Source organism: Castanea sativa, chromosome 1 (assembly GCF_040712315.1).
Source record: "Castanea sativa cultivar Marrone di Chiusa Pesio chromosome 1, ASM4071231v1".
Taxonomy (NCBI): Eukaryota; Viridiplantae; Streptophyta; class Magnoliopsida; order Fagales; family Fagaceae; genus Castanea; species Castanea sativa.
Genome location: NC_134013.1, coordinates 83,365,484 through 83,419,528, shown reverse-complemented (window position 1 = coordinate 83,419,528; position 54,045 = coordinate 83,365,484). Strand labels below are relative to the sequence as shown.

The window sequence follows — 54,045 nt, the reverse complement described above, 5'->3', positions numbered from 1 at the left end:
GTATAAAAAAGAAGTTCCACTTAATCTAATTTAAGTGTATATGTATGTGAAATTCCCTCTCGAAAATTTAAACTCCAACCCTTGCCCCCATATTTTACAAGCACTTATACTTGTTAAGTGACTATCACGTCAAGAGTGCGTAGTGGTATTAAAATTATCTAATACCTTAAGTTTTGTTGTTTTGGATAAACAATGTTTTCTTAAAAAAGATTTATTTTTTAGAAAACATTTTTTTATTTTTTTGTTTTCTTGTATTTAGTTGTGACCTTTAAAATGAGTTAAAAAAAAATATTTATGGAGTGAAGTTTATTTGTGGTGGTTTGTTGAGTATGTGACATTTTGGGCTTCTATTTTGATTTGTGTTTTCAACCGTACCCAATACAGGAAAAAAAATTGTATTTTCAGAAACATTTTTAGAGAGAGAGAGAGAGAGCCCTAGCCTTATAACCTAACAAGCCCTTAGGCCCAAATCAGCATCCGGATGAGTTAGGCCCATTTAATTTTAATCCACCCCCCTTTGATGTTTATGAACCCACTAGCCAGGTTTTACAATGAAGCCCAAACTTAGTTTACAGGAAGCCCAAACTTATGCACCACTGAACCATTGATGAAGAAGAGCCCAAGCTTATATTAACAATGTCAAATAGCATGGATAAACAAAGTTTGAAGACTAATCCCATTCCCATGTTGCTTGAGAAAGAAAGAGACTGTAGAGAATCTATGGATAGCACAAGGCCTCTTGCCTCTCCAACTTCTTTAAAGTCGTCCTTAAAGGCCTTTATAATTTATATAGACGAAACAAGTAGGACTAAAAACAATCCAACTTCAATTAAAACAGTACCTCGGCAAAAATTGATTTGCGAATTTTGATTGCTTTTTGATTGATCAAAGGTCAATTGAACGTCAATCGAAAGGTCGATCTATTGAACGACTGTCAAGATTATACATATTCTTCTTTCTTTTAAGTTGTTCTTTTGTACAAATGTTCTTGAATTTGAGAATGAATTACAAACTCTAAATCAAATACTATGAGTCTGTTTGGATAGAACTTATTACTGAAAACTGAAAATATTGTAGCAAAATAATTTTTAAATGTGTAAAAAATACTGTTCATGTTAAAAATTACTGTTTATTGGCCTAAAATCATTGTTCATGGCCAATAAACAGTGACAGGCACGCTGAAAAAAAAAAAAAATCCAAAACGTGGACACTGGACACTGGACACTGGACGTTGAATCCAAACGCCCTCTATGTTTTAAACTTCCACGAAATGTTTTTAAAACAATTTCACAACAAATTCTAATTAAATATAATATTTTTCAAAATAAATTATACCAAACTGACACTTTCTTGTGCCCATAAGGGACAGAGTGACAGACTTCATACGTACAAGTTGGCCATTATTTTACATTATAACAGAAATTGAGTGTGAACATTAATTATTTTTTCAGAGACATCAAATCTCACCTTGAAATAATTTTTTCTGATGTTTGTAACTATGTATGGTCATTACACACGAGGCGTGGACGGTGCCAGAAAATTGCCATAATTTTTAAATACAACCATATGCATGCATGTATGGAAAAGAATTCACAGTTTTTAGTCAGCTGAGTCAGCCAGCATTCAGCAAAAAGAGTCAGCTACAGCCCATATGGTTTGGTTGGCATTTGTACCATTATATGATTCTTCTTCATTGGATCCAATTGTAAAAAAAATTGAAAAAACCCTAACTTCTAAAGATTATTATATCTAACTCTTACATGTAAGAAATAAAAATAAAAAATGCGAATGGAACATGGAGAGGACAGACATACTTTAAGATTTATCCATCATTATGAGTAAAGTTCCAAAACCAATTAATCATTATGCCAGCTAATTAGAACAGCAAGGCTGACATCACATTTCAATGATTTCATCTTCATCTCCTTGATAAAAAAAAATGCATACTTTAAGACAGCAAAGCTCCAATTTTGATTAAACGTAATTTTTTTTCTTTGTCTATTTTCCTAAGATAAAATAAATAATTTCCCCCCAACGGTTAGCGCCAAGAATAATATTTAAAAATAGTTAATCCATTCGATTGTCATGCAAGTTCCATTTTTATTTTTTGAAGACATGGATGTCCAGGACTCAGGCTCTATTTTTTACTTAATAATAATTTTTGAATGAAAAAACTCAAGTAACCTAACTCCCAATATATATATATATATATATAGTCAAAACAGCAGCGAGTTAGTAGGATATTCAAGACTAGATTGAGTTGTACTCATCCGTTAAATGCTATCATTGATATACTAAGTTAAATATGTTAAAATAGATTCAGAAATGGAAGTATAATATAAAGAGCACAAGAACACGAAAGTTATCCTAACAGCTTATGTCCACAAAAGAAACACTTACTAGTTACAACTTTATTGTATAAAAATGTAATATAAATTCTGTATTATAATAAATATAACATGAGTGTATATAGAAGGTTAAACCTTAAACTTCTAATACAGGTAAGAGACCTGTCTGCACATAAAGTAGGATTGGTTTCAGCCTATACTAATGAGTTAATATATGACAACTTTTTTCATAACTGTTGAGTTGGCAAATTTTCATTAGTTAAACTTATTAACAAAAAAAAAAAAAAAATTCATATATTACTTAGTAATAGCCGTTAGACTTTTTGTCAGAACTTGTGTGTATACAAACCTTTTCTTATCATTTATACCTGTCATAATTCACACAAACATGCACTGGCCAATATTTGTCATTCCTAGGAAAGTGTGTCACAACTCACATACTTTCTATACCAACTATAAATAAACCATTCCTTCTCTATGCGTGTGTTATATATTGGTGTGTCGCAGAGTCACACCAGCATATCCAAGGAAAATTCTTTTGCATCGTTGTGTAGCTATGGGTGGTTTCGACGAGTACAAGCATGCAGTGGCTATGGTGGGGTTGCAATTTTCTTATGCATGTAGTTCTCTCTTCACTAGAATAGCTCTGGTACAAGGAATGAGTCCCAGGGTATTTGTAGCTTACAGGCAAGCCATAGCAGCTTTGGTTATGACACCAATAGTTTGTTTCTCAAGGTGATATTCTCTCTCTCTCTCTCTCTCTCTCTCTCTCTCACACACACACACACACACATATTGTATAATTGTTGTATACAATGTAGTGTTACTGATACCGTACCGTATCAGCCTGTACCAGTATAAGTACACTCTTATTTCGTACTGGAAAAAATACCAGTCATACTGGCAAATTTCGGTCGTACCGGTTGCGTACCAGCCATACCGGACCGAAACACAAAATGCTGTTTTTTTTTTTTTTTTTGTTTGTAATTGTGGCAGTTTTTGTTTCTAAAATAATCAATAATAAAAGTATTTTGTAGATAATTTCATTATTTCACCTAATTTTTGATCTCTCCAATTCTCTTACTTAATTTGAATTTGGTGTTTGAATTAAGAGTTTCATTTTCTTCTTTTTTTAACTATTTTACCTGCATTGATTCTAATCTCCGGTTGATCTTTAGGTTACTACATCAATCAACATACAATAGTTGAAATGGAAGGTCTTTATGAGACTAAAAGTTGAAGAGTCTGTGTGTGTGTGTAAATAAAGATTTTGTGTGTGTGTGTGTATATATTAAATATATAAAATAGCGGTAAACCCGAAACGGTATACCGGTATTGACCGGTATCCGAAATATATCGTAGCGGTGGCCAAACCGGTACAGCCTCCGATACGGTATTGCTTTCCTTGGTACAATGCCCCTCTCATATTGGTATAGGCCTTATAGACATGAGATCTATTCATGACACAAATTAATGCATGGAAATTTATGATTAACATAGCTTTTTGTTGGCAGGAGAAACTCCAATATTAAGTGTTCTTTGAACTTGAGAAGCTTCTCTTTGATATTTTTGACCGCTCTTTTTGGGTAGATTTCTATCTGAATTTGTTTCCTTCCTTAATTAAGTTTTTATCTATATTTTTTCTAAATTACTTAAATTATTTATTGGGACCTACTAAAATTCTTTACCTTCTCCCCCCACTGCAGTGTAACATTGAATCAGAACCTCTTTTTTGAGGGCCTATACTTAGCATCAACCTCAATTTCAACTGCGATGAGCAATCTTGTCCCCGCAGTTACCTTTGTACTCGCATCTATTCTTGGGTAAATTTATTCACTTTATTGAGTTCTTTAATTAGTTCAATGCTCCGTTTTTTTTTTTTTTTTAGAAAGCTCCGTTTTTGGATAAATTGTAGTTATATTATAGTATTATATATAGGGTCATTTACAATTAATGTTCATTATAAAATATGAAAAATTGCAATTAATGCACTTATTTAATTATGTTTTTCATAGACCCCTACTTAATTGACTAATATGCAATAAACATTTCAATGATTAAATTAATATCAAAATTAAAAAGTATTAGGGCCCGTTTCGTTGGATGGGTGAAAAAGTGGGAAGATAGAAAATTGGGAAGAGATAGAAAAGTAGGAGAATGGAAGAGATTTATAGTTTTCTCTCAGATGTATTTGGTTGGGAGGATGGGAAAATTGAGAGAAGAAAAACACAATTATTTGTTTGAGAAGAAAAATGAGAGGATGAAAAATGTAATACAGATAAATTTACTCTTATGTTCCTATAAGATAAAACTATTAAAACATTATAATTTTTTTATTAGATTTCCCACAAATATATTAAATGCATTTATAAGAATAAAACTCTACTTTTTTTTTTTTTAAAATTACGCATTATTTCTCAATGAAAAAACCAAAACACAAATTAAAAAAGAAAATACGATGATTAGGTTTCATAAAAAACTAACTCATCCTGTACCCATTGATCCAAGACTAGCACGAATAATATAGGATGTCCTCTGCCCAAAAGCTAATCAAGTAATCATGACTCACTTGTCTTGGATGGCAACTTTGAGGGAGTAAGTGAGTAATTTAGGGGGTGTTTGGTAGATTAGTTCTAACACATTTTCACACATTTTAAATAACATTATACATATTTTCACACACATTTTCACCCATACGTATATCAAAAACACCTAAACAATATAACTCAAACTTCTCTCCCAAACAATCCCTTAATATTTGGAGCATATTTTCTCCTTTTACCTCCTTAGTTTTCCTCCCAAATGGAGAGGATAAAAATTTGTGGGCCCAATGTGATTTTCTTCCACTTTGTTTTCTTTCCTTGTTTTCTTTCCTTCTTGAATCAAACAAGTCTCCTCCCCCGTTTTCCTCTCCCGTTTTCATCCCTCCTATTTTCATCCCAACCAAATAGAGCCTTAGTGTGATATTGTAGGTTTCAAATTAAGTTATAATTATACAGTAATTTTGATAGATTAGTGCAATCCACTATTTGTCCTTTATTTTTTATTTAATTTGAAAATTATTTAGACAACAAAAAGTGGGTTCCAATTAGTTTAACCGACAAAATATTTTGTCATCGAATAAAATATTTGAGATTCAAGCCACTCATAATAAAAAAATTAAAAAAAGACGATGCCATGACCTAAGAATAAAAAGAAATTATCTTGAAGAAAACGCTATAAAATAAAATACTATTGTATGTTAAGAAATTAAGAAAAAACCGGTATAAGAGTTTCAATTGCAACAATTTGTAATTTATTTAGGAGGAACATTGCAAATGAAGTTATAGTTTAGGGTGGACAGTTAAAATTAACCCTATTTATTTCCAAAGTTTTTACAAGTTTATTTTCTGTATTCGATAATTAGATTGGAGAAGTTGAATTTTGGAAGCATGAGAACTATTGCCAAGATATTAGGGACAATCCTGTGTGTCAGTGGAGCAGTGATCATGGCATTGCTTAAGGGGCCAAAGCTGCTTAATGCTGAATTACATCCAGAAAATTGGTTGCTGGGTTGTATATTTGTCTTTGCAAGTTGTTGTTGCTGGGCATTATGGCTGATTTTACAGGTATCGATAGCTCTATAGTTCTCTTTTAGTGATCTGATAACTATGCCAGATCTAGATCACTAAAAAGCTATATTTTTTTTCCAGGTTCTAGTTTCAGAAAGCTATTCTGACCACCTATCTTTATCAGCTTGGATGTGTTTCTTAGCCACAATACAATCAGCGATACTTACATTAATTATAGAGCGAGACCCAAATGTATGGAATATACATTCACCTCTTGAAGTTGGATGTATTTTATTTACAGTAAGTAGTTTTTTATTTAATTAAATGCTAAGAACATTTTTCAGTACGTAGTTGGTTTTCAATAAAATGTTCATTTTAATTGCTCATTTAAGATGATAACTGAATTAGAAATTGACATGATATTAATAGTTGAAACTGGAAAATATTATATGAGTAGGGATGTATAGGATCTGGGCTTACATTCTTCGTTCAAGCATGGGTCATATCAAGAAGGGGTCCACTCTTTTCTGCAATGTTTAATCCTCTGTGCACGGTTATTGCGACCATATTGGCTGCTGCGTTGTTTCACGAGGAGATCTATACCGGAAGGTAACATTTGTCTCGACTTTGCAAAACTTGAATTATCTATTTAATTAAAACTAATTTTATTAACCAGAAAATCCCTATATTCCATTCTGCTTTGATTGAGATGAGACTTTAACAAAATTATTTTATCTTGGAGCATTAGCATGTTCTAAAAATATGCCATTTTGACACATTAAAAAGCGATTTTATCTATTTTAACATACTAATTTACAATAAATTTTATATTACATATTTTTTTTTAATCATTTTAGATAAATATTTTTTCTTTATTCTTTTGATTTTTTTTATATTCTTTTTTTTTTTCTCTCAAAAGCATTGAAGACATATGGGAGAGAGAAAGTTTAAATAACTATTAATTAATTCCAACAATCATGAGGAGAGAAAGTTTGGATAAAAATTTAACAAAATATTTATGCCATTCTATTTGTGCGGTAGTGTGGCAAATTTTTTTTGGCATTTGATGCATCTCATGTAGGTAGATTTTTAGTGTTTGGTATACTAAATGCTAAAAATATAGCATTTAATGCACTTGATGCTAGTGCACTTTAAAACAATTATTTTTTTGATGAACACTTTAAAACAATTATTATGACAACTTGGATTTTTCATTCATATTTTTTGGGCAATTGAATGTGTTTTCTAGGCAATTTATCAATGCTTTGATAAGTTAACTATAGATATCTAAAATAGACAAATGTGGATTTTTTCAGCTTAATTGGTGGAGTTGGTGTGATTATTGGTTTATATGCCGTGCTATGGGGTAAAGCTGAAGACCTTGTCGAAATCAAAGAAAACGCAAATTTCCAGACTGATGAGGCGAGTACCGTGAAGACCTCGAAAATTGATAGTTCAGAGAAAACAAGTTGGAAAATTGATTTGGAGAAACCCCTTTTGACTGATAAAGCATGCAATGTTGACGAGAGTGGGATATGTAAATAAATTTAAAAAAAAAAAAAAAAAAAAACCTTCACATGCAATGGTGTATCGATTAGCATCGAAGAACATGTTTGTGCAACTATTGATAGATAAACCTTGAAGGAAATAATTTTGTAACATCTACTTGTGAAATAAAAGAAATATTTCATGCCACCATCCATGTAATCAATGGCAGAGCTAAGAAATTTTCTTAGAGGGCTGGTGAATACATTTTTATATAATTTTTAGATTTTTACCAAATGTAAAAAAAAGTTAAGGGAAAATTTCAAAAGCTAGGGAGGCTATGGCCTCTTTTAGAGCATCCACACCAGTCTATTAAAAGATTCTGTTTATTTTACACAAAAAACTTACTTTTTTTATTTTACACCATCACTTTTATAAAACACCCATTAATTTATCTATTATACACACTTTTTTTTATTAAAATAACAATTCTCCTCCATTTTTTATTATTTTTCACCTACCCCAACCTAACACCCCCCCCCCCTTCTTTTTTCCCTGAGTCAACACTCCCTTCTTCGGTCCTTATCTCTATCTCCGCCTCTCTTTCTTCTCCTTCTTCTATTTTTTTTTTTTTGAGAATCTTTTCTTTCCTCTGCTTCTTTTACAATTTGAGTTTTATGCTTTTATTATAGATGATGATTTTGGATTGGGTTTGATTGAGGGCAGTGATTTTGGGCGGAGAAAGCAAAATTTTGGTATGGGTTTTTCTTCCTCTTCTTCATCACCTTCTTCTTTCTTTCTTCTTCTTCTCCTTTTTTCTTTTTTCAATTTCAGTTTGATTATTTATATGAATTTGTATATGGGTTTGATGAATTTGGATCTAGATTTAGAACGATTTTGATGATTTTGTGGTGTGTCCGTGATGATTTTGGGTTGGGTTTCCCGGTGAGTTTTGATTGATTTTGAGTTGGGTTTTCCAATGGTTTGTCTTGGTTTTGAGTTAGGTTTTCTAATTACTTTTCCGTTGATTTTGGGTTAATTCTCTGTGCTAGGTTGCAGTGTTTGGTGGTGGCGCTGGGTTTAGTGGTTATTTTGGCGCATTGGGTTGTTGTAATTGTTGGGGAAGAGAAGTAGTTTGATAGAGGAGAGAAAAAAAATTAAAAAAAATGTTTACAAATGAACAGTAATTGTGTATATTTACATGGTTACTGTTCATTTACACAGCCGGGTGTATACTTTGCACATTTTTACACCCATTGATATGGGTGTTTTTGTGCTCAAAATGTGTAAAATTTGTACTTTTTTTATTTTAGAAGTCTATAAATAGACTGGTGTGGATGCTCTTAGCATTTAGCACCCCTAACTCCACCTAGGCACGTAATAATATTATAAATTATTGAATACATTTAATCATCACATTTCATTTTACAAATGGTCTCTCTCTCTCTCTCTCTCTCAAAAGATGACATGTTGTCACAATGTTCTTTGATTCATCAATCCCCACTAACAATAACCTATAAACACCCCTCTCACGAGTTGAGATTTATGTTTTTGTTATGAAATTTTGTTGAAATCCTGTTCTTTAGAATGTCGAAAATTGAAAATTGTTGATTCTTACGGATCGTATGTGGAAAAGTGATGGCATTGATTAAATTTGGTGACAATAAGTTTGGTAAAGAATTAGAAGAAGGATAAGAATTCTTTATAGCTCTTGAGATTGTTACCTGGAAATGATTTGAATCTTCAATTGGTTCGTCCACATTTTACTTTTTTGCCTGCTGGTCCACGTACACAAAGTTAACTTTTATGTTTCGGTTTCTTGGACCTGCGGCTATTCTTTTTCTAATACCCAGGAACTGTTTCTTCTTCTTCTTTCTGTCTGTCTGTCTCTCTCTCTCTCTCTCTCTCTCTCTCTCTCTCTCTCTCTTTTATTTATTTATTTTTTTTATGTCCTGTTTTTTCTTTCTGTCTATGGTGATAATGACGTTTGATTTTTGTTTTATTAGGAAAAGTGTGAGAGAAAAAAAGTCTCTTTGTTGTAAATGTTGTGTTTAGTAAACATTTGGGATTGCTAGATTTTGCATTTTACATGTTTTTTGAAATTCTTCAAATGAATTTAGAAAAAAAGGATATTCATGTTAATTTTTTACCTAGTTATTAAGCATGGAAGTGAAACATAGAAGCATTTCAATCAAATGTGAACTAAACTGAAGGGCTCTTGTGATAAAATGTGTCATGTTCCATAAAATGTATTATGGTGGAATTTGTTGAAATCACACACAAGCTTGAGGTCCTACAATGGTGGAATGGAAATCACACACACACACACACACAGAGAGTAGGAACTATAATCTATGAATAGAATCGTATATATTAAATATCAATGCTTTACCTCTTATATAGTGAGAACAAAGTAGCGGGAAACATAACAGATCTAACAAACTATTGATCTAACCAATACAAGAGTGACAGGTGGCAAAGCAATAAAAACAAACAAACTAACTAACTACCTGAACAGTATTAAACGAAAAACTGTTTAACACTATGCTACACTACACTATTGCAGCTTAGTACTCTATGTACAAAATATAAAATACAAGTACAAACTATTATATACAAGATAGCTACTGCTTAACACTCCCCCTCAAGATGAACTGTATATGTTTATTAAGTACATCTTGGACAAAAGATAATAGAATTGTTTATGCCCAAGTGCCTTTATGAAGAAATCAACTATTTGATGTCTAGTGGAATCACGAAATGTCTTAATCACACCATCTTGAATTTTCTCTCGAATGAAGTGGCAATCAACTTCTATGTGCTTTGTTCTTTCATGAAACACTAGATTTGCAGCAATGTTTAAAGCTACCTTGTTATCATAGTAAAGAGAAGCTGCTTGATTTTGTTCTGAACCAAAGCTTTTAAGCAAAGCTATAAGCCAAACAATCTCACTTGTCACTGTGACCATTGCACGATATTCAGACTTTGTTGAGGACCTTGATACCACCTGATACTTTGTACTCTTCTAGGAAATTAGAGAATCACCAAGGAAGACACAAAATCCTGATATAGACCTTCTGGTATCTGGACATGCTGCCCAATCTGCATCACAGTAAGCCTTGAGCCTCAATTCTGAATTTGCAGAAAGAAACAATCCTTGCCCTAGTGTTTTCTTTAGATACTTATGTACTCTATAAGCTGCTTGTAAGTGAGGTACCTTATGTGAACTCATAAACTGACTTACCTTATGAACTGCATAGTATATGTCTGGTCTAGTGAGTGTCAAATAGAGCAGCTTGCCTATTAATCTTCCATACATAGATGGATTTGAAACTTTCTCTCCCATTGAGCTACTAAACCTTGCTGATTGCTCCATAGGCACATTAGCAAGTTTGCTAGCTAACAAACATCTATCAGAAAGTAGCTCCAAGGTGAACTTCCTTTGACATAAGCTAATCCCTTTTTCAGTCCTAGCAACCTCAAGACCTAAGAAGTAATTGGCTAATCATTTGACAAAACGCACTTTACTTGTATTTGGGTAGATCTAGAATGTGTTTAATACTTCAAAGAACAAGAGTTCAAGCCTAGTATTGAAGCCATGCAAATCTGTCCAAGAAACAAGTGAAGAAATGTTGATTCATTAAAGCTCAACAGCTGCTCGACAAATAGCTATCTATCGAGGTCTCGACAGCCGTATCTATCAAGCTTTACAAAATTCAGATTTCCAGATCTAATTTTCGACCCATGCTGACATGTATGTGTAAGGTTTCTTTTCTCACAACCATAGACATATATAAGGCTTACTTTAAAGGCCGTCACATATGAGAATACAAGGAGAACACATGCAAAAGATGACCGAAACCTTATTCTCTCTAAAAGAAGCTACTGCGTCTTTGCGTCTTAGGGTTTTTTAACCAAGTGCTTCTTGATCTTCGTTGCCAACATTCTTCTTCCTCAAGTTGGTGAGTGAGTCACGTACTGGGATTTGTGCAAAGGAGTTAGTCACGTACTAGGATTCGTGCATCAAAAGGGTGGCGTTCATATATTGAAGAGTTCAGAGGTTCTGAAGTTGTAAGTTCATCTACAGGGATTGTAAAGTCTATGGACAAATGTTTTGTACTAGATCTCAAACTTCTCTTTACTATAGTGGATTTCTTTTCGGGAAGGTTTCCTCCTAGGTTTTTTACTGTGAAACTAGTTTATTTCATTGGTTTTCCTCGGTCATCATATCTTGTCTTATTTACTTTTTCGCTGCATATGATTTTGACGTGATATTGATGTTTGCTAGTTTTTAACAAGTTTTATTCATAATAAATCTAATTAACAACTTGGGTTTAAAACTTGTTAATTTTATCAATCGGGGTCTAAATTTTCCAACAAGTGGTATCAGAACTGGCACACTCTGATTAGGTTTTAATCATTGCTGTGTGATCCATTGACCCCTATTGTCATGAAAACTCCCAATTGTTTTGATTTGCATGATCTTGTGTTGAATGATGATGATGATATTCAAGATGCCTATTGCAAGCTTTATAATATTTGTATGAAATCTCTTGAATTTTCTACAAAATTAAAAGCTAAATATAAATAGGTCAAACTTGAAAAAGATGATTTGATTGCAAAATTATATGAAGTCAATAATTTGAATGAGAATTTTAAAAATCAAATTTCATCTCTGGTGGACAAAATTAAGAGTTTGAAAGAGTAACTAGTAGAATTTAAAACTGAAGTTGAAAAATTAACTAGTGTCAAACTTGTTGTTGAGCCTAACTCAAAAGAAAAAGATTTTTATATTCCTCTATTTAAAAGGAATAATCAAGAGTCGAAAGCTAATATTGCTAGGATAGACAAAGGTAAACAATATGATGTTAATGCTGAAGTTTCTAGACCTATATCTAAAACTCCTCCTAGGTTGAATGAAAAATCTGAATTTGTCCCCATTTGTCATTATTGTCATATTGTTGGTCATATTAGGCCAAAGTGTCCCAAGTTGAGGTCTCTGTCAACCTCTAAGGTTAGACCTCCTTCTAGGTAGCATAGTAGTTCGAAAACTACTCATGTTTGTCACCATTGTGGTGTTTCCGGTCACACTCATCCAAATTGTTTCAAGTTGTTTCCCCATAAGCGTGTGTCCAATTGGTCTCATCCTTTGTCTAAAGGCTGTGTACCTATTCTTAGTGAGTTATTAAAAGTTTTTAGCTTTTTAACTCAATTTTAGTGGAATTCTAATTCCTCTATGTCCTTTAGTAGACATACTAGGACACGTGTCTTTTCATCTTCACAGCCAAAGACTCGTGCTGTGTGGGTGAGAAATGAGCCTAAAACTTAATTGTCTTTTCTGTTTGTCCTCTACTTTAATTCTTTCTATCTATAGTAGGACTCTCTTTACTTGATTTCCTATCTACTTTTGGAATCATGCATTTGCACATTTCTATCGTGCTTTCATGCATATGCATATTTCTTTCATGCCTTCATGTTGTTTGTCTGTATTTGTTTGGTTTTTTACTCATTATTTTGTTTGTTTTTCAAAATAAAAATTGAAAAATCAGAAAAATACAAAAATAGTGTGTGTTTATGTACATTGGTACTTGTGTACCTTGAATGGCCAATGAACTAAATTTTTTAAACTTTGTATCTCTTTTAGCTTAGATGAGCATCTCTATACATAACTAAGCAAGTGAGCTTTGTGGTTCTTTGTTTGTGATGAATAAGATTAAGTAATCTCTTGTAGTTAACACTCGTATCATTCTTTTTGACAGAAAGGACTAGAAAATCCTAAGAGAAAGGCATAAATAAGCAATTCATCATTGTTGCCTGCCAATCATGAAATGACATATGTATGCTTCGGCATAGAAAAAGTGCAATGTCAAAAAGCTTAAGATAATTGGGTATTTCTTTTCTATCTCTTATATTTTCATGCATGATATGCTTAATAAAAGAAAAATATGCAAATAAAAATAAAAGCAAAAATATCAAAATGCTTCAAAACATGAATGCAAGTGTGTATTATAGGATATGTGAGAGTTATACAATGTACCTCGAAGGTAATAGTCTCCATCAAACATTTATGATCGTGTGTGAGTTAAATTAATTTATTCATATCTCAAATCGTCATAACATAGAGACACTTATGCAATCTTGCGATATTTTCCACACACAACACACAATATTCTTTGCTACTTTTGATACATGTGCAAGTACAATATGATTTGGCCATCATAAGATTTACATGCACTAATGTATGCTCACTAAACTGTCTTAACTTGTTTTTGAAATATAAAATTGGTTAAACTTGTTTAGTGTGTGTGTGTGTGTGTGTGCGCATTTTGGATCTAAATGCATGACATTTTTCTTCATTAAGAGATGTTTTTGAGAGGTTAAAATTGTTGTTTGGATCTTTGGTTGAGTTGCATGTTTGATTGCATTCATGTCTGTGTTTTTCTCTTCTTGAAAAACTGTTTTTAAGCAATCTCGACAGCTTCTCGACACCTCTACAGCTAGACTATCTATCGAGCTCTTTAGCTTCTTCTTATCGCAATCTCGATAGCTTCTCGATCCATCGAGAAAGCTTCTGTCTGCTCGATAAATCCTCGACACCTTCTTGATCCATTAAGGTTGGCTTGATAGCAGCTCAACAGCTCTCGATCCATCGAGATCCTTTTGCATGCATTGTTTTTCATATGTTTTGCATCTTTCTTTTATCTTGTCATTCATAACATCTTGTTTCATTACATTCATGCATTTATATGGATTTCTTTTGCTCCCTTGATCATCCTTGATCATCTTTATGTTTCTCGGTGGAAGCTTTCTAGCTTTTTGTAGCCTTTGTCAATCATGACAAAAAGGGGGAGAAAATGTGGAAAATTTGTGGTTTCTTTTTAAGATTCTATATGTTAGGGGAAGAAATACATGACCTTGTAAGGGGGAGATGTGTTTCATCTTGTTAGGGAGAGTGTTTACCTCCTTGTTGTTATAGGAGCTTCTTTTAGCTTCTTCTAGCTTCTTCTTCTTGTACATCGGTCTTGTGACCATGTTTACATACATTGTGCTTATCTTTGCTATATATATATATATATATATATGATGATGATGATGATGATGATGATGAAGATGTATGTTTTCTTCACCTATCTCTACATGTGTTGTTTCCTTTCTATCTTTATACACATGTTTGCTCTTTATTTGTATACAATATTTTATTTCTGTTTCACACAAAGACACCTTGATAAGTTTTGTTTAAGTGTTTCAGAAATATAGGTTGTCAAAATCTTGCTTGTCATGAACTCTCTTTTTGCGAAACATTTCAAGAGTTTGTGTTAGGATAGATTTTATTGTACTTAAAAAGTGAGTATGAGTTGAGTGATTTATAATTTCTCTCATATGTTCATTTGTTTGTTATGGTTTTGTCACGGATTGCCAAATGGGGAGATTGTTAAGGACATATTTTATGTAATTGGCTAATCCTTTAACAAAACGCACTTTACTTGTATTTAGGTAGATCTAGAATGTGTTTAATACTTCAAAGAACAAGAGTTCAAGTCTAGTATTGAAGCCATGCAAATCTGTCCAAGAAACAAGTGAAGAAGTGCTAATTCATTAAAACTTGACAGCTACTCGACAGATAGCTATCTATCAAAGTCTCAACAGCTAGCTCGATAGTTGTATTTATCAAGCTTTACAAAATTCAGATTTCCAAATTTGATTTTCAGCTCATGCTGACATGTATGTGTAGGGTTTCTTTTCTCACAACCCTAAACATATATAAGGCTTATTTTAAAGGCCGTCACATATGAGAATATAAGGAGAACACATGCAAAAGGTGACTGAAACCTTATTATCTCTAAAAGAAGATACTACGTCTTTGCGCCTTAGAGTTTTATAACCAAGTGCTTCTTGATCTTTATTATTGATGAAGCGAAGAAATTTGTAGCCAAAATTCTTCTTACTCAAATTAGTGAGTCACGTACTAGGATCCGTGCATCAAAATGGCATTCATATATTGAAGAGTTCAGAGGTTCTGAAGCGGTAGAAGGTTTCTACTGCAAGTTCATCTACGGGAATTGTAGAGTCTAGAGATAAAGATTTTGTACTAGATGTGAAACCTCTCTTTGCTATAATGGACTGCTTTTCAGGAAGGTTTCCCTCAAGGTTTTTTACTGTGAAATTAGTTTGCTTTTCATTGGTTTTCCCAAGTTATCATATTTTGTCTTATTTGCTTTTCCGCTGCATATGATTTTGACATGATATTGATGTTTGTTTGTTGTAATAAGTTTTATTCATAATAAATCTAATTAACAACTTGGGTTTAAAACTTGTTAATTCTATCAACCGGGGTCTAAATTTTTCAACAATGTCATCCACATACACTAGCAGAATGATAATTGACCCTTTGCTGACCTTAGTAAAAACAGAATAATCTGATTTAGACTGAATGAAGCCATGATCAAGGATTGTGGAAGATAACTTGGCAAACCACTGCCTGCTGTCTTGCTTGAGGCCATAGAGAGACTCTGTGAGCTTACACACCTCCCCCCTTGCTACCAAATCTAGGAAGAGGAACCATATACACCTCTTCATCCAAATCCCCATGAAGAAATGCGTTGTTGACATCTAATTTAGAAAGATGCCAACCATACATAGCAGCAAGAGCCAACACAGTTCTAACAGTCACAAATTTAACCACAAGAGAGAAGGTTTCATAAAAGTCAATACCCTCAATCTGAGTGAATCCCTTAGCAACAAGTCTGGCCTTGTATCTTTCAACAGACCCATTTGCCTTAAGTTTAACCTTATACACCCATTTACATCCAATTGGCACCTTACCAAGAGGAAGTTTGGTCATTACACAAGTGTTGTTTGCTTGAAGAGCATCAATTTCAGCTTTCATGACAGCTTGCCATAAGGGATCAGTCAGGGCATGAGCATAAGAGGTAGGTACTTTGGCAATAGTTAAGGCAATAGCAAAAGCTCTATGGGAAGTGGACAACTTATCATATGAAAGAGTAGAAGAAAAAGGATAAAGAATACTTGGATTGTCATAGAGAATGGAATCATTTGATTGTGTGAGTGAAGCTAAGGCCAAGACATGAGCAGATGCAAGATTGCAATGATAATCATGAAGATATGTTGGTGTTTTATGTGTCCAAGAAGACCTTCTAACACTAGAAGCCTCAAGCAAAAGAGCAACAACAGGATCAGGATCAGAATGGGAATCAATGCTAGAGGTGGAAGATTCTAAATCAGGATGTATAAGATTTGGAAACTCATCAAGTGGCACAACAGTGTCAACTGAGCTGAAAGGGGGGGAAAATTCTGCAAAAACAGATGGGACAAAATCTGGAATTGAAGGTTGACAAGGAAATATAAACTAAGAGGTGGAAGAAGAAGAAGACATAGGTTTAGACAACCACTGCTTGAATGGAAAAACAAATTTCTTAAAGATAACATCTCTAGAAAGGAAAACGGTCTTAGTGTGCAAATCATACAACTTATACCCTTTGGTGCCAAAATAATAACCAAGAAGAATGCAAGTTTTAGCCCTAGGATCAAACTTGGTTTTGTTCTTAGCTAAAGTAGGAGGATAGCATAGGCAACTAAAGGATTTAAGATGGTGATAAAAGGGAGGCTGGCCTAAGAGCTTTTCATCGGGAGTAAGGTTATGTAAAAGAGGACTAGGAAATCTATTAATGAGGTATGTGGTTGTAAGGAAACAATTCCCCTAGAATTTCAAAGGTAAATTGGCTTAGAATCTTAAGGCTCGAGCAACAACAACATTTTATTGTAAGGTTTCAACATAGGACAGTTGGTGAAGAATCCCTTTTGAAGCATAAAAGGAGGAAAGAGTAAATTTAGGTCCATTGTTAGTCCTGAGCTCCTTGATAGGAACCTTGAACTGAGTTAGGATCATGTTAAAAAAGGATTGAACTAAGAAAGAAGCATCAGACTTTTGCTTCATCAAGTAAACCCAGGTACACTTGCTATGATCATCAACTAAGGTAAGAAAATATCTTGAACCATTCAAAGAAGGCGTAACGTATGGTCCCCAAATATCAGCATGTACCAAATCAAACAACATAGAGAAATATTGGCAGAAATTGGAAAAGGCAACCTTTGTTGCTTAGCTAGAGGACAAACATGACAATCAAAAGACTTATTATTGGAAGATTGTAGTTCAAGTACATTGTTATTCAACAAAGTCAACCTTTGTGAAGAGGGATGACCTAATCTATAATGCCATAGTCTAAAAATATTATTTGAAGAGTCAACATTACAAGAATTAACACATTTGTCATGAAAATAGGATGACAACTTGGATAAGACCTCAGAAAAAAACTTTGGTAGAGTGACTGATGTAGTGCATTGCAATGTGTTCAGGCCACCTTGCCTGTTACCCAACCCAATCATCTTCCAATGTTGTAAGTCCTGGAGAAAACAATAATGGGAAGGGAAAATACAACAACAAGAAAGATTTTTGGTCAGTTTACGTAGGGAAATAAGGTTGAAAGAAAAACTAAGAATGCAAAGAACATTCTCTAAGGTTAAGGTTGCAGAAACTTAGACAATTCCAATATGAGTCACCTTGACCATATCCCCATTAGGAAGCCTAACAGAAATCTAAACAGAAGAGATAATAGAGGTAAAGAAATGAATGGAGTGAACCATATAGTCAATAGCTCCATTGTCAAGAATCCAATCAGTGGAGCTAATGTGTGTGGTGTTGACACTTGAAGAGAAAACAGAATAGTCAAGAAAGGGATAAGACCAAATACCTGATAGCTCTTGACCTTGAGATCGAAGTAAAGGATGAGCAATGATGTTAGCAACTTGATGAGTAGTGTTCAAACTTGCCTCTAGTGGAGCTTGAGTAAAAAAGTGGCATTGGGAATTTAGTAAGCCAACTAATTGTCGGTATTTAGCCTTGGTGAGTTTGACAGGTTCACTTGAACTGTCTTCAGCAGCAACCACATTATTTGCAAAGGATTGACCCTTGTTTTTGAACTTGTACCCAGAAGGATAACCATGTAGCTTGTAACACTTGTCAACTACATGTCCCATAACACCACAATGAGTGCACTAAGGTCTGCCAGATCTAGAGTTATTGTGGTTCTTGGCACTACCATTCTTAACACCCAAAGCTGCCAAAGCTGCTGCTGTATCAGTCAAGATTTTCTTCCTAGCACCAACCTTTCTCTGCTTCTCATCTTGAAGTAAAAGAGAAAAAACTTTACTTAAAGAGGGTATGGGATCCATAAGAAGAATTTGCCCTCTAATAGATGCATAAATGTCATTCAGTCCCATCAAGAAAGACATTATACAATCCTCAACTTGATGATCATAGGCATATGTTCTATAATTGGAAAATTCATCCCAAAGCCCCTTAAACTTGGTGTAGTATGCATTGATACTCAAATCCTCTTAAGTCAAATAACTAATTTCCTTCCTCAACTCAAACACTTTAGGTCCATTGCCTTGCCCATATCTATATTGCAAGTCCAGCTAGACCTCCCTTGCTGTCTTGAAGTACACTATGCTTGGTTGCAAATCCTTAGAGACTGAATTGAACAACCAAGCCAAGACTATGCTATTACATTTACACCAAGCTGTGTAACAAGGATGATCAACAGACTGAGGTTTAGGGATTGATCCATCAATAAACCCTAATTTGGTTTTGGCATCCAAAGAGATTAGGGACTGCCCTACTCCAAGTGCCGTAATTCTCCTCATTAAGAGGTTGAACAAGAAGTGAAACTCCAGGATTATCACGATTGGACAAGAAATAGGAACTAGATGCATTTTCCCAAGGTTGGACAGTAGGAACAGAGGCACTAGAAGTACTTTTAGTCATACTTGGTGCAATTATCCAACAAAGAAAGTTGATGAAAATTCAGAATCCCAAACAAAAATTTATAGAATAGAGATCAAGAATTGGTTTGCCTAGAAACCAATATTATTCAAAGAATAGGTAATCAACCCTGTGACTTCTTGAATAACCAAACCAAGACTCAATTTAAGGTCTTGATAAAAGGGGCTACAGAAACCACAAATTGGGAATTAAAAAACTCTAAGAACATGTAATTCAATCTCCAAATGCAGAAAGCGAAATCAAGATTTCAATATGCTATAATGCATAGAAAGAAATCAAGATTGAGGAAGAGAGAACTCAGTGCAAGAATCAACAAAAATACATTCAAAGAAAAATTTCTAGTTGATTCGAAGAAGAAACACCAAGAAAAACGAGATGAAATTGAATTAGTAGGTTCAGAGATTACCAAACTTGAAAAATTCTCTGAATTAGTTCTGCTTTGATACCATGTTGAAATCACACACAAGCTTGAGGTCCTACAATGGTGGAATGGAAATCACAGAGAGAGAGAGAGAGAGAGAGAGAGAGAGAGAGAGAGAGAGAGAGAGAGAAAGTAGGAACTGTAAGCTGTGAATGGAATTGTATATATTAAATATCAATGCTCTACCTCTTATATAGTGAGAAAATAGTAGCGGGAAACATAACAGGCCTAACAAACTATTGATCTAACCAATACAAGAGTGACAAGTGGCAAAGCAATAAAAACAAACAAGCTAACTACCTGAACAGTATTAAACGACAAACCGTTTAACACTATGCTACACTACACTACTATTACTTAATACTCTATGTACAAAATACAAAATACAAAATACAAGTACAAACTATTATATACAAGATAGCTACTACTTAATAGAATTTAGCAATCAATCTCAGATATGATTTTATACAAGGTTAGCCCCTCCATAAATGGATGGAAAGCATGATTCTGAATCCCATGAGTGAATCTTTAAATAGAACAGCTTCTCACAGCTCATACTCATTACTCTATAGGTGAAATGGTTTAATAGAAACAAGAGACTTCATAAACAAAATCAGGCAAGTGCCACAGTAGCTTTACTAATGATGCATTCAATGATGGCCAGGTGCAATGTAGTAGGAAAGAATTTAATATAACCCTCAAAGTCTTTTGTTAATTCTCTTTGAGAAAGAACTTCATGACATTTACTTATTATTTCTGCAATGGTATCAAGGAATAAAAAGTAGGGAGTTACTGTAGTTGATCCTAGGCCTACTAATAACACAAACGAACAAAAAAAATGTTGCACCTCTACCAAATACATAAGTCCAAGTACCCATCTTACTAACATGATCTAACAAAAGGTGTACTACAGGAAAAGCACATTGTTGCAAAATGAAGTCAACATCGATCTCTCAAATTTTCTAACAATTCAATGCATGGTCTCTATGGATTTAGAGCTTGGCCAATAAAGTCCTACAAACAAGCACACTTCTATCTTTATTATTTAATATCTTCATCGTTCCTTTGATTTCTCATTTCTAGTAATTGTGCCTACATGTTAACAAATCATAAATCAATAAAATTAAAGCAATAATATTAGGCTCTAATACTTTAGGATCTAAATGTATTAGACCTTCAATGTGTAATGTTGGCAAATCATGATCAAAACTTAGAGTCTAGATATAGACTACTCAAAGTGTGTTTATGTGTAAAGTTGGAATCGAGTAATTGTAGGAAATTACTATTCAATTTCTGTAAGGCTCGATTGATCAAAAATTAGGCTCAATCAATCAAACCTCATGCAAATTGTTTTTCTACAAAATTTTCTAACTCAACCCAAGCTCATTTGACGTGTAGGGTTTTATGCTTTATGTCTCATATAAAATAAAATAAAAAACTCTAGCCACGTTTTAGAGGTTGTTGATATGCTGTATGTGTGAATCTCTTGTGAGATCTAGAGGTGTTTACCTTCATACATACTTAAGGTTATCAAGATTAAGATTGATGTCGAGAACTTGGTGATCTCTTCAGTTACTGTTTCAAGAGCTTAAAGAAAAACACAAGTGGGTGTACTTATGGTTGCTATAGATCAAGGAAAGAAGTAGTTCGCGGACTCGGAGCTGTCATGTGGTTGTGGTAGTAAGTTTTTTGCTCGAGGTAGCATAAGGATAGTGGTCTAAGTCCTTTTGTAAAATTTCAATTCTTTCATAGTGGATCTATTTTACCTTGATGATAGCTAGGTTAAATCCTCTCCAAGTTTTTTACCAGTTTGGTTTTCCTGAGTTATCATATCGTGTGTTATTTAATTTTTCGTACTGCTTTACATGATATGATTTGAATGTGTAACCTAGATCTGAATAATTTATCTAAGTAATCGTTTGGCTAAATAACTAGGTTAAACAACTTGTGTTTTAAGGGGTCTAAAAGCGTACAAGTGGTATTAGAGCGAGTTAGCTCTGGGGTTCAGATCCTTTGATCTAAGAGTTAATCCTTGACCCCTGTTGTCAAGGAACACGGTCACTATCTTGTCATCCCACCACACTTTGATATGAACAATTATGCCTACTGGAAAGTAAGGATGAAAGCATTCCTGAAATCTATTAATGAGAGAGTTTGGAATTCTGTTGAATATGGATGGGAGAAGTCGACTACTCCTATAAGCGACTGGCAAACTTCTCAGAAAGAAGCAACCACTTTTAATAACAAAGTCATGAATGTTATTTTTAATGCTGTTTCTATGGAGGAATTCAAGAGGATCTCAAATGTTGAGGTTGCTCATACTGTATGGAATATTCTCCAACTGTGCATGAAGGCACAAAGGAAGTTAAAATCAATAAGTTGTAGCATTAGGATGTTTGATGATGAAAGTTTTGATAAATTCTATGCTAAGCTTAATGATATTGTTAATTCTGCTTATAATTTTGGTGAAATTTATGATCAACCTAAAATTGTTAGGAAGATCCTTAGATCCTTGACTAAGGATTTTAGACCCAAAGTAACTACCAATACTAAGAGCAAGGATGTGGACTTCATTCCTGTTGATGAGCTTGTAGGATCTCTCCAATCTTATGAGCTAGACCTACCCAAAATAAATAAATCCAAATCAATGGCTTTTAAGTCAGTTAATGATGTTGATGGGAATGGATTTGATGATAAACTCTCTTCTACAGAGATTGCATATCTTGCCAAGAACTTTAGAAACTTTCTTAGGAACAATAACAGAAGGCAAGAGGCAAAACAATGCTGAACCTAATCTAAAGAGAAAGTAGGTCAAACCTCTAATAATTCTTTGGGTCAACAATGTTTTTGTTGTCAAGGGTATGGTCATGTGAAATCAGAATGTCCTACATTCTTGAAATCAAAGGGTAAGGCTATGGTTGTAACCCTTAGTGATGATGAAGTTTCTGATCATGAATTTGGTAGTGATGAGGATGGAAATTTTATTTCTTTCACAGCTATTGCTATAGTTGATGAAAGTACTATTATCGAAAAGAGCCCTTCTAATGGGGAACTCTCTAAATATGCTGATTTGTAAGAAGCTTACAATAAGCTATGCAAAATTGCTGCAAAAGATGTAATGAATGTTGAAAAAAGTTTAAAGAAAATTACTTCTCTTGAACTTGATAAGAAAGATTTGTTGTTGAAATTGCTTGATGCTAGCACTTTAATTGATAAAGTGAAGACTAAGAACATGATGTTGACTTACAAGATTAAGAAATTGGAACTAGAACTATCTGTTGCTAGAGAACAAACTAATAGGTCTGCTAGTTCTAAACTTGATCACATGTTGAGTGTTCAGAAGTCTCCTTTAGAAAAAACTAGTTTAGGTTTTGTAGAAAGCATCTCATTTTCTGAAACTCATTCCACAGATTTTATTCCTTCTTCTGAGCCTCCCAAGAGTGAGATTGTCAAACTAGTAGAAGTTACACCACCTCCTAGGAAGATTAGAATTAATCTTAAAGAATTTATTTCTAAGAAGCCTAATCCTCCTAAGGATAAGGAGCATGAGAGACCTTTATAGGTTTGTCATTTTTGTAGAAAGACTGGACATATTCATCCAAACTGTTCCAAGTTTCAAGTTGCAAGCTGCAAAGCGAGCAAATAAGCCAAAAGTACCTATGCTTCAAGCACAAGATCCTATGATACTTATTGGTGAGTTGATAAAGGCATTAAACCTTTATTCCAATTCTAGATATTAGGGACATATTTTTTATGTAATTGGCACAGCCTTTGACAAAACACACTTTACTTGTATTTTAGTATATCTAAGTAGGTTTAACATGATCATTACAAGTGGTTAAATTGAAAACATAAAGATTACTCAAGAACTACTCAAGAAAAGTGCAATATGCCAGTCTCGATACCTCCTCGATAAAAGCTCAATTTGTCGAGATTCATTAAAGCAAGACAGATGTCTCAATCTATCGAGTTTACGGGATTCGGGCTATAGCCAGCAATGTTTTTATTCTAAAAGACTATTTTTTTATGGGTTTGTATAATCCTTATTGGATTAGAAAAGCTCAAGGTTTGTGTAAACCTATTTGGAATAGGAGAGCCCATTAAGCTCTTATTTAAAAGGAGGTGCAAAAAGAAAAACCTAACCCTAGAGAGCTTCATAAGGTTTTTTTTTTTAAACTCTAGACTCCTCGTACAGAAGAAAGAGTTCTTGCTACGTTTCTTGTACACCTTTGGGTTCTATAACCAAGCAAAGTCTCTTGTACCAACATTGAAGATCTTATTGGTGTTTCTATGTGAAGCTGCTGCAAATCAATTACAACAATTAAAGGGTTGTTGAGGAGATAGTCACGTACTAAGATTTGTGCAAAGGAGTAAGCCGCGTACTAGGATCCGCGCATCAATTGGTTAGTCACGTACTGAGAGCCGTGCATTAAAAGAAGAAAGTGTCACTACAGAACAAGTCCAATTGGGTATTGGGGTAAGGGTTCAACTGTAAATTGGTATAAGGTACTAGGATTTTTTTATTTGTAACTGCTTGTTTTGATAATAGTAAATTCTCAGGAGTAGTAACCTTAAAATCACCCGGTGGGATTTTTGTCGTGTTGGTTTTCCCCATTCGTTAACAAATCACCGTGTCAATTTATTTTCCACTGTACTTTAATTTATTGGTGATTTGTTTATGCTACCACACATTTGCATGTTAATTTGATTAATTAATAAGCTTGACTAATTAATCAATTGACTCATCACAAGGGGTCAATACGTTTTTGGCCTATCACTAGAGTTGCTCATCATTCTAATCAGAATAATAACTCCAATGCTAGAGTTGCATCTAAAAGGTTTTGGATGCAAAATGCTTAATCTAATTGAGACTTTCTGACATGGTCCTTGTGCTTCATCTCTCTATTCTTTGTGACCATTCTTCTTTTGTTGTTTTGGTTTCTTTTTGTTTTTAAGGAATTGCATTGCAGATAATCATGCATTTCATGTTAGGTTGTTTTTGTTTTTTTGTTTTTTTTTTTTTTTCCAGAAAAAAAAGAGGATAAAGAAAAGAGAAAATTGTGTTTTGCATCATTGTTCTTGGACTTGAAATCAAGGCTGGCCATATTATCTTTACATAACATGTTTATATACTTTGTTTAACTTGGACGAGCTTTTTTTATTGTACTTTGTTAGTTTTAGCTATGTAGTACATCTTGTGTGGGAGTTGTTTATAGTTTTTGATCACATGACCTTGATCTTGAAGTCACATGTTTTTTATTGTTGGACTTGAACTTAATGAGAAAGACATAAATAATCATCTCACCACTATTTACTAGCCAATCATGACCACCTTAGTGTATATCATAAGATTTTGTGCTCAAGAAAGTGTAGCACATGCATATAGAGAATATAAGGTGTAGCCTCAAATTAATGCTAAAATTAGTGTGTACATTATTAAGTTATAATTAATTCACAATGAAATAAAATTGGTGTGTACATTATCTTGGCTATTCTAATAATTTCTAAATCAAATAAAATCGGTGTGTACAATATGAGGCAAAACAAGAAACTTACATGATTGCAAGCTTATTATCTAGGAGATGTGAGAGTTATATGATGTAACGCTTTAAGAGATAGTCTCTTTCAAACTTATGTGATGAATTTTGTAGAAATTGTGATTGATTACTATCTACATATCACCTTATATGTATCTCACGCTATTGCTAGTTGCACACACTATAGAAGTTATTATTTACTAAACATAGTACGTATTATTATGTGTGATCTTGTTGTGGCCATCCAAGATTAAATGTGCCGGATTCTAATGCAAAATATGTTTAATGGTTAAGTTTTGAGAACAAATTAGTTGAAAAACTTGTTTTGGGGAGATTTGGGTTGAATTCAAGTGTTTTTGAAACACTTTTCATCTCATACTTATGCATTTCATTCATTAAACAATATGCTTTGAGGAATTTCTGCATTAAAATGCTCTGTTTTTCAAAAATCTAATTTTTCAAGATTTTGGATCAATCAAACCTGTTGCTCGACCGATCGAAAATGCGATAAAAATTTTGGAAACAATCTGCCTGGCTCGATTGGTGCTGGATTGATCAAAGTTTCTCTTTGAACGATCAAACCTAATTTTCGACCAATCGAAAATCAATCTGTGAGTTTTTAAAATGATTTTTCTCTCGTGTTCTTCACACTTTTCAAATCTTTTCAAAGGCTCTTTCCCTCTCTTAGCTTGACCAATCCAATCTAAGTCTTTTTTGTCACTTTCTGCCTCAAATCTTTAAAGGGTTTTTGTCTTCTAGCTTGAGTAAGTCTCTTTTATCCCTTTCTTTTTCATTAAAATCATTTTTTTTCATGCATTTATATGCATTTTTCTCTAAAATTTTGAACATGGGATTTTTGGGTTGTTTTCTTTCCAATTTGATTCATGGGCTTTTATCTCTAGTTGATATTAACTTGATTCTCATGCTTTAATTTGATTAAATTTGTGTTTTGGGAAAAATTTCAAATTCTAGGGCTTGAAACTACATGATATTAGGGATTTTGTTCAATTGGGCTTAATTTGGTAAAATTGACTTATGTAATTGATTGATTATGTCATTATATGACGACTCCTATCTAGTGTAATTATTAATTACTCAATGTGGTTAAATTTTTGAAATTGGGTTTTTCAAAATTTGGAGTTTTTGTTCTAAAACTATATGTTCAAGTCAATTGTTGATTTATAATGTTTAAATTGAACAAATTTCAGTGCATTAGAGCATGCATCTTATCTGCATTTCATTACATGCATCATATAAATTGTTATTTATTGAATTTTTTGTGTTCTAACCTTGTCTAATGCAGTCTACCCTTGTGTTTCTTTTTGTTTTTGTTTTCCTTTTGTGTCTACTCTTTTAGCACTATGGTTAGGAAAACCAGAGCCAATAAGAAAGCTTCCACCCCTTCTACTCCTGTTTTTGATAATGAGAGATTCCGAACTAAGAAAAACCAAGCATCCTATGAGAAGCTGAATATATTTAGGTCTGTTTGGGCTAAGGGAAAAGTGATCTTAGACGAGCTTGATGGAGAGATTAGGAGGAACTTTGAGCGCAGGGGTTGGTTATATTTGTTGGATATTTCTCATCCTCCTCCGGCTACCTTGATTAGGGAGTTTTATTCGAACCTCTCTGTCCATTCTGATGCCTCCAACACTCAGTTTGTGAGAAGTTGGATAAGGGGTGAAGAGTATACCATTATTCCTTTAGTAGTGGCCTCTGCTCTTGGGGTACCTTTGGTACGACAGCCAGTCTACCCTTATTTTGAGACTCCTTCTCTTGATGACATTATGTCATATCTCACTAGTACTTCCATTCAGTGGAGTACTGATCCTCGTATCACCTCCCATGAGCTTATTGAGATCCATTATTTGTTTTTCCGGATTTCTTGTCATTCTATCCGGCATATTTCTCATTTGCACACCATTCCTCTTAAGAGATATGTATTTTTGTATACTCTTGTGACTGATGCTCCTATGTGTTTTCCATCTCTTTTCATTCATTCCTTGGTTGAGGTTCATAGGAGTAGCTCTACAGCACATGGTCTTTTCTTCCCTATTTTTATTCATAGGATTTTGTTACATTTAGGTTTAGAGGATTTTCCCGCATCTGAGCCCGTACATATTATAGCTCCCATAAGTGCCACATTCCTTAGGCAGAGAGCAGCTCAGATGAAAGCTAGCTCTAAACGCCTTAGAGTAGAGTCTTCCATAGGTGCTACAACTCAGCCTCCTTCTTTTGGTGACCCTTTTGCTGAGGCTTATGTTGATCTCACCGCCACTGTTGATCCTTTGCATTCTGCTTCAGATGAATCATCCATTCAGAGTATGTTACATACTGTCATAACCGTTCAGGCAGCGCATGGACAGCTTCTGGTGGATGTGCTCATGGAGCTTCAGGCTTTGCGTGTGGATTTGGTGTGTGTTCGGCGATCTACTCCACCACCTCCTTTTGATGATAAGCGTTGATTGCCTTTTGGCAGTTCGTCACAAAAAGAGGAAGTACATATTTATGGAGATAAGGGGAGATTTTGATGTTTTTGAGCTTTGGAGCTTCTTGAGATTGTATCTAGGTGCTTCTTGATGTATTTATTTTTTGGCTCATGATGTATTTATTTTTTATGGGATGTATATGTTAGGGGGAGGTACTTTGTTTTATGTGTTTATTTCTATTGTTATTTCTTGTTTCACATATGCTATATTGGCTGTTGATTTATATCATGAGGTTATTCATGATATATGTCTTTTATTTTTCTGTTTTGTGAAATTAGGAATTTATTTTGGTTTTATTTGTATTTTCCACACATGCGTTTCATGTTTGTTGCGTGTTTCAGGAGTATATAGGTTTATTCAGTCGTGCTGCTATCTACAGTGGCAACTGATGGATAATAGTTAGGTCAAATTGTTTATTGGGCATGTTTATTGTTTATTGGGCTGTTTTGTAACTTTGAGCATTTCAATTTTGGTACGTGTTTTGTCACGGATTGCCAAAGGGGGAGTTTGTTAGGTTCTAAGACTTTAGGATCTAAATGTATTAAAACTTCAATGTGTAATGTTGGCAAACCATGATCAAAACTTAGAGTCTAGATATAGGCTGCTCAAAGTGTGTTTATGTGTAAAGTTGGAATCGAGTAATTGTAGGAAATTACTATTCAATTTCTGCAAAGCTTGATCAAATAAAAATTAGACTCGATTGATCGAAACTCGTGCAGATTGTTTTTCTGCAGAATTTTTCAATTCGACCCAAGCTCGTTTGGCGTGTAGGGTTTTATGTTTTATGTCTCATATAAAAAGAAAAACTCTACCCACGTTTTAAGGTTGTTGATATGCTGTATGTGTGAATCTCTTGTGAGATCTAGAGGTGTTTACCTTCATACATACTTAGAGTTATCAAGATTGAGATTGATGTCGAGAACTTGGTGATCTCTTCAGTTGCTATTTAAAGAGCTTAAAGAAAAACACAAGTGGGTGTACTTGTGGTTGTTGTGGATCAAGGAAAAAAGTAGTCCGTAGACTCAGAGCTATCACGTGGTCGTGGTAGTAAGTTTTCTACTCGAAGTACCATTAAGATGTTAGTGGTTTAAGTCATTTTGTAAAACTTTAATTCTTTCATAGTGGATCTATTTTATCTTGAGGATAGTTGGGTTAAATCCTTCCCAGGTTTTTTACAAGTTTAGTTTTCCTAGGCTATCATATCGTGTGTTATTTACTTTTTCGCACTGTTTTACATGGTATGATTTGAATGTGTTAACCTAGATCTGAATAATTTATGGAAGTAATCACTTGGCTAAATAACTAGGTTAAATAAATTGTGTTTTAAGGGGTCTAAAAATGTACAAAGAAATATATCTACTTTCATCTAATTACCTATCAAGTTCAACAATTCAATAAAACCATCTTTTAAGTTTGCGATACTATCTTCTTGAGACATCTCACAATGAAAGATATAACAAATAATACAACGAACCAATTATGAGGTGATACAACAAAATGTAAGAGTAATATTACAATAAAAAAAATTCATAATTGAAATTTAAAAGTTTAACATTGTAATTTGCGGCAATAATTGATTCCTTGAGCTACTATCATGAGGTGGCTGCCATATTGTCGAAGAAAAATTATCATATATGTAATTTAAAGAATTAGTACTGTTTTTTTTTTGTTTTTTTTTTTTACGTTCCAAAATTTAAACACAAAAAATCCATATTTTGTTACCTTGGTTAAATAAATCAAAAGAAGACATTTAACTTGCTTGATTCCTTGAGCTAAAACATGTGAATGATTTGACACAAATTTTATAACACAATATTTTTCATAGATCTATAACTAATTTTCATCTAAGCCAAACAACCACATCTTGTTTAAAGATGATGGCATTTCATGTTGTTATCTCCTTTATCATTCCCTCGTATACCTTGACAATAACAACAAAAAACTCTACCTAACCATTTACCTAACCCATCTTTATGCCCCTTACTTCACCTTATACTAAATCCAACCAAACATGCATAATTGTTTTAGAAGTCATACGCTTCTTGCTTAGTCTCAAATTACATTCCTAATTTCATATTCACTTCTCCTTCTACATTAGCGTAAAATTCATCATTGCTATCTATTGATGATATAGGTTCTAGCAGTTCAACTATCACAAGCGAATCCTCATCTTAAAAATTCAATTATCAAACTGATTGATAATTAGTCTTAGTGTCCATTTGGGAACAGTTTAATTAGTTGAAACTGAAAACTTTTTGTTAAAAGGATTATAAATAAAAGTAAAGTTAGTTAAATAGTACAGTGAAACCTATGAATAATATAAAAAATTGCAATAAGACTCATAAACAGTAGCAAAATATATTGGAATTGCAAATAAGCTAAAATTTCAGTTTTTCCAAACGGACTCTTAGGGTCCGTTTGGATAGAACTTATTGCTGAAAACTGAAAACTGAAAACACTGTAGCAAAATAATTTTTAAATGGAGTAAAAAACACTGTTCATTCCAGAAGTCACTGTTTACTGGCCTAAAATCACTGTTCATGGCCAATGAACAGTAACAAACACGCGTTGAAAAAAAAAAAAAACAAAATGTGGACGCAGCTAAAAGAAGCTGGATCCAAACGTATTCTTAGTATAATAATTGCTACCACTAACCTTAAAAACAAACAAAAACATCATAATTATTTTTTTAATAAACAATATATATATATAGACGCACAGTTTAGACACATCAAATGTATATAAGAAAATTATTAATAATCCTAATTCTTATAAGATAAAAAATTAAAAGAAAAGAAAATTATTTATACCAAGTCTAAACGAGAGAGAGGACTTACTATGAGAGCAATGCATAAGGCGCTATAATCTCTCTCTCTCCCCAAAAAAAAAAAAAAAATTGGAGCTATAAGCAAGGAAATAAGTGGCTGCGCCGCTGCGGGATAATATATATATATATATATATATATATATATATATATATATATATATATATATATATAAGCTATTAACTATCAATGCATAAGTAAGGAATATGAACAAACATGAGAGCACAGAGAAAAGAGACAAAAACACAAAAAGCTGCTAAAGAGAGACAAAAGGTCAATCACCTGAGGGAGAATTAAGTAAACCAGATCAGGCTTACCTAAATTTTACTTAAATTTTAAGGACGTTAACGTTAAAACTCAAGTGTTAAGCATGTCATCGTACTTAAAAAAATAGCTTTCTACCAATGCGTGAGAGAGAAGATTTTTCTTTTATTTTTTTTGGGTAAAAACTTTTCATTTTTTCTAAGTCTACCAATGTAGTTTTTTTTTTTTTTTGAATTGAGGTGCGCCGAAAAACTCCACTTATTAGTCTCATGGCCTAATAAGTAATAAGTAGGCTACTTTTCTTTTTCAGGCTAATCAGAGGTGATCCCTAACCCGTCCAACCTCTACATTATAATCCTTATTGCGGCTTCTGATTTCGTTGCCTCACCCACCTACACAGTGAAAGCTTATTGATAAATATACAATGGCACATGTGGTTTGGATCCTATCTACATCAATATACATTCAAAACAAATTTGACATATCCCTCACCAATCCCCAACAAAAATAGTCTGCATGGATACATTGTGCATGGAGACCCATGTTTTTCCACAATATAAAATGTTTAGCCATATGCTACAAGCAGCCAATCCAAAGTATTTGTTATAAATTTTGGGATGTGATATCGATGTTAAGACTTAAAAATAAATAATTTGTATTATTTGATAATTAATTATTACTTTTTTTTAATTGATAATTTTTTGTTATATATATAATAAGAATCTCAAAATATCCTGAAACAGTATTAAAATAGACTGAAATACGTCGATATCAAAATATCTCATCCTATTGGATAAATAGAAACACGTTTTGAAATGGTATTAATAACATTTTAAAAAAAAGGGAGGAACATTGATAAAGGTAAATATAGAGGCGTAATGTATATAAACAAGCTCGATATATCAAATCATTTGGAGCACCCGCAAACAAACTTTGAGACAGGTCAGTGCCAATCCTTGTGATATCAAAAGCATCTTCGAAACCCTATCCTTATGGACCTAATCTCACCACGTCAGACTGCGCAATTTTAATTATATTTTATACCTTAAAAGAGGAAGTAGCTCTCTGGATTATAGTGTATAATTGCATTACTATTTTGTTGGTCCGTTTTGTCTCTTTCTTTAATTTGCAAGATAATAGTAAAATAGTATTATCAAATCATGTCACTCCTGTGTGTCGCGTGTGTGCTTTCATGATTGTTGCAATACAAAGGGTTTTAAAGAAGTGCTTTGAATGTTATATAGTTGAACTGCCATAGTATCTTGACAAGCAAAGTATGGGTGAGTTCGACTATTACAAGCCTACACTGGCTATGATTGGGCTACAATTCATTTATGCAGGGTTTGCTCTCTTTACTAGAGTTGCTTTAGTACAAGGTATGAGCCCCAGGGTGTTTGTGGTCTACAGGCAAGTCATAGCCACATTGATCATGGCTCCTATATCTTGTTTTAGAAGAAGGTGATCACAAAACTCTCTCTCTCTCTCTCTCTCTCTCTCTCTCTCTCATACTTGATTCTGTTGGCACTTGGCAGGAGGACTTCTGGTCGAATCTCATTGGGAATAAGGAGCTTTTCTTTAATATTTGTGACATCTCTTATTGGGTAGAGTTCTCTAGAAATTTATATTCTTGATTTAATCACATTTGGTTGTGAGGTTACTGAGATTTTGTGTAATTAATGCTTTTATTCATAGGGTGACAGCAAATCAGAACGCCTATTTTGAAGGCCTATACTTGGCCTCTTCAACAGCAGCAAGTGCCATGGTCAATCTGATCCCTGCAATCACCTTTGTAATGGCAGCCATTTTAGGGTAAATGCACGAACCCAACTGAACTCTTAATAAGCAACATGTCTATGCACATGCATAAAATATCACTATTACTATCTATCATTAGTCCTTTTTTTTTCTTGGAATGAAAATAAGAGGGGTAGAAAATGGGAGAGAGAAAATAGTGAGTGTGTATTTAGTTGGAGAGATGAGAAAATGGAAAAGAAAATTATTTTCTCACCCTGGTGAACTATGTTTTAAAATGAGTGACCCTAAACATTGTAATGGGTGTTTCCCCTTTTATTATTTTTAACTATAGAGGCTTTTACATTTTTTATTTATTTAAAAGTCTCTAAATTGGCTAGAATGGAGAAAGTTAATATACGAAGCTTCAGAAGTAGTGCCAAGATAATAGGGACAATCGTCTGTGTTGGTGGAGCCATCTCAATGGCATTGCTCAAAGGGCCAAAGCTATTAAACATGGAATTGCTACCATCAAAATCTTTCTTTGGAGCAGGAGGTGATAATTGGCTGTTGGGTTGTCTCTCTCTCTTCGGAAGCAGTTGTTTCTGGTCAATTTGGGTGATTATGCAGGTATTTTCCTAATCAAATTCTCCTAGCTTGTATATAATATATATATATATATATATATATATTTTTTTTTTTTTTTTTTTTTTTTGATACTAAATATTGGTTAAAATTTATAACTACTTAACTAGGTCCCAGTTACAGCATGCGTTCCTGATCATATATATTCATCTACTTGGATGCTTTTCTTCGCAATGATACAATCAGCAATGTTTGCATTGCTCATAGAGAATGGCCCAGAAGCATGGTATTTGCATTCAGTTGAGGAATTTGGATGTTGTTTATATGCCGTAAGTTGTCAATTTTTCATGAACTTTCTCTTTTCCATCTTACTAGAACGGTTTCTTATTATTATATACCAGCATGTTGTATACATTTTGATTACATATACTACAACAAATATGAATTCTCCATCAAAATAACGGGTTTTTCTTATGGATAGGGAATTGGATCTGCAGTTACCTTTTTTGTTCAGACCTGGTGCATATCACAAAGAGGTCCGCTCTTTTCAGCAATGTTCAATCCTCTATGCACAGTCATTACAACCATTATAGCTTCTGTGTTTCTACATGAAGAGTTATATACTGGAAGGTAGCATATTACCAATCCTTTCGATTTTGAATTATCTTTCAAAGTTTAAGTTCCTATATTCTATTTGTTTGTCAAGGAGGAGAAGTAAATTCTAACCCAAGTTTTCATTGATTTTCTTCTCCTCACTTTTTGTCTTATTTGTTAAAATTCAAAATTTTCCTTTTACCAAAAACTTAAAATTGCTTTGGGTTCAGCTTGCTAGGTGCTTTTGCAGTGATCATTGGTTTATATGTTGTGCTTTGGGGTAAAGCTGAAGACCTTAAAGAGATCAAACAAGAGGCAGTTCCAAAGCTACAACATGATCAGGAAAAAATGGGGCAATTGTTGATAAATGAATCTTCAGAAGGGAAGAACAGTAAAGTTGATTTGGAAGAGCCATTACTCTCTTAAAATTAATTAATTAATGTTTTAAGTAATTGAGATAAATCAGCAATGACAAAAACATTTGAATTTTTGTTGCTTGTAAGAGTTTCCTTTTTTTCTTTTTTCCTTTTTTTTTTTAATTTGTCCTGTCTTCTCAGCAAGATTAGAATTTGGCATGGAGCTTTCAAATTTTCAGCGAGAAATCAACCCACCAAAAGTGACCCTTTTGCTGCTGCATTTGTATGTAGGATATTCTAGACTCTAGTTATTTAAATTTTTAGAAGTGAGATGATATTCTAAGTATTTGCTTAGCATAAAATGAAGTGGATCCTGGGTATGTAGAAATAAATTTTGGTGTCAAACCAGATGTAATTTATGAGCACATGCTCTAGTACTGGGCCTAATCAGTAAAAGACTGAATTTTAAGAGCCTATTACTTCAAGTTTACTTGTTATCATTTAGCTGCAACATATAAAAATGGTCATGGATATGAGGGTAAAAGGATGGCCAATGAGTTTAATATAAAGATATTAGTGAAGGCAGTGCAAACAAATATTGAAGGTCTCACCAATCCATCAACAAATTATCTCTGTAAGATTAGACATATGTGTAGGGATTTTTGTCCATAGAACTTGTATACATAAAGGCACCTATGTAAAACAACAGAGCAATGCAAGATAGCAAAATAACATGGATTCTGGACATGGGATCTGATGGCCAAACCACGTTAAAAATCATTCTCTCTTTGCTAGTTTATCATCATATTTCACATGGTATCAAAGTAACTATTGATCCATCATCGACCTTCAACCCTCATATTGATTTTTCGTCTTCTTCAAATAGAGCATTCTTGACTCTATTTCACTTCATCCAAGTGGGTCATCACAGTTTCGACGCTCTTTTGGAGTTCCCTCAGCTCGACCAACACCATAACTGAAGGGTTTTCAGTGGACCAACAAAGAAGAAGGTACCAATTTGGTTATGCGTGTGAAGCTAACCTTATCCGGAATAAGGATATCCTTGTTCTGGTTCTAAGCTTCTTCTTTCGTTATGAGCTATGTATGTTACCACATATGCCAATTGAATGGCTCATGTGGCTGCCGTCCAGTGTGGATCCGTCAAAATATGAGAATACGCCATTAACTTAGGGTTAAGGCGAGAAAAGGAGTTACCACTTGCTTTAGGTCTAATAACTCCTCTTTTGAGGTCTAATAACAACTCGATCAATTAGCCTCTACTTCCTGCCTTATATCCACTTGTTTCCAAAACTGTTACTTGACATGATTTTGGAATCCGCATTATTAATTTATTAATATAATTAAAATTTTGGAATTCACATTATTAATTCATATTAGTGTATATTTAAGATTATGAATTTTCCTAACCCATTGCATGACAACAATTGCTATGAAAAAGAACAAAGTTTCTCCAAATTAGTTTGGAGGGAAACTCTTCAAACTTCTTATATATTTCTTTTTTGGATGTAAATTTTGATCTAATTGTTAAATTTCATGTTCCTTATGTTCTTAACATGCATATCAAATTTCGTTCAAATTGGATATTATTTCCTATTTGATCAATTAACTTATTTTTTATATACAATTTTAGATTACAAAAACTTGAAATTATAACATTTATTTGATAACATAACAATTGATCTTTGATTTTCTTAAAATTTTGTGAGCATTAAGAATGTAATAAGAACATAAAATCTAACGGTTAGATTTTCAAAATTCACACTCAGTATAAATATATATGATGAGTTTGTAGGGTTTCTCTCCAAAGTAGTTTCGAGATAAACTTTGTTCGAGAAAGAAAAAGCTACAGAAAAAGCAATAGAGGAACTTGTACAGCACAAGCACTGTTACATGTTTAGCCATAGTCATCATGTTTTTAGTTTTCTATTTCTCCTATATATATGCTATACACAATTTTGCTAACCTAAAGTCTTAAAGTACTAGCATTAGGGGTGTAAACACCTTCCTGTTACTATTTTATAACCCAAGACAACTAAAACTCACTCCATCCGTATTTGTAAACTTAAAAGAATTTGCAACTTATATATGAAAGGAGAGAACTAACATTTGGGGATGCAAAAAAAAAAAAAAAAAAAAAAAAAAAAAAAAAAAAAAAAAAAAAAAAAAAAAAAAAAAACCTACTTTGCATCATCAAACACTACTTTTCCATTTTACCAACTCATTTTACAACTCACCTTACATCCCATTTTTATTCTTACATACAACTCAATAAAGTAATATAAATTACCTAATAAAATAATAAAAAGTACTCTCCTCCCACTCTCTTTTTCTTTTCACACACAACCACAAAATTAAAATATTATTATTTATCTTTATAACTTATGAACAGTAAAGTTGCATACAACCTATGAACAGTAAAGATGCATTTACTGTTCATAGATGGTAAAAAAAAAAAAAATAATCTTGGGGTTATGTGTAGAGAGAAAAATAGAGTGGGAGGAAAAAGAGAGAATAATACTTTTTGTTATTTAAATAGATAGTTTATATTATTTTATTGGGTTACATGTAAAAATAAAAATTAAAATACAGATAAGTTATAATATAAATTGGTAAAATAGATAAAGTAATATTTAAAAATGTAAAATAGTTTATTTTTATTATCAGATGCAGGTGCTTGAGTATTAAAAGCCCAACATGGCCCAAAAATAAAACTTCCAAATACGTGTTTCGGTGAAGAAATAAGGAGGCCCACGTCAATCATGCAATCAAGTCCATTGTGCATCTCTTACTTGAAAACTTTTAATTTTTTCTTTCTTTTCTTTTTTTTTTTTTTTTCTTTCCCACGCCTCCCAAGCTTCTTCTTGTATCTTTTATTCTTCTCTTGCTTTTCTTTTCCCTTTTACTTTAAGCCTTCCAAGGTTTCTTCAAGTTGGCTTAAAATTGGCCTAGCCCAATTTTACATGTAAAGCTTTTATTATCTATAAAACAAAGATAATTTATAATCAGTCACAAAATAACATCAAAATAAGACTAGACACATGGACTCAAAGATTAATCATTTAATGGGTGGGTGTCCAAAAATTCCATGTTTTAATCAAAAGATCCTACGTACTCACATGTTTAAAAGTTCAAACATCCTACCTTGGAAACAGTAAAACATTTGATCAATCAAAAGAGGGTAGGATACATGGATGGAGCCATAGTTCCCCCCCCCCCCCCCCGCCCCCTAATTTTTTAAAAATATTATTATATATATGGGTACTAGTTTTAGCAATTTTATTTTAGAAAATTATACTTTTGTCTCTTTAAAAATATCATCGATTCTTTTAAGAGTATTGTTATAGTCACAAATTTTTCTATAACATTTTTACAACAGTTAAGGCAGCAAATTCTTTTTGATTCGCATTTGGCTCATCACTTATATTATCAGCAATTTGTAAAAAAGTTTGTAGTTCAAACATTTTCCTCCTTTTTAAAGACGATTAAAAAATATATAATCTAAAATCTAAAAAAGAAATATACAAGCCCAAAAAAATTAGTACAACAACAAAAATTACCAATAGTAAAACTTTAAAAAAAAAATTAAGCCTAATCAACCAATTTTACTTAAATCAAACAATCTGACCCTTTAAAAAAATTTAAACAACTAACAACTAAGTGTCTAAGTAGCAACAAATTTGGAGGCTGAAATCACTGCACAAAATTAACCAACAACAAAGCTACCCCTAAATCTAAGTTCTGGCTCCATCCCTGGTAGGATACATACGTTGGATTAGCAATTTAGCATCACATATGAATCAAACTTATTAAACCAAAAACAAAGAAAAAGACAAGAAATCGAGTTTTTGGATTCTTAGGAGGCATTTGCATACACAGGGACTAGGACGGCAAATGCATTGCCCTAGGATGCATACGTAAGGATGGATTATGCGCATGCACCCTTGAGACAATAAACCCTAATTCTACATTTGTTCTAATTATAAACACAAGGTTACTATCTAGAATTAAAAGGAAAAAGAATGAATAAAATAAACACAATAAATAAATCAAGTTGAAGAATAAAATGCAAAGATTAAAAAATTTTGAGGACTTATCTCGATGTATAGGAATTCTTGAGATTAATTGACCAATCCCTTTAATCTTGAAGCATAATTTTTTCCAATTAAAACACAAAGGAGTTAGAAATTTTGAACTGAAAAACCACCTGGAGAGGTATTTTGATAAGAGAGCAATGCTATTTTGAAAAGGTCTTTTAGAATTATAAAAACTGCTATCGCGTTGCATTTCAACTGCTGCTCAACAGGTTGAATTTCACTTATCTTAATTGGTCGAACTGAATTTCAACTGCATGTCTTGACCAATTGAGACCTTGGCAAAATCGATAAACAACTTGTTTTCTCAATTGTTGGATCTAGGCTTTTGTATAACTCAAGTACACTATAAATACAACTAGAGCATGTTTTTACACACACAATAGGGTAGTGTTTTTGAACACAGATCTAGAATTTTCCAAGTTCTTTTGAAACATCAACTGGAGCCTAGGGGCATATTAAAGATCTAGTGAGCAACTAGATGACTACAATTATTGGAGAAATCTTTAAGAGCCTAGCTGCATACTAAAGATCTAGTGAGCAACTAGATGACTGCAATTATTGGAGAAATCTTTAAGAGTTGATCTCGAAGTCATGAACTGGGAGTTCGTGTGCAATAAATAAAAATAAAAGAGTCCATGGATCTTAGAGATAAATGTGGTCACGTTAGCAAGTAATATATGAAGTGGTATTAGATTTAAAATTAAATATTCTATATAAACTTCCATTCTATTTTAATGGTTTTGTTACCTTGAGGATTGTTAGGTTAAATCCCCTAAAATTTTTACTTTGCAATAGTTTGTTTCATTGATTTTCCTAGATCATCATTTTAGTGTCTTATGTGAGTCATGTTTATGTCATTATTTAATTCAAATCTAAAATATATTATGACTAAAAATTGGTTAATATTGTAACAATAGGGACATAAAACCCTAACCAAATACCCTAAAAAAGCACCTTATTTAATGTCTTGCACATTTGAATGTCAAACTTTCTTTTTGAAAAAAGGTTTTTTTGGAATACGCATAAAGAGATCATGTGTACGCAATTAGCCTTCTTTTGGCTTCCTTTATTACCAGTGTGGCCGATACTGTATCGATATCGACCGGTACGACCAGTACATACCGTACCGGCCAGTGCACCGGTACCGGTATACTTCTATATTGTACTGGAAAAAATACTGGCCGTACCGGCCACGTACCGGCCAATTTCGAGCGTATCGGCCGGTACAGAAAAAAGCTTTTTATTTTTTTTATTTTTTAGTTTTGTAATTTTTGAATTTTTGTAAAGGCATAATGGTAACCTATTTATATTAACTTCTTAGTATTATTTGTTTTCTTAGTATACAATGAACAACTAAGCTTTCTATTTTTTATATTATTTTTTTTTCTTTTATTTGATACTAAAGTCTAAAACTATGAATAATTTGTTCTAAATTGAGGTAATGTTTTATAATAAACTTTTATATTTGCTATAATATAAGTGAAATATTATATGTTTATAAACATGGTTCTAGAGATTTTGGTGTGTGTGTGTGTGTGTGTGTGTGTCTATATATATATATATATATATATATATATATATATATATATATATATATATATATATATATATATATAAAATAGCGGTAAACCTGAAACGGTACACCCGAAACAGTACACCGGTATTGATTGGTATCCGAAATATATCGTACCGGTGGCCAAACTGGTACAGTCTCCGGTACGGTATTGACTTCCTTATTTATTACCCTAATTGTTAGGATTTCTTGCTCTAAATGTATTTTTAATTGTCATTGGGGATTGAAGATTGATTTTGATGACGAGATTCATGTATTGATTGTTTTGGTGTCTTTGCCAAATATTTGGGAGGCCATGAGAATGGTTGTGAGCAATTCTGCATAGAAAAACAAACTCAAATATAATGATATTCAAGATTTAATTCTAACTAAGGAGGTTTGTGGGAAAGATGCAAGTGTAAACAATGCACAAGATTAATGATCGGATTACCATGTCACAATAAAAATGTAGATCTTAGTTTTAGGAAATGAGAGAAGTCTTCCATTGTAGGAAAAATGCGCACATAAAAAGAAAATTTTGGCATTGGAATAAAGAACAAATTGAAGGCAAAGATGAAAAAAATGATAATGAGAAGAATACTACAATAGTTGTGTTTGATGACGATGTTGTGATGCTCTCTCTTTAAGAGCAAAAGTATGAGCATGTTGCTAAGAATAATATCGAGTGGGTTGTTGATTTAGCAACCCCCACCATGTTATCCCTACAAAAGAGTTGTTCACCACATACAAAGTAGACTACTTTGGTGTTGTGAAGATGGGTAATTCTAAAATTCAAGAATTGTTTGAATTAGTGATGTGTAAATCAAAACAAGTGTTGGTTGTACAATGATATTAAAGGATGTGTGACATGTTCAAGATTTAAGAATGAACGTGTTCTCTACATTGGCTATGGAAGATGAAAATTCACTAAAGGATCATTGGTTGTTGCAAGAGAGGGTGTGTTTGTTGTGGTATGTATAGGGCTCATGAGGAGAGGTGTAAGAAGAAGCTCAATGTGGTCAAAGATTTTCCATAATTGAGAGTTGGAATTAATGGTGTTGCAACCAAGAGAGGAAAATTCTCTCTATCTAAGAGTACGTCAAATGAGGAGTGATATGTGATAAAGAAATCATGATGCTAGGTCCAGATGGGATAATGTTGAAATAAAAGATCTTGGAGGTCTTAAGAAGGGAGAGTAATATCCTTCACTAGAGATTATTGAATCTCATAAGAGGAGTTGTACTAGAATACAACAAACAGTTAGCCTTAGGCTTCTAATGAGGGAGAGCAAGAAATTAGATTAAGGATATCCGGCCAATATGAAACAAATTCTTTGAAAATGAAATGTATTGACTTTGATGATATTTTCTCAATGTTAGTAAAGATAATGACGAAAGTTGAGCCTGTTACTAGCTTAACCGACATGAATACTAATCGGAGGAGGCGATTATTGGATGCACTGCACCGTTAGGTCCAGCTCACACTTGGATGTCAAATCTCTTAAATGAGCTTCTCTCACTCAAGTTTTCTAAGTCAAAGTCAAGTTAGCTTTTCATTTATGGGTCATGACTTTGGCGTGTGAAGGAATGACTTAAGCGTGTGGAGGAAGAAAGAAAAGAAAAGATGAAGATGAATGAAGAGAGAGAGAGAGAGAGAGAGGGGTCAACTGGCCATTTGGTGCAGTGAAGTCGGAGGGAGTGGGGATGTGCAGCGAACTTGTCAACTTAAAAAGATTGAGGATTAATGGGTTGGGTTGAGTTATGAAAATTTATTAATAATGGGTTAAATTATAAAATTTACAAATTTATCTAATTCAACCCAACTTGTTTATATTTAATATATATTTAAAAATTAAGAAAATATATATTATAAAATATTTTATTTACTTTTTGCCCCTTTTTCTAAATAAAACCCACACTCTAGATTTTTCTCAGATTGTGTTTGTTTGGTGTTATGTTGATGATAATTTAGTTATAAATTTGTTCTTATTTGTAGTATAGTTGTTCTAATGTTCAATTTAATAATAATAATAGTAATTAAATCCAACCCATGAGTCCAATGTGACCCAACCCAATTCACATGGGATGGGTTAGATTTTTTTTTAACCCACCATAGTAAGTTGGGTCGAAAAAACTCCACAACTCGATCTATGCACACCCCTACCAGAGAGTGAGAGCTAAGATAATATTTCTTTGGAGAGAGAGAGAGAGAGAATGAAAAAAAAAAAGTTTTGCTTTGTTCAAGGTGAATTTTTAATTTATTGTGAACTCAAGTTTGGCTTGAGAATTTTAATTTTTATTTTATATAGTGAAATTATTTAAAATTTTTCCTATGATTTTTCTTTAAAAGAGAAAGAATTTTTCATGTAAATCTGTGTTCCTGTGTAGTTGGTTTCCGTTGTACTCCTTGAAATTTATTCAATTTTTTTCCCAACATCCCCCACCTGCTGTAAGAGGGAGGTTTTATGGATATGGCGGTATACTTTCTCCTCTATCTTGGACTATGCGTACTAACTTTGCTTCGCTTTGCTTCATTCTTATTTCTTCTTTGCTTTTGCCTCTTTACTCTCACATTTATCTCATCTTCCTTTTTGTCTTTTTGTCTCATTTATATGTTTTTGTCCTTTTCCTTGCTTCATTTCTATCCTTTCCATATTTCTCGTTTCATTTTTATTCTTTTACTTTCTTATTTTAATCTTTTATTTTTCCTTATTCAAATATTTTTTTGCGACCCCCTCCATCCCAAAAAAGAAAAGGAAAAAAGAACTACACGCAGATTATGTATCAAAATTTCATCACTACACTGAAAGCTTTTTGTTAAATATGTTGATGATAAGATAGCTTGGTATAAACACGTTGTTGGTTTTAATCGGGATATCTTTTGATCCATGTTTTAAAATCCAATTGTTAGTTTTTTAGTTTTTTATGATTGAAAGCAAAATTTCGGATCCAGATTTTTGAACCATGGCAAATTTGTAACTTGGCGAACGTGGTTATGAGACGGGAAAGGAGAAAAAAGGGGTAATTAGAGTACAAAACTTTGATTATTCCCAATCACTATCCGATTGAAAAATATGAGGCATGACAAGGGACTGAGCTCAAATCAAAATTGACCCTCAAAGCAATCCATGCCACAAGTCATTTATCCACGAAGTACGTGGGCAAGAAACATTGAGACCCAGGCCAAAAGTATACTCAATTGTACTTGAGAACAAAGCCATTTGCTTTATAATTGAAATGAATGAATATCAACGAAGAAGCTGGGGACAACCGACAAGCACACAAAGCCAGATGATACATTTGTTTGATTGGACTCCCCAACAAAATTTGGTAGCTGAGAAAATAATGCTGCATCCACCACTCAAACAGCTCCGACAATTTCACAGCCTTTATTTCATCACTCTTTGTCTCTTTCTTACTTTTTGGTATTGCTGTTGCAATATCTTCAAAACAAGTTCGATAAGTTTCTTATCTACAATCAACCATACGTTAGAAAATATCCAATTGAAGAAAGTTGAAGCATTAGTAGTGATTCACCATCACGCAACCAACACGTTTAGGACAAAATCAATCAATGATTTATGCTCATCCATCCTCCACCAGGCCAATCAAAATTCATTTCCCAAGTCACATTGATATTTTAGGATGAGTATTAAAAAGTTTTACCACGTTGCTCTCTTAACAACTTCACAATTCAAAATTTAAAACGATTAAAACCTATCAATTATATTCATTATCACATCAGTTTATAAGTTATATATAATAAAATTTGTAGTATTTTTAACATTTTACTTTTAGGATTAGTATCCCCATTACTAGGAAAAGGTTAATGAGCACCATAAAGTGCTTAAGAATGAGTTATCATGAGGTCTAGCTAATAAAAAAAAGATTGGAATAAATTGATGAGATGTTCAAAAAAGAGTAAAATTTTGTATAGTACTAAGGTGGTGTTCTTTAAGTTCCATTTTTAAATTTCTACCATGTAAATTTTTTCTCATGAGATGAAAGTGTATGTTTTAGTTAAGTAGCCACATGATTGAATCTTAAAAAATGAATTTAAGGAATAACACCTAAGAGCACTCTCATCTTGTGTCAAATGTCAAATATTTGACATTTGGCACACCAAACACCACTATTCAAGTTTCATGAGGTGTTTCAAATATTCTAAAAATTTGCAACATGCTACAATACCGTTTCAAATATGAGACAGTACGGATAAATGTGTCAAACCAAACAACTAATTTTTTATTCAACATTCTCTCTCCTCTCAATATTTTATTCAACTTTTTCTCTCTCTTTTCACTGATTCCTCTCTCTCCAACCCATGTTCTCTCTCTCTTTCCTCTTTAGATCAGATTCCTCACCCTCCCTCACCCTCAAATCAACGGTACGACGGCCTCACTGATTGCCACCGATCACCGATCAAGCCGTTGTCATCGCTTCTTGATCATCTCACTAGTCCTCGCTGCGATCTCGCCAGTCCTTGCCGCCGATTTCGCCAGTCTTCACGGCTGATCACGTCGCCGATCTCCACAGCCGTCACCGATCGTTGGTTGAGTTTGAGTCGGCGTTTTATTCTCTATTTTTTTTATTGGTTAAGTTTTTTTTTTTTTGTGATTGTGGGTGTAGTTTGTGACAGTTGATTAGCTATTGGTGGTGGTTGTAGCGATGGTTGTTAGTTGGTTGGTGGCAACTGCCATTGAGTTGGGTGTTTGTATATTGGCTAAGATTTGAGATAATATATTATTTAATGTGTAGTAAATATTATTTTAACTTATAGAATTGAAGGATAAAATATCTGATAAATGAGATATTGTAAAATAATGTGGTAAAATGATAAAGTAAGTATTTAGTGTGTCAAAATGACATTTTTTTTAAACAGCTGATGAGAATACTCTAAGATACTGTACATAAATTTTGTTCTTCTAAAAATACAATTGAAGTGATATGTAAAACTAAAAAAAGTTGGCACTATTGACTCTACATCTTAAAAAAAAAATGGTAAAAAATCTAGAAGTAACGTTAGTGACTGAGCATTCTCATCAAGAGTTGTAAAATTTTTAATATTTAGCATCTAAATACCTAACTTTATAGTATTTAACAAATTACTTTACAATACCCCTAACATCAAAACTTTTATTTTTTTACCATTTCATTTAAATATTCTTTTTTTATTATTTTTTATTCATTTTTTATTCTTCCCCTCTCTCTCTCATAGTAGAAAAACACATTAAAAATTTTAACATGCTATGGTGCACTCTCAAAAATGAGAGCTCACTATAATATGATGTCAAATTTTTTAGCATATGATATTTTTGATAGAGTAAGTTTTTTTTTTATAAATACTAAAAATAGCATTTTAGCATTTATAACACTCTTGATGAGTACTCTTTAATCACAAATATAATAGCTTTCTCACCGAACAATAGAGCAGGAAATGGTCATTTGTGTCAGGTGCAGTACACGGCCTTCATGATCATCCAGCAACCAAAAACAATGGCAAAGCTAAATTAAATAGACACAAAAGAAAATTAAAAATTTGAGCAATATAAGCTTGAGCTGAGAAGCAATTTTAATTACTGATGCACAAAACCAATAGTGATCAAACTAGAAGATAGAAAACACACAAGTCAAACCAACTCCAAGAGTATAACAAAGAACAGGAAGAAAACAAACCGTCTTCGTGAAAAATTATTGTCAAGCACAAAAGAACTTTACAGAACCAAATATAAGTGCATTCACAAGGACATCTAAGCTAGAAGATGATAGGAAGCCACCTAATCACTTTACATGCTAGTATAATCCAGTCTACTGACGATTCCAATAGGCATTGTCCTTCCTATTGTTTCTGAACGCACAGCACCCAACGGAGTACACAACAATGAGGAAGACAAGGAATATAACGTTGACAATGGCCACCTTCTTCCAGTTACTCTTGATGTTGTCGAGCAATCCAGCCTTGCATGATTGACAGTTGAAGCACAAAACATTTGGGTCATTGCTCCATGTAGTGCAGTCTGAATTACTAGTAGCAACAGCAGCGGCATTGCTCCAATTAGTTGGACTCACATAGGTAAAATTGCAGTCGTTTGATGGCTTGCAGCAACCAGACTGCAAATCAATGAACACGTTCAGAAGGAATATAAAAGTAGTGAAACTGGTAGCAACATATAAACGATTGAGATATGAATCAAGCCACTCACTGCAATCTAAATTTTACACAAAAACACATTACACATATTTGCAGTCCTTAATTAAGGCTATCAATAACCAGCAACTTTTCAATGCTGTTATGTTGTTAGGGATATCAATAAACACCAGAGTCCCTAAAATTTAAACAAAGAAACACCACAGTCCTCAATTAGGGATATCTATAACCAGCAACTTGTCCCTTTTTTTTTGCCCCGCGGGTTGAGGTTGAGGTTGGGGTTGGGGTTGGGGTTGGGGTTGGGGGGGGGGGGAGTGGTGGTGGATAAGTATAACCAGCAACTTTTAAATATTGTTATACTGTTATCTTGTCCTACAAGAATTGCATATTGTTCTAGTCCCACAAATTTAAACAGGGAAACACCAAACCACCAAAGTGAAAAATGGAATTGTAATTCTCTTTTTCTAATTCAAGACCCATATATATAAAAAAAAAAAATCAATTACACACACTATCAACAAGGATGCTTTAAATTGATTGCTTACTATCAAAAAGAATGGTTTGATGGGCTATATTTTCTTAAGATGTTAGAAAGCCCCATCAATGTTATTTTATATAAACACAAGGGTAATAACATCTAGAACTTGACCACCCATTACAAAATTTTTCCAAATATATAAGGAGTCCTTGCGGAGTTCATATACACGTGACGAAACTCTTAAAGACGTAAGACTTCAGTTGAGCAACCCTATAATCAAACCAATATCAAGTTTATCTCATGAAGGACTAAACTATTTCATACAAAATTCTTTTTAAAATGAGATTCCCTGGTCAAAGAAAAGAGGGATATTCCATTAAATTGGAACAATACCTCCTAGTCTACCATAATATATGACAACAGCAACAAAGGGCCCAACTGGTGATGGCAATAACTGAATCCAAGATGGTCCTAGATAATCATACAGTAACAATTTGGTTTTTCATTGGGGACACAAAGGACCTAATTGCATTCACAGGAGACTGGACCCATTCTGATCAGCTTCAACGGTTTATGCCTCCCCTGAAATATTATCTCTTTCAACCTATGATATGCTTTCATGAAATTATACCAGAAAATTTCAAACAAATACCACATATCTCAAACAGAAGAAAATCCAAATTGCAATTATACCAACATAAGTTAAAATAGAACAGCAAACTTTAGATATAAAATTAGTTTTTCTGAAGGCAGTTCTGCAAAATTTTCAGGAAAATAACATCGATGGAATAATAATAAACTCTTCTGCTACGGAATCAAACATTGAACAATCAACACAATTGACTCCAGAAGCACCAACCCACCATAGCGTGAGATTGATTCCAAAAATCAATAATAAAGAGTGGAAACATAAACCCGTACAATCACCAATGAAATGTAAATAGCTTTTGTACAATCATATTATAACCAATTTGATTATTAAAATAAATTAAGCTCCATATAAAAATAAATTTCATTATCAATCAAAAAGAAACTTATGAAAGAATAATTGGAAAAAGATAAATGTGAAAAGAACCCAACAAATTCCTTTTAATCCACAAAGTTAAAACTGTGCTGAAAAGGCTTCCAACTTTTTACAAAGACCTTATCGCATTAAGAAATAGCAGATTCACAAATTTGATACACAAGAAAAAAACACACCCCCAAAAACATTCTCTTTTTGTAGGAATTGAAATACAGATTAAACATGCTTTTCAACCTAGTTGAAAACTAAACAATTCAGACCTATAACAATTAAGAAACACATACAAGAAAACAACATTGCCTTAAAAAGTCAAACCTGAAACAAAAACTAAAAGACCCAAATCATGCTTAAACTTTAAAAAAAAAAAAAATCAGATCTCAACCCAAAAACAAAGACACACCCACTAATCCAATCCCAAAACCCAAATGGAAAAACCAAGTCCAACCCACATACCTGAAGCGCAGAGAGATTCTCAGTATAGAACTTCTGAACGTCGTCGTTCACATACTTGTCAGCAAAACTGGTACAAACCTTACTATCCTGCAAGCAACTCTTAATTCTGTTCCAATTCTTGGTATTGGAAACCCTCTTCTGCAACCAATTGGAGTAATCACCAAGCCTATACTCCTTATACCCACGATTCGACACGGCTTCCCCAGCACCCTTGTTGGTAACAGCAAAGACAAAGATGGTAAACACGAAGAGAAGAACTATGAGGAGGAACATGACCAGAAGGTAGAACCAGAGGAGCCATGAAACACGGCAACAAGCTCCGATTAAGCCAGCTATGGAGACCACCATAAGAAAAACGCCGAGTGCGATGATCGGTTTGTCGAGCCAACGCTCGCACTCAGTGTCGGCCTGTCGGCTCAGCCATATCCCACCACCGAGGATTGGGATTGAGAGTAGGAAGGTCACGAAGTTGAGTATCCCAACCAGGTTGTTGCTCACACGGAACATCGTGGCGTTTTCTTTGGATGGGATCGTGGCGTTTTGCTTGACAGAGAAAGATGAAGCGGTCAAATTTTTGTGTTATACACTACCTGTTTTATATAGAAGCTGTGGGATGCTATTTTCGATCATGTGTAGAAAATATTTTTGTTAGACCAATTCCTATTTATCCTCTCTTCTTATTATTATTATTATTATTTTGATAGGTTTATTTGGGTTTTTTATGCCACATAAAATTTCTATTTCTTTTATTAAAAAAAAAAGGAAGATAGAATTTCTACTCTGATAATGTGGAGAAAATATTTTTGTTAGACCAATTTCTATCTATGCTGGGAAACGTGTGAGGCATGTTATCTGTTATTATATTTTTTATTTGAATTTTTTAATACAAAGTAGAATTTTTACTGGATAATGTGTAAAAAAATATTTTTGTAAGACCAATTCCTATCTATCTGGGAAAAATGTGAGGCGTGTTCTCTGTTATTATATTTTTTATCTAAATTTTTTTTATACAAAATAGAATTTTTACTCTAGTCTAATCTAAGTGTATAAGTTTGTGAAACTTCCTCCCATACTTCACAAGTATTTATACTTATGAAGTGACCACCACACTAAGAGTGCACAGTGATATATATTTTTTTATTTAGGTTAAAACTTAAAATATCATTTTCTTATTAGAATAAAAATAAAAATAGAAATTACAGCATATGGGCTGCCATGGTTTAGGCAGTCTATCGGCAAGCCATGGTTTTGGTTATGTGGTCACGCAGGGTTACCAAGTCCTAGTAGAGTGCACGCGAGCTACCTGGGCTTAGGCAAGGCATGCAACCAAGACTAAGGCAGGCTATATGGGCATGCTGTAAACTTATAAAGTTTACAAATTAAATTAATGATAAAAATACTAAAATTTTCCTACATAAACTTAAAAAATTAATCTTTGATTATATTGTTTCTTAAAAAAAAGTATGATCATATTAAGATATTTATTTATGGGGTAGTGTTTATATTACACAATGTACACATATTTCAATTTTTGAACCAAAACAATTTTGATTTTAAAAAAAAATTGTGTTTACGATGTGTGCAACAATAAAATACTAGTTGTGAATAGTGGAAGAGTCCCCATCCAGGCCTAAAGCCCAAATTCCAACTGGGCCCCATGAAGTAAGTTGGGTCAAGCACGTATACTTATAGGAATGTCCAATGGGTTGCATGGTATGGAAGTGAGACAATAAGGTCATCCTGAGCACCCAAGAGGAGGAGGGGAGCTTTGGTAGACCGTTCCCGTGAAGAAAGCAATAAATTAAAAAGAGCCTAGCCATACCCAAGGTGGGATGCACAAATAATCCATATTTGATTTTCAGAAGGTACCTGAGACCCTAGGAGACTTTTAGAACACGCAAGAAGATTGAAGATTTTCACCTCCGCATTAATGAGAGGATTCCCACCTAAACCCTGCTGAATTGAATGCATAAAAGACAACCTACATAGTATAAACGCCCCCAAAAGTCAAATTCCAGGATAAAGGAATAAGAGAAACCGATAAAGAAGAGCAAAATATCCCTAAAAACTCAACTGGCGACAGGACAGATGTAGAGATAAGAATAAAAAGACACCTATATAAGGGGGAGGACAGAAAAAGAAAGGGGGATGGAAGATAGAAAGAAAAAATAGATAAAAGATAGAAAGAAAAAATAGAAAGAGATAGAGAGAGAAATATCAAAAGGAATAGGAGTGAAACTTCAAAGTACTGTTGTAGTGTAACACCATTAACATAATTTATTAAGATCAATTGCTTGAGTTTCCCATTGTAAAGTATTTTTTTTCTCTCTTTTCCCTTTTTATAAGTAAATTGTCCGTCAATCAAACTCCTTCTTGAGGAGCCAAATATTATCTCCCTAGAAGGGTGGTCTTTGACCCCACACTAGTAAAATTTTACTAAGAAAAAGGTGTGTGCAATGACAGTTAATCTTTATTAATTATGTTTTTGAAATCTACCTTTCATAGTAATTGTCACGTTAATTTGGAAATATAATTTTAGGATTTTCAAACAAATTAATGTGATAATGAATGTGATTTTTGGACTTGCACAATAAATAAATGAATATTTAAATTGTTTCTTGTGACTTGAGATACATTGTAAATTCTATGTGGTAAAATTGTACTAAACTAGTGTCCATGCTGAATTTTATCATACATTTTTTAAAAATAAATATTCATATACAAAATAAATGTTTGATTTTAATCTAAATATGTAAAATTAATTTATGAACTAAAGTTAAATTTTCTTATAAATAATTTTTTTTTAAATTGCTCTATAAATCTAATTCAATCAATTGTATCAACTATCAATAAGTTTAATAATACAATATCTTTATAATATGTGTATATATATATATATATATATATATATATATATATATATTTTTTTTTTTTTTTTTTTTTTTTTCTACATAATAAAAATGATGTCTTTGGAGAAACTTATAGTCAAAGAGTAGAGTAGAATAGAATCTTGTAAAAGTGATGTCAATTAAAAAAAGAATATTTTAATTTCAACAAGTCTTTATGACACATTAATATTCTTCATTTTTTTTTAATATTATTAATGTAAAGATTGTAATTTTCATTGCAAACTATAAAATGTTAACAGCTAGTTCTATCATTCCCCATTGATTCCACCATGAAACTAGGTTCATCTTCCTTCCAAATCATCTCTTGCCTTAAAGACATAGCATATGGTGCAATTTGGTGAGCATCAACATTCCCCTCCCGTTTAGTATTCATAATAGAGACATCAGAAACTGGTAGATGTGGGGTTGGGATTGTAATGAGAAACGAACAAGGCCAAATCATGGGAGCGATGAGCAAGAAGATGAAATTACCATTGGGGGCTTTGGAAGTGGAGGCAAAAGCTTTTGAGGAGGGTTTACTTCTAGCAGGGGACCTCGGGCTCAAACAGGTTATTCTTGAAGGAGATTCTCAAGTGGTGACCAATGCTTTGTTGGATAAATGTCCCACCACCCCCCCCCCCCCCCCAAGCTCAATCCAGATGATAATAGCAAGAGCGAAGCAATGGGAGCAGAAGGTCCAAGATTGGAGGATCAGCTATGTACGCAGAACAGGCAATCTTGCAGCCCATCCTATGGCTAGGAATGCCAGACTTATTTCTGATTGTGTAGTTTGGGTTAAGGATACCCACCCATTAGTGAATGCCCAAGTGCATAGAGATGTAATTCTATTGGATCAGAGTTCAAGATAATGAAATATATTTGTAATTGACTATCAAAAATAATAATAATAATAGAGACATCAGACGTCTAACACACAGCTCTAAAAGTGAATTAATTAATTAATTTTTTTTGAGAAAGTACAAGTGAATTAATCTGTCGTTCCTGATTAATATTACTCATATAACTGAGTAAAATATAATTAAATATATTACAAGGAACTAATGAATGTTTTATGTGGATGTTCACACTGGTGATGACTTTGTGTGACAGTGACTCAAAATTGGATATTTTTGAATGGGACAAAAGGAAATTAAGATGAGGATTGAACTTTGTAGTGAACAAAATCATGACCTCTTCAGCAAAAACAAAAAAAAAATCATGACCTCTTCAGTCTTGTTGGTAGGTAAACGTCACTAACTCCTACTGATTTTGAAAGAACAGAAAAATGGAAAACTCCTACTGATTGATATGTTCTAACTGGTTTTCAATCTTTTCTCAAAAAACATATATTTTACTTATAAGTCACTGTAGACTTGGATTTTCATAATAATAATAATAATAATAAAGCAGAAGCGCCTGCACACACAAAACGCTTTTCTGTCTGCCGACTTTCCCGTTTGACCCGTACAAATATTTGATTTAATGAAAAATTCTTAATTAGTTTCGAATAAGTAATTCTTAGGTACTCTCGGAGCACGGAGATTGGTGCTTTCTCTTCTCACATTCATGGTGAGGTTCGCTCATTAAATTTATGGTGGAGTCCACCATAAATGTGAGAGGAGGGAGCACCATTTCACTATACTCCGGGAGTACTTAAGAATTTTCCGTTTCGAAGTAGTTTTTCCCTTTTTTTTTTATATATATTTATGGTGGGCTTCACTATGAACTTAATGAATGGACCTCACCATAAATATGAGAGAAAAAAGCACCATTCTCCTTGTTTCGAAAATACCTACAAATTACTCTGATTTAATAGTTATTTGTCATAAAAGCACCACATTATTTTAAAATTTTAGAACATTCAAAATAAAGGTGTTAAAAAGCTATTTTAACACCTCTAACACTAAATAATATTTTATTAGTAGTGCTAAACTTAAAAAAATTTAGTTGGTACTTAAAAATTAAAAAAAAAAAACCTTTAATGGTTAAAATAGGATTAGATGGTATTCTTTTTATGGTTTTGTAAGTATCTAGGGGACGTAATATTGATTAAAGTTATTTCATGAAAACCTTTTACCAGCTGGGTAGTTGGGAGTCTTTTGGCTAAAAATTGTAAAAAATGAAGTTTATTATTGTTATAGGTACTATTCAAAGTTATTTGGCAAAATGAGGAGAGAGACTAAATTTCAGCAACGGTATTGCCGAAATTGCAAGAAAAAGTAGAATGTGTCAGGGGAGAGAGAAAATTGAATTTCGGTAATGAGATTACCGAAATTCTTGTCCTGCCCTGCTTGCCCGTGAAGTGCCCAAAATGCTGAAATGAAAAACCAATTGTGGCAATGGCATTACCGAAAATGGGAGGAAAAAAAAAAAAAGAAAAAAAGAATTATGGCAACCAAGTTGCCGAAAATGGAGGGAAAAAAAATGAAACGTTCACAACATTTTTCACAACAAATTACAGGTGGTTAGTTGTTATTGGTTCAAATTTGAACCTAACACTAAGATAACTTTTTTGCCCCAATAATAACAATAAGTAACAACTTGCCATTTATGATTTGTTGTAAAAATATTGTGAAAATGTTGTGGACGTATCATTTCTAAAAAAATCGTAGAGCCGAAATAGAAAAAAAAAAAAAAAAAAGTGGTAATTTGGCAATGCCATTGCCACATTGCCACTTTTTTTTTTTTTTTTCTTTTCCTTCTATTTCGGCTCCACGATTGTTTTTAAAATGATACATCCACAACATTTTCACAATATTTTTACAACAAATCATAAATGGCAAGTTGTTACTTATTGTTATTATAGGAGCAAAAAAGTTATCTTAGTGTTAGGTTCAAATTTGAACCAATAACAACTAACCACCTGTAATTTGTTGTGAAAAATGTTGTGGACGTAGAATTTTTTTTTTCCCCCTCCATTTTCGGCAACTTGGTTGCCACAATTCTTTTTTTTTTTCCCTCCCATTTTCGGCAATGCCATTGCCACAATTAGTTTTTCATTTTAACATTTTGGGCACTTCACGGGCAGGCTTGAGTAAAGGCAGAACAAGAATTTCGGTAATCTCATTACCGAAATTCAATTTTCCTCTCTCTCCTGACACATTCTACTTTTTCTTGCAATTTCGGCAATACCGTTGCCGAAATTCAGTCTCTCTCCTCATTTTTCCAAATAACTTTGAACAGTATCTATAACAATAATAAACTCCGTTTTTTACAATTTTTAGCCAAAAGACTCGGGTAGTTGGTGTTTATGCTATTCCCTGTTAACCAATTTTTTTTTTTTTTTGAGAAGCTTTTTTTTTTTTATGGTGTTCAATATTTGTGGTTCAAACCTCTCTCATC

General features: G+C 33.2%; 3 protein-coding genes across 3 annotated transcripts; 2 read left to right on the top strand and 1 right to left on the bottom strand.

The window, feature by feature from the left end:
• Positions 1 to 2,866: 2,866 nt before the first annotated feature.
• On the top strand, positions 2,867 to 7,580 carry LOC142628153 (WAT1-related protein At4g30420-like). Its single transcript, XM_075802212.1, has 7 exons — positions 2,867 to 3,083; positions 3,863 to 3,934; positions 4,055 to 4,171; positions 5,755 to 5,956; positions 6,041 to 6,199; positions 6,357 to 6,508; positions 7,216 to 7,580. Exons 1-7 carry the CDS (start codon positions 2,905 to 2,907, stop codon positions 7,442 to 7,444), a joined length of 1,110 nt encoding a protein of 369 aa, XP_075658327.1. The 5' UTR covers positions 2,867 to 2,904; the 3' UTR covers positions 7,445 to 7,580.
• A 24,113-nt stretch (positions 7,581 to 31,693) lies between these two features.
• Positions 31,694 to 34,520, top strand: LOC142615909 (WAT1-related protein At4g30420-like). Its single transcript, XM_075788826.1, has 7 exons — positions 31,694 to 32,238; positions 32,313 to 32,381; positions 32,473 to 32,589; positions 32,913 to 33,141; positions 33,267 to 33,425; positions 33,578 to 33,726; positions 33,921 to 34,520. Exons 1-7 carry the CDS (start codon positions 32,057 to 32,059, stop codon positions 34,114 to 34,116), a joined length of 1,101 nt encoding a protein of 366 aa, XP_075644941.1. The 5' UTR covers positions 31,694 to 32,056; the 3' UTR covers positions 34,117 to 34,520.
• Positions 34,521 to 45,266: 10,746 nt separating this feature from the next.
• On the bottom strand, positions 45,267 to 48,444 carry LOC142615900 (tetraspanin-8). The gene is made up of 2 exons (XM_075788819.1): positions 47,816 to 48,444; positions 45,267 to 45,823 (listed from the first exon to the last, which is right to left on the bottom strand). Exons 1-2 carry the CDS (start codon positions 48,320 to 48,322, stop codon positions 45,521 to 45,523), a joined length of 810 nt encoding a protein of 269 aa, XP_075644934.1. The 5' UTR covers positions 48,323 to 48,444; the 3' UTR covers positions 45,267 to 45,520.
• Between the last annotated feature and the right edge of the window lie 5,601 nt (positions 48,445 to 54,045).

What these genes read in the sequence shown, in the direction of transcription:
- LOC142615900 (XM_075788819.1), bottom strand. Translation starts at nt 48,322, where the DNA reads ATGTTCCGTGTGAGCAACAACCTGGTTGGGATACTCAACTTCGTGACC. An exon ending in AGAATCTCTCTGCGCTTCAG is followed by an intron (nt 45,824 to 47,815) that starts GTATGTGGGTTG and finishes ATTGATTTGCAG; the next exon opens with TCTGGTTGCTGCAAGCCATC.
- LOC142615909 (XM_075788826.1), top strand. Translation starts at nt 32,057, where the DNA reads ATGGGTGAGTTCGACTATTACAAGCCTACACTGGCTATGATTGGGCTA. An exon ending in ATATCTTGTTTTAGAAGAAG is followed by an intron (nt 32,239 to 32,312) that starts GTGATCACAAAA and finishes GGCACTTGGCAG; the next exon opens with GAGGACTTCTGGTCGAATCT. An exon ending in TTGGATGTTGTTTATATGCC is followed by an intron (nt 33,426 to 33,577) that starts GTAAGTTGTCAA and finishes TCTTATGGATAG; the next exon opens with GGAATTGGATCTGCAGTTAC.
- LOC142628153 (XM_075802212.1), top strand. Translation starts at nt 2,905, where the DNA reads ATGGGTGGTTTCGACGAGTACAAGCATGCAGTGGCTATGGTGGGGTTG. An exon ending in TTTTTGACCGCTCTTTTTGG is followed by an intron (nt 3,935 to 4,054) that starts GTAGATTTCTAT and finishes CCCCCACTGCAG; the next exon opens with TGTAACATTGAATCAGAACC. An exon ending in TTGGATGTATTTTATTTACA is followed by an intron (nt 6,200 to 6,356) that starts GTAAGTAGTTTT and finishes TTATATGAGTAG; the next exon opens with GGATGTATAGGATCTGGGCT.